The sequence below is a fragment of the Chenopodium quinoa genome, unplaced genomic scaffold (assembly GCF_001683475.1).
Source record: "Chenopodium quinoa cultivar QQ74 unplaced genomic scaffold, ASM168347v1, whole genome shotgun sequence".
In the NCBI taxonomy this organism is placed as follows: Eukaryota; Viridiplantae; Streptophyta; class Magnoliopsida; order Caryophyllales; family Amaranthaceae; genus Chenopodium; species Chenopodium quinoa.
The window spans coordinates 735526-807614 of NW_018744996.1; the positions used below are offsets into that span (position 1 = coordinate 735526).

At 37.8% G+C, this 72089-nt stretch overlaps 5 protein-coding genes across 6 annotated transcripts; all 5 read right to left on the reverse strand.

Moving 5' to 3' along the window:
• Window positions 1–17254: 17254 nt before the first annotated feature.
• Window positions 17255–17863, reverse strand: LOC110707225. The gene has a single exon (XM_021885238.1). It carries the CDS (start codon window positions 17793–17795, stop codon window positions 17457–17459), a length of 339 nt encoding a protein of 112 aa, XP_021740930.1. The 5' UTR covers window positions 17796–17863; the 3' UTR covers window positions 17255–17456.
• Window positions 17864–29919: 12056 nt separating this feature from the next.
• LOC110707227 (putative pentatricopeptide repeat-containing protein At3g13770, mitochondrial) lies at window positions 29920–32975 on the reverse strand. The gene is made up of 2 exons (XM_021885239.1): window positions 32433–32975; window positions 29920–31794 (listed from the first exon to the last, which is right to left on the reverse strand). The coding sequence occupies exons 1-2, from the start codon at window positions 32911–32913 to the stop codon at window positions 30350–30352; spliced, it is 1926 nt and encodes a 641-aa protein (XP_021740931.1). The 5' UTR covers window positions 32914–32975; the 3' UTR covers window positions 29920–30349.
• A 976-nt stretch (window positions 32976–33951) lies between these two features.
• On the reverse strand, window positions 33952–36734 carry LOC110707228 (endo-polygalacturonase-like). Its single transcript, XM_021885240.1, has 3 exons — window positions 35982–36734; window positions 34767–35098; window positions 33952–34638 (listed from the first exon to the last, which is right to left on the reverse strand). Exons 1-3 carry the CDS (start codon window positions 36572–36574, stop codon window positions 34133–34135), a joined length of 1431 nt encoding a protein of 476 aa, XP_021740932.1. The 5' UTR covers window positions 36575–36734; the 3' UTR covers window positions 33952–34132.
• Window positions 36735–38257: 1523 nt separating this feature from the next.
• LOC110707113 (purple acid phosphatase 5-like) lies at window positions 38258–40690 on the reverse strand. The gene is made up of 7 exons (XM_021885129.1): window positions 40257–40690; window positions 40029–40140; window positions 39688–39914; window positions 39343–39481; window positions 39013–39233; window positions 38765–38886; window positions 38258–38629 (listed from the first exon to the last, which is right to left on the reverse strand). Exons 1-7 carry the CDS (start codon window positions 40620–40622, stop codon window positions 38443–38445), a joined length of 1374 nt encoding a protein of 457 aa, XP_021740821.1. The 5' UTR covers window positions 40623–40690; the 3' UTR covers window positions 38258–38442.
• An 863-nt stretch (window positions 40691–41553) lies between these two features.
• Window positions 41554–47096, reverse strand: LOC110707229 (transcription factor bHLH48-like). 2 transcript variants are annotated; one of them, XM_021885241.1, is made up of 7 exons: window positions 46328–47090; window positions 46126–46242; window positions 45945–46010; window positions 44071–44139; window positions 43598–43666; window positions 42631–42841; window positions 41554–42106 (listed from the first exon to the last, which is right to left on the reverse strand). In XM_021885241.1, exons 1-7 carry the CDS (start codon window positions 47051–47053, stop codon window positions 42069–42071), a joined length of 1296 nt encoding a protein of 431 aa, XP_021740933.1. In that variant the 5' UTR covers window positions 47054–47090; the 3' UTR covers window positions 41554–42068. The 2 variants fall into 2 exon arrangements, with proteins under 2 accessions (XP_021740933.1, XP_021740934.1); XM_021885242.1 differs by lacking the exon at window positions 41554–42106 and having other exon boundaries at window positions 42812–42941; window positions 46328–47096.
• Between the last annotated feature and the right edge of the window lie 24993 nt (window positions 47097–72089).

The window sequence follows — 72089 nt, forward strand, 5'->3', positions numbered from 1 at the left end:
TTCAGGAGTTACCTGGTTAGTGTTTTGATGTGTGTGAACTTATTGCACGGGCCAAAAAAAGCGCTATTACATTTTTCTATTTAACTTCTTTTGTTAATTTAAGTACTCTATCCGTTCGATTCAAAAAATAAAAATAAAAAAAACCCATAAAAAAGTACTCTATCCGTTCTTGAAAGTTCGACTCACTTTGCAGTTGTGCGGTTTTCAATGAACATATATGACCATGAATATCTTCGGTTAAAAGTTGATATTTGAAAAATTTATAATAAGAGGATCGGAATTTAGTAAGATCCCTCAAGTATTTCTATTGTGAGGGCTCGCCATTTATGATGAAAGAGTATTGAACAGTCATTACAAATATCATGATCGTAATCAACCCAAGCTCCGGCAAAACCCAACTTAGTCAGTAATCTCCGGAGAAATTCCCATTCCACCCTATCGTAAGCTTTGCTCATATCTAATTTCATCGCAATGGAGCCACAACGACTTGTAGATCTTCTTTTCATAGTATGAAAAACCTCAAGAGCAATTAGAGCATTATCTGTGATTAATCTCTTCGGAACGAAGGCACTCTGATTTTCTGTGACAATCCCTTGAGAAAGAGGTTTAAGGTGATTTGCTACAGATTTTGAGGCTAGCTATATAACACATTACAGAGAGCAATAGGTCTTAATTGGGAAATGCAAGTAGGGTTCTTCACTTTCGGAATAAGAGCCACATTGGTCTTGTTAACATGATCGGAAGAGATTCTACTAGAAATAACATTGTTCACAAAATTTGTCACATCATCACCAACAATATGCCAATATTTCTGATAAAAAATAGCATGTAAACCATTCGGCCCCGAGGCTTTACAAGGATTCATTTGAGATAAAGCTGCGAAAATTTCATCTTTTGAATAAGAACGACAAAGAGAAATATTCATACCTTCCGAGACTAAACTCGGCACACTTGATAGAACCTCATCCACCAACTACTCATTGGATTCTCCTGCCGCAAATAAGGAGCCATAATAACTCAGAATAATTTTTTCAACTGGATTTGTCTCTTCCCTCCTACACCCTCAGACTCGGTAAGGCCCTTGATGTAGTTTCTTTTCTTCCGATGAGAGGATTTGTGGTGAAAATACTTCGTATTTCGATCCCCATCTTTAATCTCCGACACTCTTGAGCGAAGGTACCAATATGCTTCATTTTTTTTGTGAAGGTCATCCAAAATACCCTCAAGCCGCTTACATTCAGAAAAATTCGGACTAGCCCCCTTATCATTTTGAGCAATTTTGAGAGCCCATTCTACATTAGCTATTTGTTTTCCCAAGTTCTCAAAGGCATCCCTTACTCCACAAAGTGAGTTTAGTAGCTACTGTATCAAGCTTTTGGGGCATAATCAAGTGTCTAGAGCTGGCCCACGCATCTTTGATAACATCTTCAATTCCTTCTTTGAGCATCCAACAGGTCTCAAAATAAAACCTGCGCTTACGATTTGACTTTTTTGCTTTTGCCCGAGCCTCAGTATGCAATAAAATAGCCACATGGTCTGACATGTACTTGGTCAAATGTTAAACATGCGTCTCTTTGAACCAAGAAACCCAACTGTCACAAGCAACGAAACGGTCTAACCTCTCACGCACCAGAGATTCCGGAGTAGTGCCTTTCTCCCAAGTCATCCAAGACCCATCGTGACCCAAGTCTTTGAGACTACATGCATCAAGAACCCTTCGAAAAGCATCCATGGCTCTTTGCTCTCGAATTACACCTCCTGACTTCTCATTCCCACTAACAATCTCGTTAAAGTCACCACAAAAAACAATAGGATATGAAGAATCCACAAATAACTCACGAATAAGCTTTCAAGTATTCTCTTTGAGTGCTTTATCAGCCCACCTGTAAATACCCACGAACCTCTACTTCCTACCTCCAACTTCAGTCACATCACCACAAATGTGATGATCCGAAAAGGATACCATAGAAAAATCAACACCCTCCCTTCAATAAACACATAATCCACCAGATTTTTCCCTATTGTCTACTCCATTTGCCATAGCAAAACCAAATCTTTATTTTAATTTCTCCGATCTTCTACTATCATTCATCGTTTCAGAAAGAAAAACGACATCGGGGCTCAAAGTGCGACTCCAGTAACGAAGTGCACGCACTTTCCGGGGGTTGCCGGCTCTCCGGCAGTTCCAGCACTAGAGTTTCATTTCTGTTTGAGGGGTTGGTATTTTCCAACACCCTCTACTCGATTTACCCCATCTCCGGCACTTGTGTCACGATCAAATTTTTGTTTTTTTTTGCTGTAACTCCTCAAACACCCCATCTTCTCTAGCTAAAGAATCAAAAGACCTTTTCTGAGCAGTCCCAATAGGTGAATAAACCTCATTAGAGCTGTTTAACTGTCCACCCAATTAGCAAGTACTCCTCCCCCTTCCTCCTTACTCTTTTCTTACCCTTCACAATTACATTCGTTTTTAGCACAAGATCATGTTCCATCTCAGCCACCTCGCTATCAGGATTGAGCTGCTCTTTACTCGCCTTATGTAATAGTTCCACACCCGTAGGCTGAGAAGTATCACTCCATGCTACCCTCTTAAGACGAAGCACTTCTCTGGAATTTGCTTCATCTATGACCCTCATTAGAGCAGCCTCCGTAGCTTGAGGTGTTTTAGCCAGAGCTTTAGGTGATGGAGAAGAGAAGGACAACTTGCGAGCTTCTTCAGGTGGCCCCAACTTGATGGAGCTTGAGTCATAATACCTTGGCATTCTAGTTCTTCGGGAAGAGAGCAGACCTTCCTTCACCTTCTTCTCCTTCTCAATTTCTGCCATAGACTGACGAGAGACTTTCCTACTGAACTAATTATCGATAGGTACATTACCGACTAACCGCCTAATGGTTTCAAAGTTGGCATATATATAAGCCATGATACATTTTCATGTATTGTTGCCAGTTTGCATTGCCGCCATGCAAACTCATATCAGTCATATGATTACATAATAAGATTCTATTAGTGCATCATTGAGTGAAATTATATAATATATAATCTTCTAATCGCTAACTTTTTAGTAGATTAATTATATATAATGGGGAATTACCTGTCTTTAATTGTGAGAAATAGGTTTTGTTCCTCATAGGGTATGTGTCAAGATATGATGGTTCCACTCATTACACATAGGCGGTCTCCACAAGTGAAAAACATCACATTATTTTCCAAAATGCCATTATGAGGAACAAAAGTGTTCCTCATACTGAGGAAGTGGGGCTCCCTCATATATAATACCTAATGATCGAAATACCTAGAACAAACTAGTGCGTCAAATAAAATAAATAAAGATTAAATTTAAGTTAATAAAACTTATATTGTTGTTAATGTGTTGGGCACATCAAACAAGAGAGTTAAATTAAATATTCATATATGTCGTGTACATCAAATTAATTTAAATCCAATCAATCATGTTGCGAAATATTTTCTATGTTGTTTGCCACCTTGCTACTACACATATATCATACTGACGTTTTTGTAAATCCTCTTTGGTTGTGGCACAAGGGTACCCAACTACTAATGATTAGATGTAATCTTTGGTCTGTTTTTTTCATCCAAGTTGGAAGAGGGGTGTGTAGACAACAAACCCAGCTTGGATGACGGAAGATGATGTTGATCTTCACCAAGGGGTTTGGTCATAATGTCAGCCAATTGAAGAGCTGACCTAACATCCAAAAGATTTAAAAAACCAGCAAGATATTAATCTCTCACATAATGACAGTCAACATCTAAATATTTAGTCCTTTCATGAAAAATAGGATTCTCAGCTATATGTTGAGCAGTTGTATTATCGCAGAACAAATCAATTATCTTAGGAATAGAAACATGCAAGTCATGCAGAAGAGCATGAATCTAGACCATTTCACTTGCAGTGTAGCTCATGCTCCTGTATTCTGCCTGAGTAAAACTTTTAGAGACAGTCTTCTGTTTCTTAGTCTTCCAAGAATCAAAGAAGAACCAAGAAACACACAAAAGCCAGTTAAAGACTTAGTAGAGAAGGCGCAAGTGCCCCCTTCAGCATCAGAAAAAGCAGTCAACTTCAAAGGTATATCAGCAGCATAGAATAAACCATAGTTCAGAGTACCTTTAAGATATCTAAGAACATGCATTGCAGCATTAAGATGTGGTATCCTTGGATCAGAAAGAAATTAACTCAACTGCCTTTCTTAAAATTCTTCTTTACAGGAGAAATTGATTGATTGCCTTTGTTAGCAAAAGACCTGTTGCTCATTAGAGCACTAACTTCAGGTATAAGTGAAACAATATTCAAAGAAGTCTGACTCTCAACCTGCTGCAGAATATGATAGGCCTTGAGAACAGTAGGCAGAGGATCCATACTAGTATATTCACAGTAACCTGATCATATTTACGATGTAATCCAGAAAGAAACTGAATCAATTTCCAGAGTTGTTGATACTTAAACATTTTCTTAAGAATGTTGCAAGCACAAGATTTCATGACACCACAATTACATTGAGGAATTTCCTCGAGCACTTGGAGTTGATCCCAAACCTTCTTCAACTTATTATAATATTCGGCAACACAACTATCACCTTGTTGCACAAAAATCAATTGCTTAAGAAGATCAAATAAACGAGGTGCATTAGACTTGCCATGCCTGTGCTTGATCTCATCCCAAAGCTCAGCAGTTGATGTAGTAAACATGAAACCTTCAGCAAGTGAGGGTTCAATAGACCTCAAAATCCAGCAATAGATCAAGTAATCATTTCTGATCCATTTATTGTAATCAGGTGAAGAAGAATTAGGCTGAGAGATACTTTCCTCAAGGAAACCAAACTTATTCTTGGATCCTAAAGCCATTGTTACAGCACGACTCCAATTAACATAGTTAGAACCATTGAAAAGTTGCACAACAAGATTTTGTGTGCTAGAATCAGAATTAGAGATGAAATAAGGATCATCATAGTTGACAGCATTGTTAGAAGCAAGAACAGAAGATTGTTGCTCTGAAGCTTGAGGTCGGTGATTCAAACATAATGAAGATGATGAAAAAGAGAAGAATAACAAAGGAAAGAAGAAGAAATCAAGAGAAAACAGACGCAATATACCTGGTTTAGCTCTGATACCATGTACAAACTGTGATAATAGTTTGATTAAGTTGCAGAAGTAAACAACAAGAAGAAGAATGCAGTATGTAATGGAGAGAAAGAAGAGAGAAAGTAGATTAAGGTATTGTATTATTGAGAGAATGAAAATCATCATTTAATATTACAGGAGCAAGCTATATATATACATTATGTACATTTAGCTACATTACATAATTATGACCTCATAAATAAGGCTTATTACATCAGCATTGTAACAAACTGATGCGGTGTGTAACAAACTACTTCTAGAAGAAACTAGAAGAATCAGGAAGGTGGATGTGGTTCCTTTTGATCAGCATTTCAATTTCCTTTTAAGCTGGATCCCTGGAACAGAAACAACCATTGACTGAGGTCACCAATTTTGCTCAACTTAACAGCCCTAAGTAAAAAATTAACCATACACTCAAAGGAAAAGAGAACTCATCCAAGCAATATGAAGCCATCTTCAACCTGCCCTACCAAGCTCATTGCTCAAGCCACCTATTCCCAGCCATCTCAACAAGGCCACGATTTTACACAGCCACCACACCAAGCCACCATTATTCCTCATTCACTAAACCTTGCCATAAACAAGCTAAACACTTTTGACCCTCAACTTGAACATTCCCATGTCTCTGAGTCCATGGAATGTGACCCCCCTCCACATTCCACCAGAGAAAACCCTTTGTTTGGGGAGGCCCATGAACCACCTATACCATTGCATTCTTCACCCCCTATTTCACATAATGGAGGTGAAGTTTCAGACGTGGTTCGAACCCATGCCAGAGCCATCAGAATTGGTGACAACAGTACAAGTTCCAATTGAACTTATGCGAGTCAATCGCTTAGTTGTTGATTCATACATATCATATCCCTTCTTCCCTGTTATCCATGGTTTCTCAAAATCCAAATATCATCAATAATGCCGAGGCTTTATCCAATATGATTTGGAATGTGCAAGGAGCTGGAAGTCGTGAATTTCTTCGAGTCTTGAAAGAACTAATGCAAATCCATAGGCCTAAAATTTTAACCCTGGTTAAAACTCATATGGGGGGTGATTGTGCTGTAAGAATCGCCTCTGCTCTTGGTTTTAATGGTCACACTCATGTTGATGCGCAAGGTTTCATTGGTGGGATTTGGGTCTACTGGCACCCTGACCAAGTTTCGATCAATCCAATAATTTATGGGAACCAATATATTACATTGGAAATCTATCGTGTTGGTGAAATCCCATGGATTTTTACTACTGTGTATTCAAGTCCAGGCCCCTTTAAACGTCAAACTTTATGGGAGGAATTGAAAGAATATGCTTCAAAGCATAATAAACCCTGGCTCATTGCTGGGGACTTCAATGAGACAAGATATGGGTGAGAAAGAAGAAGATATTGAAATGATACTTGGAGAAGGGCGGCTCGTTTTAACGAATGGATTGATGATATGAACTTGATTGAAATAGAATTTTCTGGAGTAGCTCATACATGGGCATGAGGCAACTCTGTTAATACAAGGAGAAGTGCGAGACTTAATCGTGCCCTTTGTAATACGGATTGGAGTCTTCGCTTTGAAAATGCCCAAATGAAGCATCTACCTATTGTCCAAAGTGACCACTGTCTCGATTTCAAGCGGCGTGGCTTTCTCATGAAAATTTCAAGAGGTTTGTTGACTCCAATTGGGACATATCTTCCAATCTGATTCAAGCACTTGGGAAAATGAAGCAGCTCATGGCCAGAGGATCTTCAAATATGGAACCGTGATTTATTCATAACATTTCGTAAAAAGAAGCAGCTCATGGCCAGAATTGCAGGCATCCAACGTGCTTTATCCACTAGCTCTAATAGGAGCTTGATTAAGCTTGAATCTAAATTGAGGCATGAGCTTGATGAGGTCTTAGACCAATAACAAACTTTATGGTACCAAAAAGCAAGAGTTGATTGGATTAATGATGGAGATAGGAACACAAGTTACTTTCATTTGAGCACTATCATGCGCAGATGAGAAATAGAATTGCAGCTATGAAGGACAAAGATGGTGTTTGGTAGCATGAAAAAGAAAGGGTGAAGAATATTTTTGTGCAGATCTTTTCACTGAAGATGGGGAAGCTGTTATGGATTGTGTTCTTAGTGACATCTTTCCGGAGCTGTCTCCTCAATTGTGGTCAGATATCACTAGACCATGGACTCAAGCTGATATTGATGTTGCAATTAATGGGATTGGTGCGTTAAAGGCTCCAGGGCCGGATGGATTTCAAGCCATTTTCTACCATAAAAATTGGGAATTTTTTAATAAAGATCAAGTCTATCAAATGGTTATGAATGTTCTTGAAGGTAGAGGAATGCCTCAACATCTGACCACCCAGATTAACCCTCACAATTCAAACCAATTGGTCTTTGTAACGTGGCCTATAAAATCATTTCCAAAGCTATTGTTAATCGAATAAAACCCATTCTGCCTACACTTGTCTCAAACACTCAAGCAAGTTTTGTACCTGGACGTCAAATCACCGATAATCTCTATTATATAAGGGAAGGGGGGAGGTGGTGGTGGTGTCCACTTGAATTTACCACCCGACCCTTTCCCTTCACTAAACAAATCTTTTCCAAAATAAAAAAAATCAATCAACACAAATAAGTCAATTAAAATTGAATCAGAACAATAATATTTGCCAAAAAAAAAAAAATTCAATGAACACAAATAAGTCAACTAAAATTGAATTAAAACAGTAATCACGGATAGAAATATTTACAACCTAAAATACTAATCAACCCAATTTTACAATTGCATAATTCTTACAAACAATTGAAAAATTTTAAATTTACAATTGCACAATTCTTTCAAACAATTGAAAAATTTTAAATTTACAATTGAATAATTCTTTCAAACAAGTGAAAAATTTCAAATGTACAGTTGCACAAATAAACCTTCACACCATAACGACTTCAACGTCAATTCAATGGCGAATTTGTTAGCAACTTGGTAATTAAAAAATAAATTGATAATTTATGATTGAAAGTCAATTGATGATTTGATATAACTAAAACAATTACAAAACCAAAAATTTAAAGAGTTTCATATTCAGATTAGGAGTAATAATTTTTTCGCAATTTTTAAGCACGCATAGCGTGCAAAAAAAAAGCTAGGATAGTCATAGTTCAGGAAGTTATTCATGCTATGAAAAATAAGCAAGGAGGAAGAGGATTCATGGCCTTGAAGATAGACTTTGAAAAGGCCTATGATAGGCTAAAATGGGATTTTATTCGTGATACTTTGGTGCAAATGAACCTTCCAATCCACCTAATCCATGCTATTATGGAATGTGTTACCACGCCTTCCATGAGGGTGCTATGGAACGGTGAGCCTACATAGGAATTTTTTCCCACGAGAGGAATACGACAAGGTGACCCGCTTTCTCCATACCTATTTGTAATGTGCATGGAAAGATTTTATCAAGTGATTGAAGAAGAAATCATCAATGGAAACTAGAAGCCAATCCGAGCAAATAGAAATGGGCCCATACTCTCTAATTTATTTTTTGTCGGTGACATTGTCCTATTTGGAGAAGCATCGGTTGAACAAGCCCTTGTGATAAATGACTTTGCAAGGTTCTTCAGGGCCTCTGGACAAAAAGTAAGTCTCCCTAAATCAAGGGTTTACTTCTCAACAGATGTTTCTTCCAATGATCAAGCTAGAATATGTGAGGTACTTAGAATTAAAGCCACAACTGATTTTGGAGTCTATTTAGGGATGCCTACGCTAATAGTAGGGTCACTAAAGAGACCTTTTCTTACCTTTGTGAGAAAATAGATAGGAGGCTCGTTGGTTGGAAATCAAAATATTTCTCATTAGTAGGGAGAATCACCCTAGCAAAATCAACAATTTCTACTACGGCTTTGTACGCAATGCAATCGGCAAAATCCGACTCGACAACCTTCGGTTCTAGCCCAGCTACGAATGATTCACAACACTTTGTTTTTCTTTGTATTTTATTGCTTTAGATTCATCAACGAATGGTTCCAGTTTTATATGAGAAGTTTTCTAATTTTAATTTTTTAGATTTTAATTTTCTTTTATTTTTTTTAGTGAATTTCATTTGTGTTTTGATATATCTGTAAATACATAATTTCATATTGTATATGTATAAGTGTAGCAGGTAATTCATCAATTTCACATTTATTTTATATAATTTTAGATTTAAATTCATATTATGTAGCAATAACATTTAAATAAAAGAAGCAACAAATCAGGTCCATCAGGTCCGAAACCAGACCGGACCGGGTGATTCAGGTCCGGTCTCTGGTCTTCAAAAACAAGTGATTTCGGTTTCGGTCCTATCAGGTCCCGGTCCGGTTTTAGACCGGTGTACAACCCTATTTTTCACTACCTAAATTCCTAATGTAATGTGTATTTGCATATTATTAAATTTCATGTTAGATATTTGTTAAATACTTCGTAGATTACTGTTAAGAGATAAATTGTTACAAGTATTTTTAAACTAATGTATTGAATTCTAGTGTAGCAACACATTTATTATACAAATGAATGTACCTGAATATATATTCCATACTTAGATGTCTAGGTACAATCAAAATGACATTAGAATTGAGAGTGAGGAATAACTCAGTTGGTAAGAGCTTTCCTCCCGGTTCCAGGTGATCCTGGGATCGATTCTCATACCCGCCCTAGTGGCTCATATGAACCAAAAAAAAAATGACATTAGAATTGACATTAGAATTGATTCAGATTCGATTGTTGTCCTATGATTGTTGATGTAGTTTCGATGTGAGATGCATCAAAAGTCGAAACCAAGGTTGTATTTTGTATGGAGTATATACAATTAAGACCTGAAGACACTAGTTTTCTATCTTTCCAGAAAAGCATCAATTTGACACATTGCCTTTTTTTTTTTTTTTTTTCTTCAATTTTATTACTGTTAAATAATCATTGTTTATTTGAATGGCATAGGTCTCCTTGTATATGGCACGTTCACAACTTCATGTAGCATAACCATTGAATTTGCCTTAAAATTTAGATATTTACTATACAAATAGAGAATTGTTCTGGGCAACACTATCATAGGCTTACAGGCCATCTACATATGTTTTAATGATCAAGAATTCATGATGATTGTACAGGTTGTCAATATCCAACTTCTTTAAGCTAGTGATTATCAACTCCACTTTAATCAAGTTGTTCCAGCTAGCTACCACAAAACTTCGACTTGATGATACAACACACTCACCTTTGTTTCTCTTCAGTTGGGTTGATTATGGGACGCTACACGCTAGGGTGGTTTGGCATAAGGTTAGTAAAATAAACTCCTTTCGCCACTCTTAAGACAACATCGATTTCTTTCTAACTTGTTACATCGCTTGTGCCTTGATATATTGGGCATCATGGAAAGTTTTCCATACCACTCATAAGGGACCACAATTTTACTCTCACATACACTATTTTAAGTCTCATCAATCCCTCTATCATCAACTCCATCCAACCAAAACTTTAAAAAGTAATCATATTTCACTAGTGCAATTTTAGAGAGACGGAAAGAGCAATAATACTTGTAGTACATTGAAAGTTTGTTGGTGCCTTTATCCTCTAACAAAGTATATTGTCAAATAGGTTTTGATCATATTAAGACTATTCCCCTCTCTAACAAACATATCATAACTTCTCTTGGATGGACTTTTTCCATACTATAATCTCCCTCCATTTCTACTTAATTCCCAACTGCCCGATTGCCAATAGTGTAACCACCACCAAAACATACAGCATTGGCCGCATCCATCCTCAAAAGGCTGCTTAGAGCAGCGGCGTCGGGAATTTGAAAGAAAGCTTACCTGCTAAGAGATGGAGGTAAGCTCTCTATGTGAGAAACAAAGTGCTGCTACAGCATCTATGTGCAACCCTCCCTGTGGCCAGATCCAGCCATGGAAAAGGTAGTTAGCCTGATAATTTCGCGAATGCTAAAGATGGAGAGAAAGAGAAAAGTAACCCTGCGAAATTTCACTACAATGCTCCACTATTTGCTATTATTCCATGATTTCCCCCAAAATTTAAGAATCAAAGTATAGTTTGGTTCTTTAAACTACAAGTCTACAACATGGCATACTGATTCAAAGAGTAAGAGTACCCCCAAAGCATAAATAACGTAATACAAAATATCAGGCAAAGGCAGCACTTAGAATTCTGCTGATTAGCTAACCAAACACAAGTCCCAGCCAAGGACATTAGGATACAAACAGCTGATTGAAAGCAGGCCAAGCTAAGAAACACTATATAAAGGACAGAACACCTTTGATTTTTTTTTTTTTTTTTTTTTTTTTTTTTTTTTTGAGTATGGATTGAATGTAGCTCCTAATACCACGATAACGTAATCTTAAAATATTACGCTCCTTAAAAAAACTCAGTTAAGGGTTGTGCAAAAGATTCCAAAAATAACAAGGGAAAATAGGGTTGGACAAGAATACAAACCTAGCAGAATTCTGTTTTGCAATTGCAAGTAATAAAACTGACAATTGTTTAAGTACTCCCATAAACTTGGCTTCTAAAATTGATAATCCTATAGTATTTCAGCATAAGGATATTTTTTTTTTTTTTTTATTTATTTTTTTTTTTTTTTATATATTGGTCCAAAAAAGAGACTAGCTCCTAACTGACTCAATACAATAACGAGAAAGTTTAAACCTCTTTACCAAACTAATACAATCACTAAAAAGGGTATTGAGGTTACAAACGCTAGGACTGCTTGACAATACAAATAAGGGGGTTGAGGATATCCATTGCCAGAACTAGCCCTAAGTTGCTCCAAACTCGTTCCCTTGCGTTTCTTAATCCTGCAAAACCAAGTAAAATATCTTTTACCTTTCTTGTTCTTCACCCTTGACCTGATTGGCCTTCCATTTTTTCTTGACGTGGCGGAGAACATGAAGCTAGTGAGTGGTGGAGATGACTGCACATGATCGGATTCAATAGTCATGGGGTCTTCTTCGTTAGAACCTACGGATTCCACTTCGTCGAATACAATGGTAGTTAAATTTCTCCCAGGTAACTTGTTCCCCTCCTCGATATTCGAACCCTCATTGTTGTTAGAAGTTAGGCTAGTGGGTAAATGATCATCTAACTTCTCCACGGCAGCGCTTTTGGGCTTGGGAAGTCCAACAACGTGGCTGACCACGGTTGCCACTCCTTAGCAATTTAGCATTAATTCTCGATTAGCAATTTAACATTTGCTGATTAGCAATTTAGCATCATGAATTCTCGATTCTACTTGTATATATCTCTCTCACCCCAATGTACGTAGGGAAAAGAGTAATTACAAGTGGTCGCCACTCCTTAGCAACACCCAAAGTCAAAGAAATTGAGAGGAAAACAAAATTCATGAACATTTTACAAAATAAAACTGCCCTACATTCAAGGACAACTTCCAAAATATAGTCTCACTTTCCTCACCAGGACAAAACCTTAGTACTTGATTAAAATACTACATTTAAGCACTAAGGCTCTGTTTGGCACAGCATTTCAAACTGCCTATTTGTTCTTGTTTCTTTACTAGCAACTGTATAAAGCAGCTAGGAAGTCCTGAAGACTACATTATACGCTGCTGCTTGCATACCCTTCCAAAAGGTAAAAAATGGGCTAAAAGCATAAGCTTAAAAGCTCAAGTTATTGATCACAACAGAGAATGAAAGTATCAACTAAAGTTAGAATGAAAGTACCAATCAAACTTATCACACCTTTATGCATGATTCATGGAGAAAATTAATAAGAAACCTCTTGAAACTATTCCAATAGAAAACCATACCTCTCCTTTGAACATAATGATGAAAGGACACACTAGACATAGGGCTGCATACATAGCAACAACCGCAAATTGAAAATAGATCAACAAAGTGCAGGATAAAAACTCCATGAACATACTTGTCTACAACAAATCCTGACAGTGAAAAAGAGATAACAAAATCAGAAGGCAGGAGTTGCCTATCTTCACATCATAGTCAATATATGAATGTAAGGTCAGTCTTTGCATTATAAGGAGGCTGAAACCAGGTAATTTGTTAGACCTGAGCACCTGACCTCAAGAATCAAGACTTAAAAAGTCAATTCTATCTTAAAACACACAACTCCCACAAAATATTATCATAGTGAGCCTCATCCTAGAAAAATATACGAAAACGGTCCCCTTATCTGAGCTGAACCCTTGTATTACAATGCCACTTGACCAGCTACCTGTCCTCTACAAGTCTATAAAGATAATATCCCTTAAATCCTCCAATCATCTAAAGTGCTCAACAAATCCAGAGAACTCTTCTGTTTTTCCTGTAAATCTTCCATAATGATATAACCATCCACTTCAACTATAATCAAGTAATCCCAAAGTAGGCATATTGGCAACCCACTTCATGCTTGACCCCCTCATCTTTATCCCATAGTAAGTTAATACAAGCTTTAAACAGATCCAGCTAAAATTTAGTAATCATCCCTAAATAAATTAGCAAACCCATAGTACATCGTTCTACCACATCTGCCAGATTGTAAGTCAACATATTATTACTGCTAATCAATTAGCCTTCAAAAATCATACCGATATTAAACAAAAATTAGAACCGGGCGGTGCTTCTGAAAACAAATATTTAGCAGGGTACTTTGAACCAAATGCACTAGATGAAAAAGTTAGAAACAACATTAAAAAATACAAGAGAAAAAAATTGTGAGGAAATTTGAAAATGCCATAGCATCAAAATCCTCCGATACGTCCTACACACTTGAGACGTATCTTGAAAGAACGCAGTAGCAGAAACTAGATGAAACCCGTGCGATGCACAGTTTATTTGTGTTTTTTAAAACAAATATTTTTGTATTTATATAATAAAATTTGTTATTTTATTCGTTGTACGTAGTATATCATTTAATATTTTTATTTTAAAATAAATTGTGAATTTCCTCTCATTTGTTATATATTTAGATAAAATTCCTAATTTCAAAAGATAATATATTATATTTAAATTAATTTTAACTTTAAAATCTCATTCGCCAATTTTGCTTATGTGGCATTTGAATTATTTAATTCTAGAAGAAATTACAAATCTCTTATTTGATTGGCTATAACTCAAATTTATAATCCTACATGGCGTGTTAAGAAAATTTTATCTTACGTGGTTTTTGAAAAACTCGGGAAAAAACTCCCCTTTATATATATACTAGTTTTCTGCGCGGGCGATGCCCAGTTGGTTGATAAAAGTTTAGTATATTTTTTAGGATTGAATGTTATATACAGTCGTATATTCCATTTTGATAATGCAAGATATGACATACCGAATTGAAATTATATTTTATTAAACTGAAATTATTTTTATTAAACTAAAATTATTTTAAATAACTATTTAAAACAAATTTTATAATGGAAATAGAATCGAGTTATAAACAAATTCTATTATTTATTAAATAAATTAAATATGTTATAAATAGATCTTATTTTAAATAACTATTTAAAACAATTTTATGATGGAAATAAAATCGAGTTATAGAATATGTATTAATAATTTTTATTAATATTGATTATATAAAATATAAGAAGTATATCCATAATAAAACTCTATACAACATATTTATTTTAAAAAATCTATCTAAAATTGACTTACTTACCGTCATATGTGTCACAATAATATCTATTTATCGCTTACGTGACAAAACTGGAATGCCAAGTGTCGTTATATTGTGGCCTGGCTGCGAGACCGACTTTATTTATTAGTAATATGATATGATATATTAGATTAGCAAAGCACCACTTCAGAAAGTTCAAAAGCACACGGCCTAACCTAAACTATTTGACACTAGTACAAGATGATTAATATAATGATCAAAATCTAGACTACACACTAGATTAAAGAAGGCAATTCTATGCCAAGCTGAGTTGAAAGGTCTAAAGCAAACAAAAGGATACTTCAAATTGACTGCACATTAACATCAATGACAACTCCAAGATAATTTTGTAGCAGTTCACCAGCAACAGCATACATCATCCATAAACACTAGATTCCTTCATCTTTACCCAGTTATCAGTTACTAGTTACTACAACCCTTAAACAGATTCAACAAAATAGTAACCATCTCAGAACAAATTGGCAAACCCTGCACTTCCTCATCTACCCAAATGTAAGTCAACGGAAACACTTAATCTACACAGCCTTCTAAAATCATCCCAATAGTATGTAGACACTAAATATGGGCAGATCTTCCAAAAACCATTTATTAGCAGGGTACTTTGAAGTTTGAACCGAAAAGCCTACAAGTACAGTAGTACAAGATAATAACTACATAACATTGACAAGAAAAAAAATGCCTGACAAAAAAAAAAAAAACAATATATATATATATATATATGACAAGGATTTCAAAGTACATCACAAAATGCTTAATCCTCCTATGAGCCAAACACATTTCAGAAGTGTCTGGAAAGACAACAATATCAGGCATTAGCAAAGAACCGCTTAAGAAGGTCCAGAAAAACACAGCCTAACCTTAAATATTTGATATTAGTACAAAATGACGAGCACAATTGTTCAAAATAAGACAACACCCTTAACTAAACTACTAAAGCAAGCCATCCTATGCAATGCTGAGTTGAAATACCCACAACCAAAAGGATGGAGAAATTCACAAATACAACTACAAATAGTGGACTCCACATTAGCATCGATGATAGTTCTAGTTCATCAGCAACGCATACATCTTGCATAAACAAGAAGTCCGCCCTGGGTAATTTGATAGACCTGACCTCAAGAACCAAGAGGTCCAAGACTTAAAAAGTCAAGTTCTATCTTAAAACACAACTCCCATAAAATTATTACGAAGTATTAAAGTAACTAAACCATAGTGAGCCTCATCCATAGAAAAGTACATCCCTTTACCTAAACTGAGCTCTAGAAACACAAAGCCACTTGACCAGCTACCTCTCCTCTACAAGCCTATAATGATTTGAAACAGAAAAATAATATTCCTCAAATCCTCCAATAATCTAAAGTGCTCAATGATTTCCTTGACCTTTTTGTCTTTTCCTGTAAATTTTCCACAATGATTTAACCATCCACTTCATCTATATTCAAGTAATCCCAACATAAATATATCGCAACCAAATTCATGCTAGAATTCCTCAACTTTACCCTATAATTAATTGATACAACTTTAAAACAGATTCAGCTAAAATCTAGAAACCATCCCTGAAAAAATTAGTAAACCCATCCTAAACTATACTCCCTTATCTACCCGGCTGTGTTTCAATGAAATTTTTTAATCTATTTAGCCTTCCAAAATCATCCTAACAGTAAGCAGACATTGAAGATGGGCAGTGCTTTCATGCAAGGTACTTGAACCAAACACCTGCTAGATGAAAAAGTTTGAAGCAACATAAAAATTAAAAAAAAAAAAAAAACAAAACAAAAACCAGACAAAACAATTGCATGGAATTTTCGGAGTATCACATCATCTTTACCCTCCTAAAGCAATACATATTTGAGAAGTGTCTGGAAAGACCACAATAGCATGAATAAGAAAACAACCGCTTATAAAGGTCCATAAGCACACAACCTAACCTTAATTGATCAATATTCAATATAATTGATCAATATTCAATATAATTGATCAATATTCTAAGAATACACTCCTGATTAAAGCAGGCTAAGCAGGCAATTTTATACCAAGCTGAGCTGAAAGACCTAAAGTAAGCAAAAGGATAGGAGAATTAACATAATAAACTACTTCTATAACCCAAATAATAGTGTATTACATTAGCATGGATGACAAATCCTAGAAAGGTTTCGTCCTAGTTCACCAGCAAAGGCATACATCTTCCATAAACACAGACCCACATGATCTAAACAAGCCGGTATCATCTTGTGAACCCATGAACAAATATCGAACACTACTTCATTGATTCACATTCTTATTCTTAAATTCACTAATAATAGAGAATGATCAACTGGCAAGATAACAATTCACAACATTCGGACCTGATTAGCCCTAGCAAGAATCTAACATTTTGCACAATTACAACATACCCACCCTAGCTCAGCAACAATCAATCAAAAAACAAGCATTTCAAACACACATCCACCAAATTAAACAAAACAAAATATAGAAGAAAGAAAATCATATAACCAAATATACTTTGGATAAAACTCCAAAATTATAAAAGGGCCAATTGTTCAAAAACCCTTATTTTTCTTCATCAACTACAACCCCATTATATATCAACAACAACAAAATTCAAACCAAAAAAAAGAAACCCTAAACATTATCCAACAATCAAACGAAATTGATAATAAAAGGGGCGTAAATTACTCAGAAGATTCAGAAACTTGCTGGGCCTGAAGACGTTCAAGGGCTTTCTGATGGGCCCAAGTCTCAAGAGTAAGATCGGGCTTAGCACTGAGCCCAACGCCAAGGATGACGATGGTGAGGAAGCTGGTGACGTAACAGGGCAATTCCCAATCTTCCCATTTGCGAGATTGACCGGGTGGTGGAGGAGGGCGGTTGAAGAGGTAGCCATTGGGTCGGTCTTGGTGACCTGGGCTGGTCCATCGGTCGAGTCCTCCGCCGCCTCGGGTTCGGAGGGTTTGGGTTAGTCTGGATCGGAGGGTCCCGGCGGCTGTGGCTAGGTATTTGGTGGCCACCATGGTTGTGTTGAGGAGAGAGAAAGAGAAGGATGAGTGTTGAGTGAGATCGATCTATATTCTTATTTTAGCGAGGCGTTGGTTTATTGAAATTTCTATACGACGTCGTTTGTTCTAAATAAAGGAATTTTTATTTTTATTTTTTCTTTTGACAATGGTAAAAAAAAAAAAAAAAACATTAGGAAACCCTCTTCACATGGAGAATTCCTAATGCGTGAGTGTTGAGTGAGATCGATCTATATTCTTATTTTAGTGAGGCGTTGGTTTGTTGAAATTTCTATACGACGTCGTTTGTTCTAAATAAAGGAATTTTTATTTTTATTTTTTCTTTTGACAATGGTAAAAAAAAAAAAAAAAAAAAAAAAAAACATTAGAAAACCCTCTTCTCATGGAAAATTCCTAATGCCTAACTAAATAAAGGAAATTAGTAGAGTTAAAAATTTATAAGATCTAGAAGAAAACGCAATTACCTCAATTTGAGAAACATTGTACTCCGTACATTTTTTAAATGGGTATTTTTATCATTTTGGTCAAATAAATAGAGTTATTTGTGTATTTTAGGACACGAAAGATTGACAATGTTAATCCATTGTTCGCTCTCCTCAACAATGGAGTTTGAGAATTTGCAATAACGAAGGTTGAGGAAATCAATAGAGAAGGGAAAACCCACAAACAAGGACAAACACCTATCATTTGGGGGGTCAAACATGCCCCTAACTAGAATACTTAGTAAACCATTTGTTTGGGTCCAATTTAGTCAAAATTGGGCCGGAGCACTAAATGATCCAATTAAAAGCCCAAGGTCAAGGTTCAACTCTCCAATTGCTCAAAAGTCAAAAGTCAGCCCACAAAGTAAGCCAATTGGGCTAAAGCCCAACCTCTCCAAGCATGATGAGGTATAAAAGCCCTCATATTGACACATTCAACATCATATACACTATCAGACACAACAACACATGCATCATCACATACATTATCTCATACACGGATTATTCCAACTCATATGCTCATTCTTGCATTGAGAAATACTCCACAAAAGCCTCAAGCTACAAACTCTCTTGCATAGTGTCTTCCTTTTTACACATTGTACTGACTTTAGCATCGGAGGGGCCTTCCTCGGAAACACCCCCGAGGCTAGTTTACGTGTGTTCACTGTGCAGGAAACCTTCGGCCCAACACAGCTTGGATCGAATCCAGTCTTCTCCATTTCAGTGGACCTTCGGCAAGGTCCCATTGTTTTCAACCGAAACAATTTGGCGCCGTCTGTGGGGAAGACTTTCAAAAATCTTTAAGCCAAATTCCTAACCAAGATCATCTTGCAATTATCTTAGCAGCCATGGCTAAGAACCGCAAGAGCAAAAGCCTCCGTCAAGGAGCGGGCGAAAAGCCTAAAACCCCTACACCATCGCCCTCGCCGGACCGGAACTCTCCCAAGGGTGCCGGCTCGGGGGGAGGATCACACAAGGAGGATTCCCTATCTCCTATAATGCATGACTCTCAATATAGGCCGGACCACTCTCGGTCTAGCAGGGGTCAGTCTGATCATAGGACATATTCAGTGTCCCAAAGCCAACCATCGGCTGCACGGCCTCATTACCACACTCGGCCGGGGACCCCTTTGACGGGGCCCAGTTCGGAAGAGGTGGCAAGAGCGCTGGCGGTACTCATGGAGGCAATGAGGGCACAGAATATGCCACCGCCTCGTGATCGAACTCCTCCGCATACCCGGCATCAGCGGAGGAAGTTAGACCATGACGGTGGGAAGCTTCCTTCCTTCCGGGAACTGGAAGAGTGGGAGGAGGATTCTTGGAAAAATGAAAAACAGAGGAAGAAGAACTCTCAATTATTTAAAGGATCCTCATCCTCAAGACCAGCAGCGCATAAGAGCAGCAGCTCAGCTTCTCGGCCAGAATCTGCTCGCCGGGAACCTGAGACTGCTCGCAGAAGCGTCCTTGACCGACTCGGCGGCCAGGAACCGAGCGTGCGTAGTCGCCTCACGTTCCCTGCAGCCGAGGCCCAGACTTCCCAGCCAGGGACGAAAACCACTCCTACCTCTCTGAGAGGGCGGAGCGCGGTCCCTTCGGCCAGGAACAAGGGCAAGGCCATTATGCTTCCCGCTAGTTCACCATTCGAGCAATGGATACTAGAAGAGCGCGTACCCACGGTTAAAATACCGTCGCATATCACATATGACGGGACCACGGATCCGAAGGACCACGTGGCCTCGTATGAGACTCATATGCATCTTTGCCCCAGATCCGAGGCGACTTGGTGCAAATATTTTCCAACCACTCTCAAGGGGGTCGCGCAAGCGTGGATCTCCAAGGGAGTAAGGCAAGGCTCCATAACAGGTTGGGATGATCTGTCCTCCAAGTTCAGAAGCAAGTTTTCCACGGCAAACCGCCGAGAGAAGACTACCGCAGAGCTCATGGGTCTGCAACAGGGGGAAACTGAAAGCCTCCGAGACTACCTGACCCGTTTCAGTAACGAGTCATCAAGCGTCTCTCAGCTGGACCAGGGGCTAGCTGTTTTTGCAATGCAGAATGGCCTTCAGCCAGGAAAATTCCTAGACTTCATGGTCATGCATACCCCGCAGACCTTGGAGGAAGCTCTTAGTGCTTCGGATAAGTTCATCCGAGCCGAAGAATGGAATAAAGCAAAAACCCAACCTCAATCCGGGGGAGGGAAACAGAGGCAAATACCCTTGTCCGAAGGCCAAGGCCATAAGGCAAAGGGAAAATCAAAGGCCTCGGAGCCATCTTCGGCCAGCGACCTAAAGAAGGACAGGTTTGCCTCATACACAGGCAGATACGAGTCCTACACTCCGCTCTCTCTTCCACGCGCCAAAATTTACAGTGTGACGAAGGAGGAGCAGAGTTACCGAAAGCCGAGACCACTCCCAGAGTGGTATCAGCGAAAAAATAAAAATCAGTGGTGTGAGTTCCACGAGTCTTCGGGCCACAACACTGAAGAGTGTATCCAGCTGAAGGACCAGATAGAAGACATGGTCCGGAAGGGATACTTGAAAAAATACATCGCGGATCACCGCGAGAAAAAAGAATCCGAAAGGTTAGCAAAGGACCCTCGGCAGGACCTTGATTTCCCTCGGAAAAACAGTAAAAAACCGGAGGGGAAATTCCCTCCGATCAATGTTATCTCGGGAGGAATATACTCTCGGAGGGAGCACAAGCGTCACCTTAGAGCTTTGACTCACCAGGTGAACAACGCGGACATTCAATCTCCCCAGTCGCCGGTGCCGAACATGACGTTCACAGCCGCCGACTGCCGGGGGATTACGTTCCCTCACGAGGATCCGTTGGTGATCATCGCCACGGTGGCCAACCACGACGTCAGTAAGGTCCTTGTTGACGGTGGCAGCGGAGCAAACATTCTGTTCCGAAAGGCCTACAACCAAATTAAGCTGAAGCCCAAGCACCTTACGCCGGTACCTTATCCGGTATCCGGGTTCAATGGGGCTTCAACTTATCCAGATGGGAAGGTGACACTTCCTGTCACCATCGGTTGCGATGAGGCAGCCCGGAACGTCATGATTGAGTTTTTGGTCATCGACGCTCCTTCAGTGTACAACGTGATTTTGGGGAGACCCATAATTCACGAGATCCAAGGGGTCGTCTCAACTTATCATCAGCTGATGATTTACGTCTCAGACGCCGGCTTCCCCGAAAGGATACAGGGCAACCAGAAGGACGCCCGAAGGTGCAACTACCTCAAGCCATCCAGTAGTCGCCCAGATAACGACAAGGATGAGGAGGAGAAAGAAAAAGAAAGAGAGCCAAGCACAAAAAAGCCGAAAGGCCTAAGTGCTTCGGCCCAAGGATCAGTGCCCAGAGAAAAAGGTCCCGAAAGGGAAAAGGTTGACTCTTCATCTGAGTACCGAATTCAGCATCAGCTACCGTCCGAGGGCTGCCATCAAGGCTCAAGCCCTGGCGGATTTCTTGGCCGAATGCTCATACCAAGAAGTGCTGGACAGTGACAAGAAAGTCTGGACCGTGTTTACGGATGGGTCTTCCACCGAAAACGGTTCGGGGGCAGGAGTAGTGATAACTTCTCCCGAAGGCAAATCCTTTGAGTATGCACTAAAATTTTCTTTTAAGGCCTCGAACAATGAAGCCGAATATGAGGCAGCAATCGCCGGCCTACAATTGTGCATCTCCTTGGAAGCCGATCATGTCTGCTTAAAAACAGACTCTCAGCTAGTTGCATATCAGATCAGTGGCAGCTATGAGGCCAAAGAGCCCTCCATGATAGCTTATCTTGCCAAGATCAAATCAGTCATTGCAGAGCTGAAAACTTTTGAGGTTCAGCTGATCCCAAGGGGTCAGAATACTCAGGCCGATGCACTCTCCAAACTTGCTAGTTCATCTTTTACCGAGCTGAACAGGTCTGTATATGTAGAAGTGCGTCGAGTAAGAAGTGTCGACGAAGCACCTGAAGTGTGCTGCGCGCCGACCCAGAGCCTAGTTGGATGGAACCCATTTTAGCTTTTAAGCTTCGGGGAGAAACTCCTGAGGACAAAGCTTTGGCCTCCAAAATGAAGAGAACCAGCTCTAGGTTCATTGTCTTCAAGGGGGAACTTCTGAAAAAGTCCTTCTCAGCCCCATTGCTGAAATGCGTGGGACCAACAGATGCAGATTATATCCTGCGGGAGATTCACCTCGGCATCTGTGGGAACCACATTGGGGGAAGAACCTTAGCCCACAAGGCATTGAGGGCCGGATATTACTGGCCCACCATGATCGCAGATGCTAAGGAGCTGGTTCGGAAATGCGAAAAATGTCAAAAATATGCTCCAGTTATCCATCAGCCAGCAAGGGATCTTCAGCCGATCCTTAATCCACTCCCGTTTGCCCAATGGGGACTGGATATACTGGGACCATTTCCAGAGGCTGTGTACCAGAAAAAATGGCTGATAGTTGGTGTCGACTACTTCAGTAAATGGATCGAGGCCGAAGCAGCCTCGAACATTACAGAGCAAACTGTCAGAAAATTTATCTGGCAGAATATCATCACTCGCTTTGGCATCCCGAGAGTATTTGTTTTCGATCATGGGAGGCAATTTGACAACTTACCACTGAAGCGATATACAGATCAGTTCGGCATAAAACTGGCATTTTCAGCGGTATGCCACCCGCAGAGTAACGGACAAGCCGAAGCAGCAAATAAACAGATCTTAAGTGCCCTCAAGAAGAGGGTGGAAAGATCAAAAGTCCAAATGGCTAGAGGAGCTCCCTGGAACCCTTTGGTCCCTTCGGACAACTGAAAAAGAGGCAACGGGCCACTCACCTTTTGAACTGGTGTATGGTGCCGAAGCCGTCCTTTCCAGTGGAAATTGGCTCTGAGAGCCTTCGAGTGCACCATTTCTCGGCTGAGAATGAGCGACTGATGAGGGAATCTCTCGACTTCCTCGACGAAGTAAGAGACTCAGCTCGGAGATAAAATGGCGGCCTATAAGCAGAGAGTCAGCAAATTTTATAACCGAAGGTCCATGCAAGGCCTCTCAAAATTGGGGATCTTGTCCTTCGGAATGCTGCTGCAGTTCAGAAAGGCCGAATCCATGGGAAGCTCTCAGCTACATGGAGGGACCTTATGAAAATTATGATGAGCTTCAGCCAGGGACATACCGACTTCGGCAGTTGGATGGAACTGAGTTGAAGAATCACTGGAATGCTGATGTACTGAAAAAATACCATGTGTAAACCCTTCGGGCAGAACAATCTTTGTAAGTACATTTTGAACTAATGACAGGCCTTGGAGCCGCCATTTATATAAAAATTTACAACTGTTTATCCTTTCAAAATTTTCTTTGTTCTATCTACTCTTTGAGGGTTTTTTATTCAGCCTCGTCTGAAGCCTTCGCCTTCGGGTAACTGGGTTTCAGATTGCTGACAAAACCTGTCTTTTTAAAGAACACCGGTCTTTCAGCTGAAGTCAAACTTCAGTAAGACTTGTTCTCCAAAGACATGAGTCCATGGACAATTCTGGGATATTGCCTTAACTGAGCCTTGTATCCCAGAGAGCCATTATCCGAAACATTGCCTTAAGTTGGCCCTGTGTTTCGGGTATCCATTTTTCAAAGATAGCCAGAAAATCAAGGATAACAGCAACAGTTGAAAAATTTTTAAATCAGCCTCGTCTGAGACCTTCGCCTTCGGGTAACTGGGTTTCAGATGGCTTACAAAACTCAGTCTTTTTAAAGAACACTGGTCTTTCAGCTGAAGTCAAACTTCAGTAAGACTTGTTCTCCAAAGACATGAGTCCATGGACAATTCTGGGATATTGCCTTAACTGAGCCTTGTATCCCAGAGAGCCATTATCCGAAACATTGCCTTAAGTTGGCCCTGTGTTTCGGGTATCCATTTTTCAAAGATAGACAGAAAATCAAGGATAACAGCCTTTTTAAATCAGCCTCGTCTGAAACCTTCGCCTTCGGGTAACTGGGTTTCAGATGGCTTACAAAACTCAGTCTTTTTAAAGAACACTGGTCTTTCAGCTGAAATCAAACATCAGTAAGACCTGTTCTCCAAAGACATGAGTCCATGGACAGTTCTGGGATATTGCCTTAACTGAGCCTTGTATCCCAGAGAGCCATTATCCGAAACATTGCCTTAAGTTGGCCCTGTGTTTCGGATATGCGTCTTCTTTAAGAACGCTGGTCTTTCAGCTGAAGTCAAATTTCAGTAAGACTTGTTCTAAAGAGGTTAGTCCCAGAAAGCTAATATCCCAAGCATTGCCTTCAGTTGGCCCTGTGTTTCGGATATCCAACTTTCAGACAGTCAATCTTCAGTAAGACTTGTATCCCAGAAGCATTGCCTTAAGTTGGCCCTGTGTTTCGGATATCTATTTTGAAGAAGTTCAGAAATTGCTTATTCAACTAAAGTCATACTTCAATTTCTGTGGGGGCAAGAAGCACGCAGTGCAGCTATGTTCGGCAGAGTTGAAGAAAAGAAACAGTAAAGCATTCAAAAATAAAGCAACTAAAAAAAAAAAAAAAAAAATTTTGAGCTACAAGTTCAATAATTCAGTATCGGCAGCCGCCCACAAGCGGAAAATAACAGCTGCCGAAATACGTACATAAGCAAAAAAATAAAACTGCTGTACGACAAGGCAAGCTGAAGCAAAAAACAAGGCAAAAAACTCAGAAAGCGGCAAGTCTAAAGTTAAGCACATGATGAACCGCAAGATTCTGAAGACGACTGCCCGAGTTCCTATGCTTCAGCCGGGGGATCAGACTGATCAGCGTTGAGTCCCATGGTGGCCTCAGCCCCAGCAGCCGAAGAGGCGGGCTTTGCACTTTGCCGAGCCTCCCTTTCCCTCTGCTCAGCTTCCAACTCCAGTCTTTCAGCTTCCTCTTCGGCTTCCTCAGCCTTAAGAATTTCAGCTTCAGCTGGAGTTGCATACTTCATGTGAGGGTCTTCGGGATTCTGGACCCACTCAGCACATTTAGACCAGTCCAGCTTCGGCTCAGCATGAAGGCAGACTCTTCGGCATACTCGGAATCCGTTTCTGAAACCCATCTCATATTCCTCTTGGGTGTAAACACGGACTTTGAGTAAAGCCTCAGCATCAGCCAGCTTCTTCTGGGTCTCCTCCAAGTCTTCCTTGGATTTCTTCAGCTCATCAGCGACTTTGGAGGAGGAACCCTTCAGCTCATTCAGCTCTTGCTGAATTTGGAAAGCCTTTGTCTGAGCTTGGGCCACTTCAACTTTCTGGATCAGCAGTTGATCCTCAGCCTCTTGGAATTTAGCTCTTTGAGCTTCAGCAGCAGCAGCAGCCTCTGAGAGTTGGACGTCTTTGGCCAAGAGCAACTCTTCAGCAGCCATTCGGCTGGCTTCAAGAGCCTCTAGACGCTGCTGCACTTCAGCTTGTGCAGCAGTTCCTTCTTGAATTCGGCTTTCAATAGCAGCCTTGAATTTGGAGACGTCCACTCCCATATGCTCCTGGAGGAATTTTTCCCCTTCCATCAGTGGGGGAAAAACCTCCATCTCCATAGCATCGCAGAAGGTTTTCAGAGCTTCGGCAGCTTTTTTACCGTACTCCTCAACCTCCTGCTGCTTCTCTTCAGCTGCTGCTTGCTTCAGCTTAGCAAGCTTAACTTCCTCTTCAGCCACCTTCCTTTCGTGCACAGCAGCGTCTACCCTATCTTGTAGGGTATCAATCAGCTCTACAGTGAGAGTCTGATTGTGCACGAACTGAAAACAGGAAGACAAAAAAAAAAAGAATAAATAAGTAATAAGAAAAAAAATATAGAGCTGAATTTCGGAGGAAATGAAGGAAAATTACCTGCATCATCAGCAGTTGGTTAGACCTGGCTGGGTCAGGAACTGATCTACTGGATTCGCCCATCCCAGCAGTGGCCTTCAGCGACCAGATCCTTGCCCTGTCAACTTCGGACATGCCAGCAAAATTGCCGAAGTAGGCTGCAGCTCCTTCTCGGTTTTGACCCCATATGAGGTCCCAGATGTGATCTGGGATTGGAATTCGGGGGGCCGAGAAACCCATTTCTCCAGAATGCAGAGTCTGGAAAGAAGGGAAGGACGACGATGGAGCTTGATTAGCTTTGGTTGTCTCAGCATCATCCTTCTCAGAGGAGTCAAGTACTATGACCTCCTCTTCTTCAGGGGTGAGGACGAAAGCCTCAACCTCTCTGGCGATATCTGCCGTGAAGCCTTCAGCACTTGACATCACGGCATCTTTATTTTCGTGCTCAGCAGCACTCTCCTTGGTTTCTTCTTGGACCCCTCCCTTAGGTTCGGGAGTTCTCTGATCCACCTCCATCTCAGGAGGTGGCGGAGGGGTCTTTTGAGGAGATTGGGGTGTTGGCTGGGGAACCCTCGGCGATCCATTGCCTTCCTCAGGTTCCCTTATTGCGACGCCGATGGTCATCGGCCTCTGCTGAAAATCATGAGGGCCGATGATGGCCATCCTTCGGCGCCTTTTCAGAAGGGGCTGCTCGTCCATATCTGAGTCTGAAGACTCTTGTATTTGATCTTCGGGACGAACAGGAGCTTTGCCTTCTCTGTGTCTGTTACTCTCTTCAGACTGTAACAGACAGGGGGGAAGAAGAGTGTGAGTAAAAAAAAAAAAAAAAAAAAAAAAAAGAAAAGAAAAAAGTTGTCTGAAAGCTCACCGAGGTTTTCAGCAAAGCCTCGTCTTCTTCAGCTGCTCTAGCTGCAGCTTCGGCTTCAGCAGCTCTGGAGGACCCTTCTCCTCCTTCACAAGCCTCAAGTACCCGTGCAACCTCTTCGGCTGTGCGGGCAGCTTCAGCTTCCTCGTTCAGCAGCTGAAACCAAGGGTCTCTCTTCTTCCACCAAGGCTTCTGCCTCTGATACAGAGCAACAGCCTCAATTTGGAAGTGGGAAGAGTCCAGATGAACTTCCCTATGCCTCGGCTCAGTGATAGACGGGGCCCGTTCAGTTACAACTCGCTCTCGGTTAACACCAAGACGAGCGTAGTTAATACCAACGTTGGTCTCGTCCCGCTCTGAAAAAAGGAAAGGGAAAAAGTTTAGCTCAGATATGTTGGCACAGCATAAAAAAGCAAAGCGAGAGAAGAAAAAGAGGTAGTTAAAAGCCTCGGCCCCAGCCGAAGAAGCTTACCATCCTTAAACTTTCGGCTGAGGCCAACAGCTGCTAGCATATTCTCTTGGAAAACGTAATGCGTATCGGGGAGCCAAGTCTCCGGGATATGCTGCATTCGACCACTCCCCCCGGGTTCGGCAGCTTGCCGAAGATATGTTGCTGATCCAGGTTCGGATCCGCCCCGTTATCTGCGGGGGGACCTAAACTTCCCATTTCGGGATCAGGCTCAGCTAAGTACCGGGGAGCGCTGAAGACGCAAGGGTGGCCCGGATCTATGGGTGCCCTAACCCAAATCCATTGACCTCTCCAGTCCTTGTCTGAAGAGTCATTTGGCCACATGGTCAAGTATTGGGGCCGGGACTCAATCCGATACCACCCAGAACCATGGCTTCCGTGCCCACTCTGAATATTTGGCACTAGCCGATGGAGCTTTCTGAAGCAGTGCAGGTTCGGCACGTATCTGAAGAACTTGCAGACCCATAAGTATGTCATCACCCTTCGGATGCTGGTGGGGGTTAGCTGACATAGGGAAATGTTGTAATGGATCAGCAAGTCTCGGACGAAAACGTCCAAAGGGAACCTCAGCCCATACTGAAGCTGTCTCGTGTACACCCCCACATACCCCGGGGGTGGACGATGGATTCTAGCGGATGCTGAGGGCATTCGGCACCAATATCCATCAGCTTCAAAAATGCCGTAGTGCAACTCAATTTGCTCAGCAAATCGATATTGATCGGCGTTCTCTACCCACCATGAGTAGGGGCGGTTCTTTATCATGGCCGAAGCGACTTCGGCATTCTCCCACTCTGAAAACCCAGGGAGGATATCCCAAAGGACAGCGGGAATTTCATCGTCCCGTCCAGAAGCACTCGGCTCATCCGTTCTTTGAGGAGGAGCCGAGGAAAGGGGAGTCGCCCTAATCCCTTCAGCAGGGACAGACTCCGGCCTTTGACCATTCCAGGTCCCAATCCTATTCCTAGGATCGGGAATCGGCCTTGCTCTTCTTGGAGCACGGGCTCTACCTCTAACTCCTCTTGCCATGGATTATTTCGAAGTGAAAAGTCGAAAGAAAGGGGGAAGGAGTTCGAATTCGAAGAAAAATAAACTGAAATCAAAGGAATTTACCTTAATCTGAAGCGAAAGTTGCCGATTTACGAGTTCGTAGTGGCAAGTCTCAGTTTCTAAGCTCAATGCTCGGGGGAATTTGCGAAGTTTTGATGCGGGTTCTTGGTTTCTCTCTCGAAGAATTCTGGGTTTGTGTTGGTGAATAAGTGAGGAGAATGACGCGCCTCTGTTTATATCTCCAGGTACGGGATACGAAGAGTCTGTGCTTTAATTTCTCTTAAGTACCCACTAAGTAACCATTAAACACATGTCTTGTGATTAAACTGCCCATTATCCGTCCAACTTCCGCAAATCATTAACCGTTGTTATCTCATTAATTACGGTTTAAATTCAAATTTTTGGATCAATTAAATCATTTACTTCCCTCCTTTTCTGAGTTAAATCAAACCCGACCCGTCATTCTTCCAAATCGGGTCTGGGGGGCAAGTTGTTTGGGTCCAATTTAGTCAAAATTGGGCCGGAGCACTAAATGATCCAATTAAAAGCCCAAGGTCAAGGTTCAACTCTCCAATTGCTCAAAAGTCAAAAGTCAGCCCACAAAGTAAGCCAATTGGGCTAAAGCCCAACCTCTCCAAGCATGATGAGGTATAAAAGCCCTCATATTGACACATTCAACATCATATACACTATCAGACACAACAACACATGCATCATCACATACATTATCTCATACACGGATTATTCCAACTCATATGCTCATTCTTGCATTGAGAAATACTCCACAAAAGCCTCAAGCTACAAACTCTCTTGCATAGTGTCTTCCTTTTTACACATTGTACTGACTTTAGCATCGGAGGGGCCTTCCTCGGAAACACCCCCGAGGCTAGTTTACGTGTGTTCACTGTGCAGGAAACCTTCGGCCCAACACAGCTTGGATCGAATCCAGTCTTCTCCATTTCAGTGGACCTTCGGCAAGGTCCCATTGTTTTCAACCGAAACACCATTAAATTCATCAAGCCGCCGAAGAAGGTGGTGTTGGGCATGGTGCTTGTTGTAGTGTTAGAATTCATCCACCATTGATAATGAGAAAGGAAAAAGGAAGAAGGCAGGTTGAAGAAGACGGGAGAAAGAAGGTGAGTCAGCATGTAAAAAGAGTAAAATATTCCGCAAGTTGCTCATAAGTTCCAAAATGTCATTTGAGACGCGAACGATTTGAGTAACTATGGCTCGCCCATAGATCAAAAGATTAAATATTGATGTTAGAGTTAAGATGATTATTAGAAGGTTTTGAAGTTCTAATTTTTACCTGGAAAGATCTCTAGGGGGGGGGTAAAGTTGTCCATAATTTATAGGCAATATGCTCAATGAGTTGATTTGTTGTGTATGGTAAAGGAAAGCGAGAGAGAGAAATGGCGGAGACCATCATAGTGTACAAGTCTAAATACAACAATTGTCACGTCGTTATAGGCTAAAAATTGCAGCTTGCAACTGGGAACAAGCAAATTCAATCAAGTGTAAAATACATAGTACATTAGTACATGGCTTAATGCTAAACTCATCATCATTTATACAAGTATCTTGTATGCTACAAAAAGATTGAGCTAAGTTGCCTAAAATTTGATTGAAAAAGGTTGCCAAAAACCCCTAAGCATTTTTACACTTCCTACATACTCGAGTGATGATCTTAACTCTACCGAAGAAATCACCTGTATTTTTCCTCTAGTTAATCTAATTGTTTCCAGTAAATTTTTTCTGATAAAAATTGTTCTGGTTCCCATGTCACTGTCAAGAATTGTGTCAATCTATGAAATATTGAAGCTCAGCACAATGTTGCCCTTCAACGACATCAAGCAGGGAGATAAACTGAGATCTACCAAGAGCGCTTTCAGGACATCACCAATAATCTCCACAAGAACAGACGCCACCTTTAATATGATGGAAGCGATTTTTATCCCGTAAAGAGACTGTTCTTCCATAAAGCTTTGAGATGATTTTGGCAAAATTGTGGCAATCAACACAGATTCTGAGGTTCTTTATAACTCTGAGTGGGGTTCCGTCAGAAGTACTTAAAAGCCCAAAGGCTAAAGCCAGCTTTTCACTATGTCCCAGAAGTATCTTCTCCTTTTGCTCATCTTCAACATCATGTAAGACACAGCTAAGATCAGGTTCATAACCAGCTTCCTTTAATCGAACTGCCAATTCCTTTACTTTCGTGTGAACCTCATCTTTCCTAGGATGGGACCGATCACTAGCATGGAAAGTGTGAAGAGTTTGATCAAGCTCAATCCAGCTCCTTCCTGGCTCCTTACTCACAGCCTTTTCTTTCATTAATTCCCTCAGATTTCTTACCTCTTCCCATCTGCCTGCAGAGGCATATAAATTAGATAAAATGACATAATTTCCAGCATTTTCAGGCTCTATTTCTAGAAGTTGACGACCCACATATTCTCCAACATCTAAATTCGAGTGAACCTTGCATGCACCTAATAGAGATCCCCAAATGGCAGCCGTTGGTTTAAAAGGCATCTCGTCAATAAACTTCAAAGCCTGTTCTAATCGCCCAGAACGACCAAGTAAATCAACAACACAGCCATAATGTTCTATATTCGGCTCAAGCGCATCTTTCTGTGCTACCATCTCATCAAAAATTTCTAGTCCAGTGTCTTCCATTCCACCATGGCTGCAACCAGATAAAACGGCCAAGAAAGTCACTCTGTCAGGTCTGACTTTGCCTTCTGCTCTCATCATTTTGAAAAGTTCAATCACCTTTGACCCCATCCCATGTTTACAATACCCCACAAGCATTGCATTCCATGAGATGACAGTTCTTTCAGGCATGCTATCAAAAACTCTTCTTGCATAAACAAGGTTCCCACATTTGGCATACATATCAATAATTGAATTCAGCAGACCCACATAAGATGGAAGCTGATGTCGCAAAATATGATTATGGACTTGCTTTCCTTGATCAAGAGCAGCAAGTCCAGATAATGCAGTCAGGAGACTAGCATAAGTTACATAATTTGAACACATCCCTTCCTTCAGTAGCTTGCGAAACAATTCAACCGCCTCTTCATCAAAACCTAATTGGGCATACCCTGCAATCATCGCAGTACAGGAGACAACATCCCTCTGAATTAAACTATCAAATACTGTTCGAGCCTCATGGATTCTTCTGGCCTTGGCATACATATCAAGAAGCGAGCTCCCAACAAATATGTGAGAATCATAATTATACCTTACTATAAGAGAGTGGATCTGTCTTCCATAATCCAACCCATAATCACCTGTACAAGAAGGGAGAACAGTGGCGAAAGTAAACTCATTGGGTTCTGTGCCTGCAAAAAGCTTCCAATCTTATCAGCTCTCAGAAAAGCAAATAAAATTAATAAAAACGCCAATCCAATAATTAGAAAGCCGCCGCATTGCAAATTTTCATATAGCTTTCATGATTGATGACAAATTTCATATTCAAGTTTTTTTACCAAGATGCAAAAATAAAACAAAAGGCAGGAACAGATTATCAAAGATCAAACTTGTCATGGCTTCAAAAAATATCCATTCAGGATAAAAGGAATTCTATGAATACATCTATTTGACAGTCGTTACTCAAAAGCTTCTTTGAGCATCAGTAAAGTACAAAGTATTAACATTAACCAAACAATGAGGTCTTAAACTGTATCTTAAAGTTAAAGCGATATTGAACCAAAAACTTCAGTTCAGATCATTTCGGATCAGTTAGGTCAGGTCAATTCAGTTCAGTTCAAAAGAAGTTGTCTTTAGTGATGCAACTACATTGTTATTCGGGAGGAAGACAGCCGGTGTCTTGCTCCCACTCATTAACTTCCAATTCAAACTCCCTAAAATAGGTAATGTAACATTCAAATATGTATAAAAGCACAATTTTAGATTATTTATATTTGTTGCCTTACTGAACAATCAACATGTAATGCAAACTTCAAAACAAAAAGAGTACCTGATCTTAACATCTGTACAAAGAGATTCAAAGCCTCCGAAGAAAACCCCTTTTGTGAATACCCTGAAATCATAGCAGTCCAAGAAACCACATTTCGTTCAGGCATTTCATCGAACACATAGCGTGCATCAACCAAACAATCACATTTACAATACAAGATAACAAGCCTAGTTCTGAGGTACAATGGTGGAAGATACTGAGTTTTGATCATGTGGGTATGTACTCTTTGACCTTCTCTAAGAGATTTCCTGTTGACACACTCATTTAAGATGGTATCATACCCTTCAAACTTCATTTCTAGACCTTGAACCGCCATTTCTAGCAGAGCTTCCTGCAGTTGACCGTTGGAGCATAGGGCTCTTAGTTTTGATTGGACTGGCGGGAATGTTGTGTGATATAATTGGCGGGTGAATGGGTTTTTGGAGGAGAGAGAAAGTATGTGTTCAGCAACAATGGCTGTTTGCCTCAATTTTATTAGCATTTGAGATTCTCAAAAGAGTCAGAACATCAGTAAGCCTGTTTTGTTGGAATCCTTGATTGGAATTACATGTGATATGTGTATGCAATGTATCACCCCGAGTACCATGTTCACTTCACTTTTAAAAATTAATATTATGTAAAAATAATTCAGTTCAACAAATATAAGATCAATTTAGTAAAAATAAATTCAGTTCAGTAATAATCAGGAACTTTAAATAAGAAATATAACAAAAAGTCAGTAAAAATAATTTCACTTCATCAAAAATAATTTCAGTTGAGTAAAAATAATTTCAGTTCAGCAAAAATAAGGTAAAGTGAACGGGGTCTAAAACCCGTTCTCTTATTGGGAAAGGTGTCCTCAAAACGTCCTCAACGGCCTCTATTTAGTAGGCAGTTATAAATGAAGTAATGAGAAGATGTTGTGGCCTTGTGGGTGAATAGGTTAGAAAAATCATACTATGTGGTATATCAAAGTTCATGGTATTCTTCATTTACATAAAATACGTCATTTTTGAATTTATTACCATCCATTACTAGTTTAGCACTTGAAATAGAATATTAGGGGTAAATAGAAATTTGGGGATGAGATGAAATTACCATGGACATTATGACGTATTTTCTTTGCCTAGTAACACTCAAATTCATTTAATTATCTTCATTTATCACCAGCTATAAAACCGACCGTTAAAACTTTCATGAATTCTATAGAATTCCTAAATTGTACGAAGCGGTCAATTTCAAAGCAAATTACATACAAAGTATATCTTCATGTACTCAATTCTTGGCAATTTACTTTAGAGATTGGCATTATATTCATCTCATCTAAAGGTGTTCATGATAGACAACACAACAATTATGCTTTGTAGATAAAACAAAAATTCAATAATAGAGATTTTGGCGGTCAATCGGGTTGACAAAAATAAATAATGATAATGAGCTCGCGTGTAAAGTTTCCAAAGAAAAATCTCATTCTTATGTTCATGGTGATGGAAGTCTACCGGGAATGCTTAAAAAACATTGATGCTAATAAGATACGGACTATATTACAAGATATGCATTATGATGGGCTCACACAATCATGATAAACCTCCTTATCTGTAATCATTAGTATACAGGATTTGTGCTTTGTACAAACCTATTTGTAAAAATTAAATAGAAGCATAAGCAACATTATTAACTTTATACAAATTTTCTGCACTTTTCTCCTCAACTTTCAGAATTTAAATATCTTGTAATGAATTCTTTTTATAGAGACTAGACTGAAAGTTGACAAAGGAGATGTTATTGACAGTGGATGGTCTGAAATCCAAGGGATTATCCCATCCCACTGATTTCTCTTCTGACCATCTCATGTTCATATTTCTCACTTCGAAACCATCTATATATTCCATGATGATTCCTGCCATATTATGCTTAACAAGCCCTGAACATCCAGGCCTGTAATCTACCAACCCACCATCATAACTCGTCCATCTTTTGTAAGTGAGATCGACATTGCTGAACTTCAAGTCCCTTATTATCCCACCTTTAGAACCTGATAAAAATACTCCATTTTCAGAAACTGATGTGATGTTGATGAACTGAATGTCAGAGATTGACCCTTCTTTCGTATTTGAGTTTCGTGGACATGTTGTTATGTAAATTGGCTCTGCTCTTCCCCACCATGATGGATCGTAGTACCTCGTGCTGATGTTTATGTTGGAGAAGGTAATGTCTTTGACATTCCCTACAAAAATGCACACTCCTATCAGTGTCATGACCAATTAACACACTCAAAACTTTCTAATTTAAACATATGAATTGCTGAATGTAAAAATTTTAACAGTTAGCAAGGGCCAGAGTTTCATAAAATACCTCCATCACGAATTTGAAGTCCAAGTCCTCTATGAGACTCAAAGATGGTTATGTTATCAAACAATAAATGCACAAAATCGAATGAACTAGCACTACCGAGCTTGATGGCTGAGGATTTCGTTCTGATCCAAGAATCAGTAGCAGTTAAGTTATAAAGAGGTTTATTGTACGTCTTTGGGCATATAGCATCGTCGCCTGTGTCTATGTTGCATCTGGTGATGAATGTGTTATTAGAATCTTGTATGTCAATCCCATCATTGTTTGGCGAGTTGAAGTTCCCATAGATGGACATGTCATGAATGGAAGTGTTATCACAATCTACTATGTGCAAGCTGCAATTCACAATTCTCATTACATTTGAATGATTGGTGTAATGAAACTATTAAGCATGCAAAAGTATCTTGTCTCACCACACTGTCCCAATAAATATATTACGCCTGATGTAATTCAAACTACTCCGTAGTAATTTATAGTAACAGCCAAATTTGGACAGGATAGTATTTTTTTGTTTTTTTTTTTAAAAAAAAAAAAGTCGAAATCAACTGTAATCAAACAACAAACAAAGAATGTCGACAAACTATTAGTCTAGTACAATGTAAGGAATACCTTCACAAAAGGAAGATTTCCTAAGCCTAAGCATTCTTCAAACACTCTCATTTGTACGAATACCAATTGAAATCTTTCCTTCCTCACTATAATTGCAACAGGACATCTCTGTACTCTAGAAACAATGTTCTTAGAGCATATCCAACGGCAAAGAGTACAAATTTTCAATTGTACACTATGATTCTCATATTGTCACCTTTTCCTTTGCAAATACTACGTATGAATTTTTGTTTTTCTCATTATTTAATAAGTTGTAGTGATGTAGGCATGTTTTCATAAAATCATGTTACTCTCTTAATTGTGAAAATTTCACTTGATATATACTCATTCGACCCTATCTCAGCTTATCGTAGTTGTAATCATTGATTGAGCTCGAATGCTCGATATCTAATATATGAACTCATCAGCTGGAACTACTAAGAACCAAACTTTTCTTAAAGGTAAAATTGTAAAAATGTCTAGGCTATAAAGCCCTAATATGTTCGGATAAAATGAATTAGAATATACATTTAGAAACAATCATAAAATAAGATTGACAAAATAAGTTGAATAGAAACAGACAATAGTTAGAACTTAGCACGAGCAAGGAGAGAGAAAATAAAAACGTACCACCAATAGGCAGGCTCGTTGAGCTTAACATTAGAGACAGTAACATTTGTACACCCAATAAACCCAACTAACCTCGGTCTACACTCATCCCCTAAACACGCACCCGTGTGATTCCAACTGACCATGACATTCTTCCTCTCATCAAATCTCTTGACAAACTCCAATCCTTGACCGTTGATTTCCCCACCTCCTCTAATCCCCACATTAACCACCTGTTCCGCCAACACAACATACCATCTCTCAAACTCCTTTGGATAATCTTCCAACTTCGTTCCCCCTAAAATTACCGCACCTTTTTCAACGATCAAAACGACGCCGGATCGGAGGTGGATCGTTTTTGTTAGGTAGGTCCCAGGTGATGGGAATACCACGTGGCAGGGTCTTGGTGATGGACACGCGTTGATTGCTGATTGGATTGGGGTTGTGTCGTATTGATGGCTGTTTCCGACGGCGCCGAAGTCTGTGACGGAGATGGTTGGTGGGTTGGAGGGGAGTTGGATGGATGATGACGTGGTGGGGTGTGATTGGGTGGGAGAGATGATGTGTAGGAGAGAGAAAAGGAGAAGGATTAAGGTGGAAATGGAGGAGAGCATCTTGGATTTAGGATAAGTTGATTGATACTACCTCCAATGAGTTTGAAACCTGAAACCTGAAACCTGTTCGATCTTTTGGGAGGGACATATAATTAGTTAGTTCTCGTTTAGCAAAAATCTGTATTTTCGTAATATCAAATTGACTTTACTAATCAAAACACATATAATAATAAGTAGGGTAATGATATATGTAACCCTTAGGTTATATATAAGCAATAAATATACTTTTTAAAATGGAATTAAGTTGGGAATTCATAACAAAATCACGCACAAATCGGTATAATTGATGTTAATCTATCATAATATTTCTTTCTTTAGTTTCTTATACATAACCCTAACGACTAAGTTTATCATTTTCCTAATAAGTAACCCAAAATTTGTTGAAAGCTAATGTATGGTGTTGTACAAATAACTTATTACCAATTACGGTGTGTTATCAACATTAAATCCCAATGTTTGTCTTTAAACTTGTTGGTACACCTAGATGCACATTGCTCATGATACCCTAATCAAATACTTCCTCCTTTCTATTTTACTTGACTTGTTTCTTTTGTCACGCTTGTCAATGTAAAACTTTAATGATCAATAATTTCAATTCTCCATAAGTAAAATTATAAAAGTTATATATTGTGATAGTACTTATTGAAACAAATTTAAAAAGATCTCACGTGAATATATTTTTCCTTACATATTATTCACAAAAGAAGGTCAAAGGAGAAGTGGTGAATAATGTAAAAGTCAAAGCGGGTCAAGTAAAAAAGAACGGAGAAAGTAAATTTGAAGTGATTTAAGCTTCTTTTTCTCTTTTATGTTGGTTAGTGTGAGTGTGTAGTTCAATTAAACTTATTATGTCTTTCATAGCTTAATGTCGTGTAAGGTTATTTAGTGTCTGTAAGTCTTGTTAATATCCATAATATGACTCAATCGGACAAATTAGAGAAGGATCTTGAGTTTTGCTCAATCTATCAATGCGGATTAAATTTATAGAGATTCAAGAGTTGTACGAGAACTTTGATAGACTTAGACTAGTTAAAGTCATTTTTTAATCTACTAAAGGAATTATTCACATTACAATGACAACGTTTATGCCAAATACAAATAGAGCAACGAACTGTAAAAATCTTACTTTTGAGGCCGAATTGATGAAAGATGCGTGAAGGATCATTATAGGAGAAGGATAGCTACAATTAAATTGGGGAATTTTACAAAGGCTTATGGGAATTTCATGAAAGTATCGGAGCTAGAACCTAATAACAAAGAGAGGGTTTGGGAACTACTCCTTATCAAATTTGGAGATAGCCTAAGTGCTGCGATCATAGTCTTTAAGAGAATCAACAAAGCTCGGACATTCAATTAGGATGAGCTAAAATTTGATCCTTTAGCAACATAGAACATTTTTTGGATGTGAGTAACGTCAAGGGTTTTTTTTTTAGATTTTCATGCCTGGGAGCATCCAAGCCAGCGCCCCCTCAAGGTAGTTCATCCCCAACAAGAAAAGCAACCTTTGTGCGCAAAACAAATATGTAGTTCATACATGCGCATGAATATATCTAAAACGGGATATTAACAATTCTCACACACAAAAAATGAGTTACATATATTTTTAAACTAATAAGTTTTTTTAAGTATAAAGTGTTAAAAAAACAAAAAGGTAATATTATAAATTTTAAAGACAGAGGGAGTATCATACGAAGTATAAGGTTGTCAATGATGTCAAACTGCATATTTGCACCAAAATGTATATTACATCATCAACCTAACATGCTACTATAAGAAAAGAATCAAGTTCAAACAACCAAAACCTAACCAATATTGCTAATATAAGGGTTGTCTAAATATCACCAAAACCAGCAAATCAAAGATTGAACTCAGTTACTTTCATCCTTTGGGTACCAAAATCTGTTGAAGAACCATGTAGAATCAGAAGCCACCGCTTCATCATCTTGGTTACGGTGCCAAGTATAATAAGCATGAGTTCGGTTTTTAATCTCCAAAATTGCATGCCCAAAACTTGCCTCTCGATAAGCAGAGTAGAAAGGTTGTGGATTAGTGAAACTGTATCAAAGAACAAAATGGAAACAGTGTCAGATTGTTATAATATAGTCCCATCATTCGGAATGAATTGCCACATAATCAACGTGATTATTAAGTCTGGATAGGAGGAGTAATTGAAAACAATGGAAATCTTACTTGTTAGCAAGTCCTTCTATGTTTCCACCATCACCGATTGTCAAGTAAACAGGTGCTGATTTATCTTTGATGGGAGTACTTAGTCCATTTGTAATGTTGTAGCGTATATTTGATATTCGCTCCTAATAACAACATTTAGAGCATATACACAAGATTAATGATATTAGCGATCAAAAGTATATTGACAAACATGCACAAACAAAATGGAACGACTTTGAAACAAAGTAAGTAATAATAATAGTACTAACCGAGCGCTCATATGCATGAACATGACCAGCTAAAACAAGGTCAACTTTATATTGAACAATCCAAGGTTCGAATATGACTCTCATACTTTCTCCTTCCATGTAATGGTAATTATTTGAATTGTACAATGGAGCATGCATCATAAGAATTAGCCAAGGAGTCTCATGCCTATCCACTTTCTTAAGCTCTGCTTCAAACCATTGGTATTGCGGCGAATACTTGGCTGCATTAAACATAGAAATTCAATCAATTAGAATTGAAAGTGATGAAAATTAATCGCGACAATTTGTGCATAATAGTGGTTGAATTAAGTATGGTTTATGTTTACTTACTAAAAGCGGAGTAAGAAGAAAGGACAATGATATAAGCTGGTCCTCTCTTGATAGAGTACCAAAGAGGAGATGTGCTTCCACTTTGTTTGTAAGGGACATGATAACGATGCAAAAATGGCTTAAACGGCAGATATTCACCCTGAAAAACAATTATTTGATATTAATTTACACATATTCAAATATTTCTTCGGTTTTCTTTTTAGTTGACAAGTTTCTTTAATCTTTTAAGAATAACCATAAAGGATAGTCAAAATAGTATATGTGAAAGTCAAAACGTGTCAACCAAAAACAACTGAAAAAGTATAATAGAAGTTTGAATAAAATCCAATAAAATATGTGACTTACAATTTCAGGAGCAAAATCAAGTTCATGATTTCCAGCAGTCCAAATCCAAGGTTGGTAAGCTGTACTTTTCTCCACAAAACGACCCCAAATATCCCATTTGCTTTGGTCATGAAGAGGATAATTATCAGCATAGGATAGATCCCCCACAAATAACACTGCTTCACCTTTAGGATTTGCCATGTAATGTCCTAGGGTTGAATTTGATGCATATGTTTGTCCCAAGTCACCTATACATTCAACAAACAAACTTATTGAACACCAATTGCTCGAAATTCAACAAATAAACTAAGTTAGTTGACATTCACGTTGTAATGTCATAATCAGAACAAATTGATACTAACCTATGATACCAAATGTGTAAGGGACATCAGGTCCAGGTCTTGGAGGAGTAGTAAATGAAAATTGACGAATTGCGTCACCTCTCCCAAGTTCATAGAAATACTTGGTATTGTACTGCAAAAGAACCACCAAAAATGAAGTTTATGCTCTCACTCACATGTACAAAACAAATAATACAGAGTATTACTATTCAAAGTAGTTTTAACAATAAAATTAAATAGTATATGAACCTCTAATTTCTTGATGGTAGCATGATGAATGTAACCAGAACTATAGTTGTAGTAACGATAGGTGAAGATTTGAGAATGTGCTGTGTAAACATCACTAGGATCATAAGCTTTCCAGTACCTAACTACATTAGGATGGCGTTCGTTAGGCGTCATCCACGAGATGATCACACCTCGGCCTCCTCGGTCCCCCTGCGTGATATGAACTTGCTCCGGGGCATTGGAGCCTTTCGGCGAAGGGAAAGCCGTGGCAGGCATGTCGACCGAGGCATCCGTTGAGCGCGTATAAGAGCTAGTTTTTCCGGCATGACAAAAACTGGTGGTAATACAAAGAATTACGAGGATGAAGAGAGGTACTTTGAATGCCATGTGTGGTAAATTTATATTGTTACCTCAACGAAGGATGAATTATAGCTAGGAACTTTTTTTTAATCACTTTTACAGTTTTATTCATCAAGAATTTTGCTTTGATTAGGGTTAATGTTAGTATATATGATAAGATTAAAAATTTAAAATAAAACTAAGTTTATCTAAATATGTTATCCTAAAACAAGATTTAATCTAATCATATATCTAATACAAAGTACTTATCTTAAAATAGACAGACGTACACATTACGAATTCTTCAGATGATCCCACAACTCACCAAATGCAAGACATACATGCTTGCTTCCTCTAATGCAGCACACAAATCTTAGAATACTGCAACGGTGTTATTTAAGATGATCAAATAAGTCAAGACAAACAACTCAAGCTGGAGCATGGCTGAGATAGCTCGTTCATGTTAGCTCATGAACAACTCGTTTATTTGTTTATTTATATGTACTAGCTTGATTATAAATGAAGTTCTAAGGTCATATACAGAGTAATAAACATTACTTGACTTATCTTATTTAAAACTTTTTAATATAGATTAGTTGAGTTATTGAATAAAATGCTAGACTTGATTATTAAATTTTGATTGTTATGCCTTCATTAAGAGACTTTTGAAGGTCAAAAGCGCAAAGCTCGATCATAAGAAAAGTTTGTAGATATAAGTATCTCGTTTATGAAGTCAGCTTGATTAATACAGTACTTCGTAAATGATTTCAGATTTGCCTAAGATGACGGACAAAATAGCTTTCGGCTCAGGTCATGCTTACACCTGGCCATGAGAAAGATTATCAGCTGAAATCTCCTTATAAAATTATGCTAAGTTAGTGATCACAGTCGGACAATGTGAGCAATAGCACAGGGCACTGATTCCAGACAGAGTTAGTACGAAGTAAAATAACAATCAGATATAGGATACATCAGAGGATAATGAACTAAACACAATAAATTGATACTCTGTATCTTCACCTTGTTTTTCATTCCTGTTCACGATTACACAAATTTTGCAAAAAAGGTTGATGCATTACAACTGACTTTATTCACAAGATGCATTCATCTGAACCAACCCAGTTTAGATTCAGATGATCAACTCCATTTATCTGAAGCAAACCAGGTTCATCTTTCAGACAACTGAATGCATTTAGATGCCCCTTTGACAGCAGAATCAATCAGCCATCTCGCATGAGACTTAGGACTGAATCGTTCATCATGTTGTATATAAATATATGTAGACTATGGTGAAATCGGTAGAAAAACTGGTGAAATAGATCTACTCCAAGGGTTTCCAGTCCATTCTTGAATAACGATGAAGACATGGAAACCCCAACCTGAATTTTTGATGCCTAAACTCTCTTCTACTTCCCAGCTAAACTTCTAATATATAATCATATTTTCTGCTATATATACACAGATTGGCTACAAACACATGCTTTGTTATTGCCTTCACATTTCCATTTTCAGCTGGCTTGAGTGCAAAGATGCTGCATCAGACAAAGAATGACGAGTCAGGTGGAACCTTTTTGTATCCAGACTATAAAATGTATCACACCCTTCTGTATTGCTAAACCTAGCTGAGTTTTCCGTCCAGCGGGTCAATGGATTCATAGAAAAATGATATGGGTCTAAGACAAAGATCACTTGCAGAAAAAACCATTAAAAGAGCATAGCAAAATTTTAAATTTCTAATGTTCAACAAGAAATATAGGTAAATCTTCAGAAAGATCCTACCTATTACATACATTTATTTGACTTTTATTTTCAGCAGTAAAGAGTGTCCTTCAAAGATTTTTTATGACAAAGTGAGTCTCTAACAGGATATTAAAAGTACATGTACTTGACACAAAACTAAGTAGACCTCAGAATTATACAGGAGATAGGTTATCATAGGCACAGCATAACTGGAGTGTGTGACATTATTTTTGTGTTACTATTGTCCAGAAGCTAAAATCATATGTGAATCAACACAGCAACTGCAAATGATCTTAACGATTCTGAAGCACTTTACCTGAATTTGCAGTTGAGTCATAGGTCATGAGTGAGTTCTCAGATGCAACTAAATTAGGGTGATTTTCTTCCTTGACCCAAACTGGCTGACTTAGAGCCTCAAGGTGGTGCCATTGCTGTTGAAATTGTTGTCTGTCTCCATTGACATGAATTTCTGGCCACATTAGTGGCATGGTCATGTTCGGTAAATTGCAGTCCATCACAGATTCAGTCTGCAGATATTTAAGGGCACATGAGAAATCATGGCACAATAGAATCAGGCCAAATGCTGTACGCCTGCACCCATTGGAACCAATATCCAAAAGCCGCATACTACAATGTAAAAACCAGAAAACAGAATCCTTCAAGGTCATTCTTGTTGATTCTTTCATAGTTCAGCATACAATTAATACATTGTCTGAGTTTTGAATATTAATTGAGCTGTTAAAAAGATTAACAAAATAAAGAAAAGAGTCCAACTGTCGATGACCTTTTAGGGCCTGTTCGACTGTTAAACGGATATTTCAATCAATTTTTGAATGTCCATAATGCTTAACCAAGGTTAATGTTATATTTCCAGTTGGAAGACACAAAGCATAAGTGGGCTTGAATATAAAGACAATAGGTACTGAAAAATTGTCCTCTCATCTAAAATAAAATCCCAGAGGGAAGTATTTCAAGTATTCTATAAATGATTTCAAGTATTCTATGGATGGCAGGGATTTGGACACAGGGTCGAGCAATCGAATTTGATTCGTTGCTTTGGGGCAATGGTCAAATCTCTCTCCAAAACCATTTTCTATAAACTTCAAAAGTAATTTGTATTCTGACACACTGCAAACTTAACACACACAGAAAAACAATTCATAGACAATTACTATTTACTTCATAGAAAAATTATCGTATTTCTCCTACCAAAATACCATACAAAAGACATCAGCCGAAAACTTAATCGGAAGATAAGAACTTCAAACATGAGAGTCACTCACTCCTGAAATTAGGCTGTCAAGATTGAAATCTATTCTTGGATTAACTGCTGCAAGCCTCATTGACAGATACTGCAACAACACAGTAAATATTAGATGTTTTTATGTTAGGTCAAACAAAACAAAGCAATAAAGTAATTCGTTGTGGCTATTGATGATTCCTAGAATTAATTAGGGTTGCTCTTCACATATTCCTGGTTCGCATCGATGGTTCAAGGTCCAAATTTAGGTGGCATATGGTTGGTTGATTTAGATTGGACGATGCTAATCCAAGTCCTTGATCAACTTTAATTGTTTCAATTCAGCACATTTAAGATTTCCAGAAGGAAAATAAAACAGGAGGAGGGGATCTTAATAACCCTTTGTGGCAGATTAGAGGACCAATCTTGCAAGATCTTCCTTTGTTCTAGTACATATTTGTTTTGGTAGTCCCTCATAGAGTAAGAAGATGAAATGTTACAGTCAAAGATAAGTACCTCTACTTGGCGTTGCAAGTACTGCACATGATTGATTATCTCATCCAACACCAATGCAGTACCCGAAATCTGCATAGCATTCAAATGACTAAAAACTTATAAACTGAAAATAATAAGCCACCTCACTTCCACCACAGTGATTCAGTTCTTGGTATAAAAGCAACAACATATGTGGTACACAGACAAGCACATTGACAATCAATCCAATGACCCTTATTATGCCTAGATCATATCATCAGAGAAAATTCAGCGTCACCCCTATCCAAAGATTTTTCACTGTTGTTACTTGTTTGAACCTTAATATACAAATTATTAAATTTATTTCTATAAATAATGGAAGTCTGTAAATAATCAGCACTAATGGTCCCAGAAAACAGAAGAGCTCTATTGTCCATTTCTGCGAGACTGGGTGTAGACAAAATTAATTTGAACCCACTGATCTTCTTCAATTTAATATAGCACCAGGACAACCCTACCATCATAGATGTGTTCTATTCAACTTGGGCATTCAGCAGAGAATTATAGACAGAGCTGTCCTCTAAATAGTCCTCTTAACTTCAGGAGCACCTAACATGTTAACACAAAAAATTCAGAAAGCCCTCAACAGCCCACCCCCCCCCCCTCCCCTCCTCTCTTCCTCTTTCTTTTTTTCCCTCTCTCCTTGACAAAGACATATAACCATCACAAAAACATATGGAGTAATTATTAAGCAGTGCATAAATTCTTAAAGAGGCACAATCTGTCCACTCAAATGAATGAAAGGGTACCTCCAACTTTGAGATCATATTCTGATCAGCCCATGGTGGTCAGGAGTGAAAAAGCCAATCATTTTTCAGGAAATTAATACTCATTTGATATTTTGATCCAAATCAAGTACGCCGTGTCATATTTTCATTCTCTCTAAAAATATATGTTAATGAAAATTGGAAGAATGATAAGTGTTTTTATAGTACTTCATTCTTTTAAAATCGCAACATTTTGAATTGTACGATATTCACACACACCTTTAATTGTCTTTTGTGATTTGTACTTGGAAAAACAATCATGTAGGATATTGTTAGATTTGTCTCGAAATATACTTTTAAAATTTTTGTAATTTTTACTAAAATATTATTTAAGATATTAATGTTATAAAATGTGCATTGACAAGCGTGAAATCCCCAACGTTTCGATTAAAAAAATCTAAGGAATTATTAATAATTCACAAAAATAAAAACAACTCTTAAAATAGATCAAAGCCTGATCCAATTATAGTTCTCACTTAATTTCTCTTGTTTTTCCCATTGCCTCATATTATTGCCAATTGATATTATACCATAATTAGGTAGTAACCTAACCAGTTGAAACTAGCATTGAGGTTGTTGAAAACTCCACGGCTCTACCAAATTGTTACATATATGATGAAAAAAAAGTTAAAATGGAAAAACATATTCGAGTACTACCAAGAGTGAAAAAGACAATGATATGCTTGTCCTGTAAAGAGACACATAACAAACCTCTGCAAATGGCAAAGTGAAAGTTGAAAGGAAAAGAAAGAAATTCACAACACTACCAAAGAAGACGCTTTCCTTGCCCAAAAAGCAACTCACATCTTTTTTAAAAAGGTGACAATCATCTCAAAAAGCATAACAAAACCTTAAACATATAATTATATATTTAATTTAATTAATGGGCAGGCAATTTAGCGAGTTAGTCCTAATCACAATCATAATCATAATCATTATACCTTAATCAACTTTACAAAATCACCATCAATCGAAGCGTAAACTAATTAATTAAATCGTACAATGATAGATTGACTCGACATATCAAAAAAGAGTATCAATTTAATAAAAAAAACAATGTAATTTTAACAAAAAGTTACAACACCATACCTTGTTGCACCCTGGGACCAATTCCTGCAACAACTTCATCCGAGCATTGATTTTCTCTCTCCTAGCCTGCAAAAAAAATCACAGAAAACAATAATTACGAGATTAACACCTAATCAATAGTTAAACAGCTTAATTAAAATTAAAATGCTTAAGTAATAGAGTTAATTAATTAGTTAATTACTCGTTCAGCTAAACTATGGCTATCAGTAGCTTGACCTCGCCGTGCTCGAACATGAACATACGGAAGCTTCTCATCATCTTCCGACGTCGTTTTGTTCTTCTTACTCGATCCCTTACCCTAAAATACAAAATTCCCAAATCAATTGAACCCAAATTACAACATATTCAATCATCTAAAACCCTAATTTGTAATAAAATCCAACCTTCTTTTCTCTCTCCTTTCGCTTTAATGGCTTCTCCTTGTCACTCTCACTCCCAGCCGTCGGATCAGAACCCGAATTAGGGTTTGACCCAGCATCATCCAACGGCTCAGTTTTCACCTTCAACTCCGGCGAAGAAGAATCCTCATTCGCAAACACAGAATACTTCGCAGCTCGCTCAATGAGAGCTCGATTCGACGGCAAAGCAGGTAAAGAAGAGAGAGAATGACTAAACGCACTAATACGATGTCGTTTCACCACATCCCCTCCAACCCCACCACCACCTCCGCCGCCGGCATCGGCAGAAGAATCGTCGGTGAGAAGCTCCATAGCTTGATTAGGGGGTAACCCAAGAAGGGCAGTAAAGGAATTCCCATTTTCCGGCGCAATAATCAGCTTCTGAAACTCTTCCCCAAATGGGTAACTGGTGTTATTCTCCATTGTTGAATTATAAGGTTTGAAATGCAGGAAAATGTAGCCGTTGAAAAGGGAGTGACATTTATAGTAGGAAAGATGAAATGAAGGTAGTGAAAATGGAGGAATTTGTTGAGGAGAGAGAAAGGGGAAAGAGAGGAAGGAGGAGAGAGAAGGATAAAGGGGTAGTGTGAAAGGAACGTAAAGGATAAAGTGGGGATGAGAAAGAAAAAGGGGGTCGGGTAACGGGTACGGAGCAATCCAGGATATCAGTTTATGATTGAAACTGGACGTGACCCGTCTTTTTCTTTGCATTTATGTGGATGATTTTGATATTTTTATTTTTTTAAAAAAATTGTTTATGCTCTTCCTAATAAAAAAAAATGTTTTTGCTTTTTTTTAAGACAAAATAAACCGTTTACGCTCGTAATCATCAATCGATAACTAACATAATACTAAAACAGACACTCGAAATAACAAGTGTGGTGCTGTTTGTGCCCTCTAATTTTTTTTTTTTTTAAAAAAAAATCTAACTTTTTTATAAAATATCCATTGATTGATTATACTACGTATAAAAGATCGTCCATAAGCTGAACGTCGCCCTCAAATCTCCAACTAATGTCCGCAAAATAACGTAAAATTACATACTTATCCTTATTATAAAAATAATTAATTTTACCTCAACTGAACACTTTACCGTACACAAAAACTTTAACCGTTCTCTCTAGTGGTCACCGGCCACCAACGATCATCGGTCAACCACCAACCACCGTGATTTTCAAAATCAAACAAATTATTTAAATTTTGCACATCAAATTCGTTGGATCTTATAGACGACGACGAAAGACTGGAAACACAACCTATTCTGCTCGCCGAAGGCTCGTCGAACCGTACAGACTCGGTACGTGGTGATAAATTTTTTCTTAAATCGAAACCCAGGCAAACGCCTAGGATTTTCATAAACCCTAGGCTAAAACGCCTAGTTTTTTCAAATTTCGGTCAACCACCAACCACCGTAATTTTCAAAATTAAACAAATTATTTAAATTTTGCAAATCAAATTCGTTGGATCTTATGGACAACGATGAAAGACAGGAAACACAACCTACACTGCTCGCCGGAGGCTCGTCGAACCGTACGCGTGGTGATAATTTAATTTTTTTTTAATCGAAACCCAAGCAAACGCCAAGGATGTTCGAAACCCTAGGCCGCAACGCCTAGTTTTTTCGAAACTTCCTGGCCTGGGGTTTTCGAAAATCCTCAGCGTTTGCCTGGGTTTCGATATTTTTTTTTGTTTTTAATTTTTTATTTTGTTTTGGATTTCACGCATTCCTTATTATTATTGTTATTAGAAATATATTATAATATTCATATTGTTATTAGAATTATTATAGAGTTAAAAAGTTGTGGGTGTTGTTGAAAATAATTAAATTGTTTATAATTAGTTGTGTTGTTAGAATTGTCATTATTAATATTATTAGTTGTTATTATTATTAGTTGTGTGTTGTTGTTGTTGTTGTTGTTGTTGTTGTTGTTGTTGTTGTTGTTGTTGTTGTTGCTGCTGCTGTTATTATTATTATTATTATTATTATTATTGTTATTGTTATTGTTATTGTTATTGTTATTGTTATTGTTATTGTTATTGTTATTGTTATTGTTATTGTTATTGTTATTGTTATTGTTATTGTTATTGTTATTGTTATTGTTATTGTTATTGTTATTGTTATTGTTATTGTTATTATTATTATTATTATTATTATTATTATTATTATTATTATTATTATTAGCTGTGTTTGTTGGTTCTCAACTTTTATTAATATTTAATTTGTTTTTATTGTTATTATTATATAGGACTCTGAGTCCGAGGATGGTGATGGTGTGGACTACAGCGGACATTTTTTGACAGACAGTATGTTTCCGAGTTTTGAGGATGTTGTTCTATGGGCACAAAATGTTCATCGGCCGCTCGGATTTATGTTAGTGAAGTCTTCTTACAAGAAGGATCGGAGTGGTAGGCCGTATCGATATGTGACTTGTGATCGTGGAAAAAAGAGCATGATAAGAGACCTGATGAACGCGGTATGCAAAGACACGAAAATCAAGACAAACAGTTGTCCCTTCAAACCCAAGGTTGAGTATGTCAGAGTAGTAAGTGGTTGGAAGCTCAGTTGCTTGAACGGCATTCGCAACCATCTTTGGTTGTGTATCTCGAGGGACATAGACAACTCAGCGGTCTTAGTCCTGCTGCTAAGCAAGTAGTGCGTGACATGACTCAGGCACAGGTGCCGCCTCGGCATATCATGAGAGCTCTGTAGATAAGTTTCCCGGAGACCATCCAAACATCAGGCATGTCTACAACTGTAGAAGTAACATTAGAATGGAGCGATTCGAGGGAAGAGAGGTAGTTCACCAAGTGCTCCATTTGGCCAGACAGAGCATATACCACACTAGGGTTATGATTGATACCAACAATGTGTTGCAACATGCTTTCATGGCACACTCGATCATGACAAATTTGCTACGCACATATTCGTACGTGATAGGTATGGATTCCACTTATTAGACAAATCGGTACGACATGCCATTCTTTGAGATTGTTGGGGTTACACCGGCTAATCAGAACTTTCTTGTTGCATACGCATTCATGAGGTCAAAGTCCGAAGAAAGTTATCGGTGGGTGCTTCAGTGTTTGAGGTTGTTGATCGGTCATCATAGAGAGTCGCCGGTACTATTGATAGATAGGGATCTTGGCCTTTGTGCAGCGTTGAAGAGCGTGTTTCCAAACACAAGGCACATGTTGTGTGTGTGGCATATTAACAAAGATGTTGAGCGAAGGTTACTTCCATGTTTGACAAAAAGAAGGAGATTGGTGCCAAGTTTAAAAATGGGAGGTAAAGGCATGTGATTGATGCTACGTCTGAGGAGGCGTATAACAAAGCCCTTGTAGAACTATAAACCAAGTGGGGTCGATGGCTGAAAATGATTAACTATGTTGTGGACACTTGGCTCATACACAAGGAGAAGTTTGTGATGTTTTAGACGAACCAAGTACTACACTTCTGCAATGTTAACAACTGCAGGTGTGAGAGCCAGCGTTCGGCATTTCGACAGGTTCTTTAGACACAGTTTGGGCTCAGGTGCACTGCTCGATTGAGAACTAGATCATAGCCATTAGTAATGGTTTGGAGGCATGTGGAACAACTACTGGTCAGAATTACAAGCAGAAGCCTTTGCATCAGCTGAACGGAAAGGTATCCCACTATTGTCTGTCTATTCTTCTCGGTGAGATGAACAGGATGCGAGGGTTGAGTACGAATGTCCATTGACGTTGTGGGTGTGCTCTACGTAATACCCATGGGGTACCTTGTGCGTGCCAAATATATGACTCGATTGCTGCAGGAAAGGGGTGTATACGAAGAACATTCATCCATATTGGAGGACCCTTGTCATTGGAGCGGGTGTCGACATTCCTGATATAGTTGATGAAAATGATGAGGATCAAGCACATTTCCGCACCCTTGTTGATCAGGTTATTGCCAGCGACCCTGTGATGCTTTGGCACGTGTCTCAAGTGATTGAGGGGGAGATGGATCCTAACTACGATGACCTATAGGAGCCTCGAGTCAACCCCTGAGTAAGGGGATGACCTCCCGAGAGCAGGAATAGGCGGGATCCTTCGTTTTTTCAAGCATGTTCAACGTAATGGGCGAGATACTCGATTTATAAGTAGACCACCCCCCATCTGGTACAGGTGATTATCGATTAAAATTATGTTTTTATACATCGTATATTTTAATTTATTTTGTGTAATAACTTAATTAAACATCACATTTTTTTTTCATTTGTAGGTACCGAGTTCGACATGCGACAATGCAGATACGACTACGCGATTCCCAACATCATTTGGCCTTATGTCGTAGGTGTTAAGGATGTAATTGGAGATGGAAACTGCGGATTTCGTTACGTAGCAGACTTATGTTATGGAAATAAGGAGTGGCGATTGGTTCAACATCAAATCGCAAATGAGGTTGGTTCTCAACCTTGGCTCTACAACATGATTTACTACGACATATGGGGTCAGGAGGTTGGTTCAGGCCTGTAAAGGGAAGTAGACTTGATCAAATGGGACGGTGATGCGTGTGGACAGGAGCATTGGATGGTAGCATAGCAGGATTTTTTTGCTATTGCCACAATATGGAATGTGGCGGTGATTTGTTATGGAGTAGGAGATAAATAATCATGCTACTATCCATCTACCCTTGTTTTACCGTTGAATAATCGTGGACGCTTAGACAGGCTTATTGCAGAGTTTGTGATTGGAAATGTCGGTGGATCTCATATCATTCGTTTGCATATGGATCGTGACCACCCACTTCCTCCAATTTCACCATTGTGGTTTAACGCTCGTCAGGCAAGTGTAGTCGGATGGGAGGCAAGGTACGAGAGAAGGCTTCAATTGTGGCAGACATTAGTTAGCTCTTGAGTACCGTTGAGTAGTGTTATGGATTTTTATTAAACTTTATGTAACTTTATTATTAAACATGTTTTTTTTTTTTGAAGCAATTCGTTTTAAAATTTACTAAATAAATACTATGTAATTAGAAAATAAAAAACTAATACATAAATGTCAACTTGATAATTCCCAACAAATGTCTAAACATAAATGTCCATTAACAACATCCAAAACATAGTCTAATAAAAATAACAAAGTCATAGCTAAAATACATATTACAACTAATCTCTGAGTCCATTTATTGCATGCATTGCTGCAACATTGCTTTGGCGTCCCTTGATGGCGCAGGGTACTCACTAAGTGATCGTTGTGCTGTAACCATGGATCGCCCTACACACTGCAGAAACCATTAATATGTTATTAATAGTAGTAATAGGAAAAAAATAATTAACTAAAAATAACTAACAAAACTTACGTAATCAACGTTGGTCCTCTCAGGAAGACCGTTATAATAAACAACAACAACTACAACAACAACAATAAACTCTAAATAATAACTACAAGGATAATAATAACAATAATAATAAACAACAACAACAGTAAAAATCATTTAGAAAAACGAATTTTAAAAAAAAGGGGAACCGCACAGATTTTTCGAACCACCTGAGCTGAAACGCCTAGTTCTTTCGAATCACCATATGGTTGTTCGAAATTTCTAGGCGTTTTATCTCAATCGCCAAGAAATTTCGAACAACCAGACGGTAGTTCGAAATTTTGGGCGGTTCAACCCGATTCTAAAAAAAAAAAAAAACAAACCTTGTCTCTGACGACCGCCTTCCTATTATCCTTCCTCGTTATGTAGATCGAGAAATCGGAGGTAAAAGGAGGTGGTGGTGGGTGGTTAAAAGAGGAGGTGGTGGTGGTGGTGGTGGTTTAGAGAGAGAAATGTTTTTAAGAGGGAGTGGGGATTTTGGGGGGGGGGGTAAATTTTTTTATACATATGAGGGTAAATTTGTAAAATATATTTTATTTTGCGGGCGTTAGTTGGAGATTCGAGGGCGGTATTTAACAACTTTAAAAATAAAATTTTTTACCATATATTTACCAAATCAAAATATTATTGACTACCAAATATTATACAAATATATTTAGGTCACTGGATATTGTAATTTTTTTTTTGTTATAAATGCAACGTCTTCTGTATAATTAAGGAAAATACTTTTAAATTACAATTGATTCACTTATACATACGAAGTATATTACAATAAAACATACAAAAGTGTATCAAATAATAATTTATAACATAACCTATATTATTGTCTTTTCATTTTAGTAATCATATTCAATCTACATACAATTAACTAGAATATTTGTACATGTATGCAATAACTATGTAAATATTTATATATACTATTATATAAGTTAGTTAGAATTTATATTAAGAAAAAGGTAATTAGAATTATATTATTATCAATGATTACAGTAATATTATCATTCTTTTTTTCTCGAACTTTATTTTTTTGTCTATCATTACAAAAATTATTTTGATTGCATATACAAAGTATATAGGAAAAAAAAATTAAGGGTAATAACTTTAATGTATTTAGTATTGGATATAGATTACAGTTAAGTTATTTGGTTAAAAATATTTTTTTTTTCTTATTTTTTATAATACATCATAAAAAATGTAATTCAATATAAAATTTAAGATAACCGTGCATGACACGACACTTTAGCTAGCTATACTTATAATAGCGTGTTTTGTGTGCGATTTTTTCTTATTTAAAATTTAGACCCCCAAAGATTGTAATATTCAGGAATAATAATCAAAAAAGTTGTGTGGTTTAAAAATAACCGCATAAAGGTTGTTTTATTTTTGACGATTTTTTATTATAATTATTACTTCGTACAATTATTATTATTAGAAAAAAATCATTTTAATAATCTCAACTTTGCGCAATTACTTAGCTTTGAATAATCCCTATTTCCGATTATTGTGCAATAATCCCAACTTTCACCTGTGTTTTCTACTTACAATTCCCAACTGATCAACAAAAGTCCATAACCTGTTATACTAGGTTACTTAACACATTTCAACATGTGAGTGGTCCAAATAAAATAAAATAAAAATTAAAAATGAAAAATTATGCCCATCCTACCCAGCCCGCCGGCAACCACCCTCTCCCCATGGGTCAACCCCAACAGCCACCCCTTTCCCCTACCCAGCCCTTACCCAACCACGTAACTGGAAACGACCCCCTTCCCCAGCCCCACGCTTCTCTAAAACCCCAAATTCTTGCCCTGAAACCACTCCCATCCCCACCCCCCAAACCTCCCATAACTCAAATACCCCACCTCGAAACTACTGTAAAACCCCACCCTTGAAACTCAACCCATCCTTTTTCCCCATCCGAAATCCTCCCCCATTAGAAACCCTTCCTACACTCCTTGAAAATCCAACCCTAGCCTACTAAGCTATGCACAGGTGTTTTAGTGGTTGCACTAGATTCGGGGGTGGGGAAGGGAGAGAGAAAAAAAGGGGAGGGGGAGGGTTCCCAAATTTAAGGGTAGGTCGGTTTGGAGGCGGAAAGGGGAGGGGGTGGTATTCGGTGGGGCTTGGGCGGAGGGGAAGGGTTGGGAAGGGGGATGTTTTTCCAGTGGCAGGGGTTGGGTGTCTCCAATTTATTTTTTATTTTTTATTTATTTTTTACATGTCATGGCATTTTTATTTTTATTTTTTTTTTACTTTTTCAGCAGGCTACCAGTTTTCGGGATTGTTAGAAGGAAATTCGGGTAAAAGTAAGGATTATTGCAGAATAGTTGAAAATTAAGATTATGCAAAGTAAATTGAGCAAAGTTGGGATTATTAAAATGAATTTTTCATTATTATTATTTTTTTTTTATTTTTCTTATTATCATATTTACTTTTATTTACAAATTGATTTGAACTATTGGTTAAGGGTTGTTAAATTTTAACCACGATTAACGATAGTCCGTCATCTAAAAGGTGAAATGGCAAGAACTTGTGACCAATGCGATTGATATTTTCCTTCTTAGTCCAAATTAATCCTTTTTTATGCTCCACGAAGAACACAAAGGCTCTTCTTCTTTTTATCTCTGTCTTTAAATATGCATATATATAAGCACTAAATCCGTTTCTCAAATCAGTGCTATTTAATAATGCATGAAAAATAACCCATAAACTGACCTAATAAATGTTTAATAATATCATCATTTTTATCTTGCAAATGGGTGTATTCCTTATACAAGTATAAATCATTTTCTCTAATTAAAAGCATTTTAATACTGAAGGTTAGATTAACACGTTTTTTTTTTTAAATATCACACAATCAAACATATAATTTATATTATATAATAATTAAAACCATGTTTTGATCACGGCGACTTAAAGATAATACTTCGCATAATCATAGTGGGCTTAATATATAAATCATAATTGCAACTTTTTTTTATAGGGTCCATTTCATGACTCATAATTGTGAGTCATGAATATAATTTATTACGACCTTGTTTTAAGACTTCATTTATATGAAACATTAGCTTTTTTTTTACTAATGTTTCTTCATTCTTATCTATCTTCAAAGTTTTGTTTCTATACTAACATTCCTTAACCAATTCTAAACCTAAACCCTCAAATTCATCTAAAAAAACTTTTCAAAGCTATACGTCAACGATCTTCATAAGAATCATATAATTTTGTCCATGCGAAGTATTTCCATCCTTGCAATGGAGTCTTGTGTTCTAGGACTTAATTCAAACTTGAACAAGACCTCAATTGTAAAAAAAAAATCTAAAGTCTAATCTCAAGATATGGTAGGGTCAAAGCCTTAAAAAATCCGCAAATACTGTCCGTCAAAGTTGCTCTTAACATTGTACGTTTGCATTTCGAAATACCTTTCGAGAATTCCCAATGGTTATAACACAAAATGTAATTATGTCTACATTCATGGAAGACCCCAAGCAAGAAAGAACAACCACTAGTACAAATCGGGAATACACACGAAAAAAGAGTCCATTGAATTTGTAATAGGTAGTTCTTGTCCTTGGCAAAATTTAGTAAGAAAAAAAAAAACAGTCCTAAAGCTTGAAGGCAAACAAAGCAATGTTTTCACTTTACCCAAATTGAAGCAAAGGCTATAACTCAAGCTACCAACACTTGACATGTTAGCTAACTCCTTAGAAAATACAAGTAGTACTACTAAACTCCCATCATTATTATTCAAAAAAAAAAAAAAAAACTCCCATCATTAAGTTCTAACAATCACAAAAACAACGATCAGAAATTGTCCTCCCAAAGTGGATTGTGGGCCCAACAAATAGTACAAGATTGGACCCCTTAACCGTTAAGTCCAGCTCATATGTTTTGGGCTCCACATTTGGACATAGGAAACAAAGGAACAGTGACAGTCTATAATGGGCCCGAAAGCGACCCAACATGTTGCTAAATTACCGGGTCAGAATTTTGGATCCACCATCACCTTTTCGAGTGGTAGATATTTAAAAAGATCGAGTCATTTAAAACATGGCCCATTACTGAATGGGTGACCCAGAAAGCAATGTTATAATAAAAAAAAAAAATAATAATAAATTTAAGAAAAACACAAGGAAATTAAACAGGTGATAACTATGGGCCTGGGTCCAGGGCCAAGGGTCATTGTCGGGTGACCCGACAGTAGTGATGGTAAGTGGGTCGATATAAATGTGCTGTTTAAGTGATTATCAACTGTCAAGTATGAGAATGAATAGTCTCAAGGGCCTAAAGTTGACAACACACGCCCGGCTGGTTTATTAATATGAAGATACTAAGGTGATCTCGTTCCTCTAACGCACTTCCCGGTCTAACTCGCAGCTAGCTTTATAGCTTAATGAGTCCAGTGACCGGCCGGAAGTGACTTAATCGTCAAAGTGTGACTAGGCGGAAGTGATAGACCCAACACGGTGCATGGAATAATTTGTGAGGAGATAGATTTTATGTATGCCGCACTTAAGTATTCTGAGTACAATTTGTGTCCGTTACCATGCACGCCTCTAGACCAATACAGATGTTCATTAATCCGATCCCAAATGATAGATTTATTCTTCGTCCCTCAACCCTCTTCCACTAGGTGCTCGTTCGAGCCTTCGAGGTAAATTAGTTGGGGAGAGGAGGGTCGCGTTTAGCAGCCATGCCCAAAAGAATTAGGTCACTATTACTGAAGTTGGCAATAATCTAAGGCAAAGCGACAGTAAGTAAAAGTTGAATAATCTCACTCCCTTGACAGTGATGGTTTAACTAGCAAAACTTTTGTCTCTGCCATTTTAAGCTAAACAGTGAATTTTAGACAGTATAATAATGGCAAGATTTCTCAGAGCAAAAAAAAAAAAAAAAAAAAAAAACACGCCTTGTTACACATCGTAAATGACTTCATCATTGCTGAGCACAGATTTATCAGTATACATTAATTTAATACAAATTTATTTTAGCCCATGCCTTTACAAAAATTATAAAAAAAATATATATATATATATATAATTCTTATACTATAATATTACTGATGAAATCAATTTTTTTTTTCCATTTATTAATTTAATTTGTGGATGGGGAAAGCAGAATCATGATATCAATCATCAAATTATGATAAACTGGATACAGCAGCACATGGGAGTTGCACAAGAATGTCACATCTATTCTTTCCCCCATAGCCTACCTCACTTCTCTTAGAACCTTAGATTCTAATGTCAGCCCCTAAAAAAGGTTTTGGATAACAAAGAAGCATTTTGGTCCACAACCTACATCCTCCATGAAATCTTTCTGCCTTGGAGCCCCAACTTTATGCTCTAGTTCGGTTTCAACATCGTTCATCCTACCTCACAACTAAAGACTATAACTATCAAATCAACAAGGATAAAAACGTGTCGCATTGACAAACACCATTACTGGAACAACCTAATGACAACCTTTCTCGTGCAACCTTTATACCCAAACTAAAAAGGTTACTATTTCATTTATGACTTGGGTTTTGAATACTGATTTGGTTTTAAACAAGGGTCTTTATGATTCCAGTTTGTAAGCTTTGACTTATTGGTTTTCTTTACTATATTATTTCAAAGACTTAAGTTTGGTTTTTCCGCTGCGATATTTTGATAAAGTCTTAACGTTTTAACACGTGACGGTAACATGTCAATGGTTCTCCTCTATTTTATTTAAAGTAAGTGATTTGAAAAAGGGAGAATTATTGGGGTGTTACAGGAAAAAAATACCCCCAAAACTTAAGAATTTCACACTCAAAAATCAAATTGTCAGATTTTACAAACTCCAAAATTTTCCTCCTATTTTTCTCTCTCCTTTTTTTCCTCTCTTTTTCTCCCTCTTTCAAACGCCTCTCTCTCCACTCTTCCTCACGGATGACGACCACCACCGGCCAACAGCCACGCCGGCGACGAGCAGTAGCCACCGGCACCGACGAGCGTCCCTTTTCTCTATCTCTCTCTCCTCCTCCTTGTGGTTTTGGTATTATAGAAAAAAAAACTCTCTTTCTTCTAATTTTATTTCTAAGCTTGTTTTAATTAATTTCAAAGCATGATTTTAATTATATTTTGGTGTTGTTTTTGGATAGTTGATAGGGTTAATTTATTCCTATAATTTTCAGATTTTAATTTGATTAAAAACCCCAATATACAAACCCTAGAATAGGGATGACAATATTAAATAGATATCCGCTAATCCGCTCCACCCGCTTTAAATAAATGGACGAAAACACGAAATAAATGGATGAGAAGCGGGTGACAGATGAAGCGGATAATGGATCGGATAGGATATGGATTACTATTCTTCACTCGCTAACCATCCACCCACCAGTTTAACATATATTAAATTTTTTTTTCTAAAAATTAAAAAAAAATATGAAAATTGTGCATGAAATTTACTTTTTTTTTTTTTGTTGCAAATTAAAATTTTCAAACAATATGTTGTTATTGTTTTCTTTTTTATTAATAAAATAAAAAAATTTGAATAAATAACCGAATATTAGAGTTTATGTGGATTTTTTTTCACTTTAAATGTTCATCATTAGTCATCCGCTCAACCCGTTTCATCCGCGGATAATGGACGGACGAATATGGATGATGGTTGAAGCGGATGACGGATGGATGTGGATGGAACAATTGGAAAAATGGATGGATGTGGGTGAAGCTCCACTCGATCCGAATCCGATCCATTGCCATCCCTACCCTAAAATTTGGGAAATTAATGTTTATGATTAGGGTTTGATTCTAGGTTGTTGTGGGTGTTAAATTAATGGTTTGAACATGTTTTTAATGAGTTTTAAGCCCTCAATTAATGTTGAAATTTAATTATACACACTACTTTTTAATTATTATATTAGAGTTTGATTACCCATAAAAGGAAAAAGGTTCTTGATGATTTAAATATGATTTCCTAGTCTATTAGTGATGTTTTATATTAAATATGTATGCTGAAATTTTATTTAAGTCATGAAAACTAAGTCTTTTTTAGAGGAGTTAAAGTACACACTTAAAGAAATGATTTTAAGGCTTTTAAACCATTAAATTGGGTTAATTAATGAGGTTTAAAGTATGTTACAGTTGCTGTAAATTTGTGAGAATAGTGGATTAATTATGGTTATATATTTTTAATTGTAGGAAGTTTCGAGCTAGGTGATTTCTAGCGAGTGTGGCCGAGTTTAGCCATTATTCAAGGTACTTATGCACATAAAAATATTTGTGTATTCATAGTATCATGCTAGGAATATAAAGTATGTTTCAAGTGATGATTTAATAGCATGTTTATTTGGTTGACAATATGCTTGGATTTGATGTTGGTTGATCATGAATTATTATATAAGCACGTGAACATGTTATTTGAGGCATGATACAAGTTGAATAAGTATGAATCATGGAAGTATGTTTTATTTTCAAGTATCAAGGAAGCATGAATTTAACAAGTCTTGCTTATATTTATTGAAAATAGCTAAAGTAAGAATTATTGAGTATGATTCACGATTTTATTCTCACCCATATATGGTTGGAGTTGAGTCAAGAAGCTAGTTTATATTATTTACTCACTCAAATAAGTTGAGTTTGTGTCAAGGAAGTTTATTAGTGCATCTTATGCACCAAGCTAAGGTAATAATAGTGCAATTTTGTGCACAAAACTAGATAATGAACCTTAATTAAAATTAATTGTATGTGCTCACTAATTAATTCAAGAATGAAGTGGAAGGTTGTGTTGAGTATTGTTATTGATTGATTGGTTGGAGCGAGTCATCACAAGTTAAATTGATAAATCATGTAAAAGTGTAAGAGGATACGCACCAAAACTCTTGGAACGTATACATGTAGAGTATGAACATATAGGGGGAGTTATGGGGTTTTATATTTAACCATAGCTTTTACAGGTGTACAGGACGCTGTATTTTCTTTTATTATTAATACAATAGAATTCTATCACAAGGTGGCATAGTAGGTGCCAATTGGAGTAGCTCCCTAATTGGAAGCTCAATATTTTAATGGGCTATTTTTAAGGAAGGAAATCCGTTCGATGCATAATCCAAAGCTATTTATTAATAATTAATATTGTTAGTCATGAGTCAAAGGTAAGTTGACTTGTGAATTGTATGGCGAGCATATTTTATTTAATATTGCTAGGATATTTATGTTAGTGTGGTGCATATGTACTCAGATTTTGCTGATTCGTACTTTTGTGTTTGTGTTTGGCTTTCCTTTGGATTGACCTTACTATGACCCATTTATATGGTGAGTGGAGGGTTTGAAATAAAGAGAAAGTGTCAGGTACATAAAGCATGCAAAGCATGAAGGGATGAGTGCAGAGAGTTACTTGTTATGCTTTATTAGTTCTATATTTATGATTTGTTGATTTATTATTAATGGACTAACATTGTTATGTTTTATTTTAAGTTGGTTTTTAAAAGGGCCATACTTATATTGGTTTCAAATTGTGTATGATTTATTTTACTTATGTTTTGAGGTTGTGAACTTAAGTTAATTAACTTGAAAAGTTGATTTATAGTCTTAGACTTCCCCTGTGTGACTTTGAAAATATTAGCCGTTATCACGGGGCGATAATATTTTGATTATTTCCTAAAATGAGTTTTATTTAGAGTAAAAAAAGTATTTTAAAAGGAGGAAATTTTCAGGATATTACAGTTGGATTCTAAATGAGCCACGTTAACCCATCTTGGACCTCCTCTTGAACAAAATGGAAAGCTAGAGCCAAATGTTTCATACGCAAATGAAACACTAGGTTGCAGCGTATTGTTTTGCCCTCAAATTGTCACAATATATATATATGCTTGGAACATCTTGAATATGAACAAAATGGAAAGTTTTTCTGTTTCTTAAAGCTCCATAAAATGATAGTAGAAAATGGAACTAGAAGTAGACACATAGGAGTCATGATCTCCAGCCCAATTAGCATCCCAAAACGTATGGAGTTGAAGGGGAGAGTTGCGATGTACAACTAAGCCATGATGAGCAGTACCATTTAGATATTGTAGCATGCTAGCAGCCTCCTCTTTAGTGCAGCAGAGTGAAGATCAGTAGGCTTGTGCGTGTATTGAGAAAGCTTGTTGACTGCAAAGGCAACATATGGTCTCGTCAAGGAGAGATATTGTAGACTGCCGACTAGCGCATGATAATCCATGTGATTAGCTAAAGGCGAGCCATCTGTGAGGTTAAGAGTAGGATAGGTAGCCATAGGTGTAGGCACTGGCTTAGCATCAGACATATTAGCACGGTCTAATAAACCTTGAACATACTTCTTTTAGCTTAAGAACAACCCATGCCATGGGGTTACACCTCAACACCAAGAAAATAAGAAGAGGTAGAAGCGAGACGCTGAGCTAGGATGAACACTTGTAGAGAGGAAGAGGAAGGACCCATGATAATAACGTCGTTAACATATACTAGTAGATAAAAACTGACATAGATGTGGATAAAAAATGAAAATCATCAATGGAATTGCGGAAACCATTAGAGGGAAGACCAGTGCGAAGCTCTTTATACCAAGGTCTTGGAGCTTATTTGAGACTGTAGATAGCCTTCTTAAGTTTGCATACGTGATGTGGTTATCTTTATCCAAGAAATTGGAGGCTATGTGTTAGAATCCAACTCCTTTTCATGTATTAGATTCCATTTAAGTGCTTTCGTAGAGTTTAGGTTATGTTTTCTTAGCTTGAGGTCCCATTATTGTGTTACTGTCAGATCAGTGTTCACTAGGGATTCTCCTTGTATGTCATTTAAAGCTCTTTAGAGGGCGAATGATTAATGAAATCTTAAAGCCTTCTACCAAGTGTTGCCTTGCTTTTATGCTTGTTTGTTGTTAGACCTTTATAGATATTGTGTCTTACTTGCATATTAGCTCCCCTCCAACCCAACTTGATGCGCTAAGGACTCGTGGTTCGGACCCGCTTGTGCCCGCTTTGAAGTATCGGCCGTCACAAGCCCCGACCACCCGCACTCCGTCGCCCAGATAGACGTGAGTGCTCCTGGGATTCTATTGCCCGCTTGTGTTGCTTTGTGCTCACAAGCCCCTCTTCCGCTCAAGGCTAGCGTTCTTGCCGCCAAAAGGCTAGAGCGCGCCGCACGTTTCGAGGTCCAAACTCCCGGACCGTGACAGTTGGTATCAGAGCCGAGGCTCAAACCTCGTCGCAAGCAACCCGTGTAGGCACCAAGGAGGGCTACACGAAGATGGAATTCGTAGAAGAAAGGCTCGCTTGGCTCGAGGAGAAGGCGGACAAATGGGCCGAGCTCTAAGTCATTGTACACGAGCAAGCCGAGCAAATTGTGAAATTGATGGCTGACAGAGATGCCCTCCGCGAACAATTGCAATTTGCTCAAGGAAAAGCCGACGAAGCACTTGAGAAATGTGCTACCTTAACGCGCGCTGTGGGCAGAGACGCACTGGGTGTTGGTGCGGCGAAGATAAAGCCGCCCAAACCTCGCGACTACAGTGGCGCTAGAGATGCGAAAGAAGTTGATAACTTTCTCTTCGACATGGAGCAGTACTTCCGAATATGTCAACTAAGTGACGATCAGAAGGTGGATACTGCCATCATGTACTTGTCCGAAGATGCTAAGCTGTGGTGGCGCACCAAGCACGCAGACATCGAAGCAGGAAGGATCAAGATTGATACATGGGCGGAGTTCAAAGAGGAACTCAAAGAACAATTCTACCCCGTCAACACAGCGTTTGTTGCACGGATGAAGTTGCAAGAGTGCCGCCAGAAGGGTTCTCTTCGCAACTATGTTAAGGAATACTCGGCGATAATGTTGGACATCACAGACATGAATGAGAAAGATCGTGTGTTCAACTTTGTCAACGGGCTAAAGGAATGGGCGCAGCAAGAGATTTTGAGGCAGAATATTGATACCCTCGCTGCTGCTATGTGTGCTGCTGAGAGATTGATGGACTACTCAGTCGAGAAGGCTCGTCAATTCGAGAAGGATTCAAGTGGGACGCCAACACGCTCTAACAGTTCGTCTCCAAGCTCTCCAAAGGGTACAGAGAACGGCTCACGAGTATCGTCCAACACCATTAATACATATCATAGAAGAAGTGGGGAGGTGATGCCCAGAGACAAACATCTACCCCCTCCCACAACTCAGGAAACTCGAGGGCCGGCGCATCCTCGGCAAACACAAGGGCAATAAACTGCATACTTTGTCGAGGTCCACACAAATGGTGGGATTGCGAGCATAAAGAAGAACTTGACAAGATCCAAAAGAGATTGTCATCCATGTCCGTTCAGGAGGCCACAAAAGAGACTAGCAGCGATGAGGAGCCCACATATAGGATGGGTTCCATACGACGCCTGAGTGCTATGAGAATGATAGCACCTCAAGAAGAACCAGAAGTCCGATATCTTTCGGCAATGCGAGTGATGGAGCCTGAGAAGAAGGCAACATCGAAGAAACAAGCTCGCACCAGAAACCCAGAGAAGCGGGAGATGAAACCCATGGAGTTGGCAACATCCCAGATACACACCCGCCAAAACCAGAATCAGTCACAAGGTTCGAAGCAAAGAGCGACGAGCCCAGAGACACCAAAGAGACACCAAAGAAGAACCTCCCAAGAGGGAGGAAAAACAGTGGTTGAGCAAACAACGCAGGGCGCATGCAAGGGATTACAAAGAAAATGGTCACCCAAGAGGCACCAGCCACAACTTGAAGCTCTCCACCACAGTCTCAAGGAAGCAGCTCCCCAACAGATGATGGTGGAAGCAGCTGTCCCCCTTAATTCAACAGATTCCACTCCTAGGAGGAAATTTAGAGATGAAGCTCTCAACAAGATGTTCGAGCCGAGCGACTCCAGAGACAAGCTCCTCGTCAACAAAGAAGATCCAGCTCAAGAGTCAGATAAGATTCCAGAAGATAGCCGCACCAACGGCGCATCCGAAAATTGAGATAGTTTAGGGTTTTCTAATTTTGATTGTAACTTTTGTAAGTCGACGAGGTCGTCGAAAGCTTAAGTGGGGGAGGATGTTAGAATCTAACTCCTTTTGATGTATTAGATTCCATTTAAGTGCTTTCGTAGAGTTTAGGTTATGTTTTCTTAGCTTGAGGTCCCATTATTGTGTTACTCTCAGATCAGTGTTTACTAGGGATTCTCCTTGTATGTCATTTAAAGCTCTTTAGAGGGCGAATGATTAATGAAATCTTAAAGCCTTCTACCAAGTGTTGCCTTGCTTTTATGCTTGTTTGTTGTTAGACCTTTATAGATATTGTGTCTTACTTGCATATTAGCTCCCCTCCAACCCAACTTGATGCGCTAAGGACTCGTGGTTCGGACCCGCTTGTGCCCGCTTTGAAGTATCGGCCGTCACAAGCCCCGACCACCCGCACTCCGTCGCCCAGATAGACGTGAGTGCTCCTGGGATTCTATTGCCCGCTTGTGTTGCTTTGTGCTCACAAGCCCCTCTTCCGCTCAAGGCTAGCGTTCTTGCCGCCAAAAGGCTAGAGCGCGCCGCACGTTTCGGGGTCCAAACTCCCGGACCGTGACACTATGACAACATGCTCATTAGAGAGATGGCCTTGAAGGAAGGGTTTTTTAATGTCAAATTGTTGAGTGGTCCACCTATTTTTGATGACAAGAGAAAGCATGAGTCTGACTGTTGTGAGCTTATAACTGGACATAATGTCTTTGAATAACCTATCTCGGGTAGTTGATTGAAACCTTTGGCAACAAGCCGAGTCTTGTGCTAAATTTCCCCCATAGGTTTGTATTTAACCCTAAACACCATTTGCTGCCAACAACATTTTGTGACAAATGAGAGGGAATAAGCTTCCAAATAGCATACATACCAAATCATCATATATTTTGACGCTTGTAGGCTTGAGTATTGGTATGGGGTTCAAGTGATTGATATGAGCTTGAGTAGTGGTTAAATTGGCAAACTTTGGGTTGGGTTGGTTTAGCAATACTCCCTTCGTCCCATTATTAAGTGTCCGTTTCTCATATTTTATGGGAACTAAGGGTAGTGAAGGGAGCATGTAATATTCTTGAAAGTAGGGTAATTTTATATGGGAAAGGTAAAAAAAATAATAAAAATAATAGGATTTAATTAAGCTTTGGATATTGGGGTATTTATATGGAAAAAGTAAAAATATATTATCTCTGTTTCTTATTATTTGCAACAATTTGACATAAAGTATGAGTAGAAAATGTCTAATTGTTGCAATTAATAAAAAAACGGAGGTAATATTTAATGACACAAAAATTTGGGGAAATGTTGGGGTATTTTGTATGGGAAAGATAAAAAGGTGTATTATGATAAAGTTATGTGATATTTTTCTAAATAAGCACTTAATTTTGGGACACCCGATTAGGAATTGAATACTGACACTTAATAATGGGACGGAGGGAGTATTATTTTGTGGACGAGTAATAATGGTTCAAGTGGGTGGAGGAGGTGGCAGTGGAGGGGGAGGGGTGACACAGGAGTGGTTGATGGAGTTGTTGATGATTGCCGTGGATGCGAGGAGGGAGGTGTTGAGATGGTGACAATAGGTGGTGATTTTGGCTCGATCAACAATAGGCTGCATAATGGGCAGCACATCAATGGGAAGAGCCACTTCTATGAGGGAAAAGGCTTTAGCTTATCAGGCACAAAATTGGGCTTTTATAACTGCTTTCACTCTGGTACTAATTTTCTTCTTTCATTCTGGATCCTTAAAGAAAACAAATGATAAGTCTTCCATTTGAATCTTTGCACTTGGACAAATTTTTAATTTCTGTATTTTCGTTGAACGACTTGAATAATATTGATGTATTCTTTGTTTTTTTATAAGCTAAAGTTGGATTTGCATATTTATTTAGAGGTTAGTAAAAATTATGAAGAAATTAAGTTATAAAAGTAGACATTATGACAAATCCAACAACATATTATATGATCATATTATATAGTATATTGGTAAAAAAAATTAAGTCAATGATGACATATGAGTAGTGGAAAATCCCAACTCTAGCTTATAAAAAAAACACGAAGGGAATACTTAAAATTATAATGACCAAAAATCTCAAGTTTTATAAATGGGTTGGATACAATTATATCACCATCTTGTTTGAGGGAAGGGATTCTAGCCTATGACGCCACAGGGATCTGCATTTCCTCACTAGTGCTATAAAGTCCATCTTATCCTTATGACTGCTTACTTGGAAGCTTCTCGTTCCAGGTGCTATTAAGTGATAGTACTGCCTCGTGGTGGTACAAAGTTTGGGTAGAGTCTAGTGGTTCAAATAAATTGCAAACTGTGGAACTTGAAAAACGAGAAGGTGTAGGTATTTTAAGTGCTTGACATTCTTTATCTTTTGTTATTCGATTTCATCATGTACTTAGATTTGAGCTCATCTGCAGGGGTGATACTAAAGCTAAATCCAAGTTATAAGGTCCCATTTGATTATCAACCTGTATTGTGAACTCTCATTTCTTACTTTTTTTTTTATTTTTTTTTTATTTTTTTATTTTTATTTTTTGTGGTGGTATGTACTATGCAGAACTGCAGAAGTCCCTAATAAATTTTGTATTTATACTGTGGTTGTAGGTATTAGGTAAAAGCGCATCCTGATTACAAATCTCTTGGCTTAGTAAGTTTCCGATTGTAAAACTCTGGAAAGTTTGGAAAAGGTTACCTTTGTGATGTTTCGTCTTCTAACCTTATCTCCTCTCTAGCAAATTTATTTACATATACTCTGCTTTTTTATTATTAATAGTGACTCTAGTAAAATGCTTTTCTCATTTACACTATGTTTGGATAAAAATTATGAAGCGAAAGAAAAGGGAGGGAGGTAAAAGAAGGGGAAGGAAAGGAAAGGAAGGGAGAAATTGAGCTTATATTTTCTCTCCAAATTTTTTCAATATTGGAAGGATTTAGTTAAGGGGAAGGAAAATTGCGGATCCTTCTAATTCCCTCCCCTTCTCTTCCCTCCTTCCATATGCTATCCAAATAAGGTGTTTGGGGGTTTTTTATGTGTCCTATGGGAGAGTTACAATTTCCTAGTATGCTCCTTCCTTCGCGTGTACCTGCACAAATAACGGAGACTCCAGTTGGGGGGTGGGAGTTCCACCTCCGAAGATTAAGTTAGAATCTTTCTTAAAAGAGGTACAAAGAGCAATAAATGCTTCTCGATTGGAGAGCGTTTTGCAATGGGTTTTGTGTTTGGTTGGTTGTTGGAAATGTTGACGATCCCCATAAATGAGGTCTGCTCCTACTATTTATAGTAGGGGAGAGCTGTACCTCAATTAGGGTACAATGACACGTGTCGCAAAGGGATTGAGCCCTTGCTGACCGTTGCAAGCTTGACACGTGGCAAGCCTTTATAGGGCCACGTGTTTAGGGGTATTTTTACCCTAAACATAAGGGATGACGATTCCCTTCCTTTCTCTTCTCTTCCTTTCCTTTCCTTTCATTTCTCCCTATCCAAACATAATGTTGATTTCAAATAAATGTAGGAAACTGGAGCTTAAGTAAATTTTTTTTTCTTGATATGCTTGGATTCTTCACATGAAATTTGTGTTCTATACTGCTATCCTCTTTGTACTTGAAATCTTGAATTGTTAACCCCTTGGTAATTTTCTCCATTTCCCTCTTTCTTGTTATGTACTTGTATTGAGTTTGAAATTACTACATCTGTCGAAATGAATTGATAAACTCTTGTGAGGAGGTAATGTTTGAATATCTTGTGGCATTCATGAGAAAGTTGATGATGCAGCTGCCTTAATAAAATTACTAGCTACTCAGTGTTAGTGAGTTCCTCACCCATGCTTGCTGAGGTTGTTGCACTTACACCACAAGAACAACTATTAGATCCATCTACAAATAGCCCATTAAGGCTGACATGCAATCCTCTCCATCCTCTACAACTCATGCACCAAATTTCATTCTCCTAAAAACATATGGGTCAGATAACCGCCAGGAGCGTTACCATAGTCTCCTCCCAAACTAGATTTGCATTTTGCATCACAAAGGCCTGTACCAATATCGTTGTCTCATGCACTTCAAGGGCCATCATTCCATATAGTGGTGCAAAATTCAATGCCACAGCCTATAAGACAAAACTTTGTGGGCTGGCAGGCCAATTGGCAACCAGATGGGTCCACACCTAGTCTAAGTGGCCAATATGGGCCTCCAAGACAAATCCTCACATGGGTCCTAGACACTTGATTTCAGTTCCTCAAGTTCCAAATGTTGGTGGCCTTTTTCCATTAAGAATAGGACATTTAGTTCAATATCAGGCTTTCAGCAAAGCTATTCTGCACCTTCCTTGAACCAGGCCTGGAGGCAAATTTTGTGCAAATCTGCTTCCTAGCATCTGGTAGACCACAAGTTTTTTATCCTCTTTCTCCTTATTCTATCTCTGTCACTCAGGCTCACGAAAGCAACGATGGGATTGAAAGGAAGCAGGTATCGGATCCTGTATATGAGGATCTAATGGCATCTTCAGGGGTCAAATCACCACTATTGGTCTGATCCTTAGAGTTCATAATTATGTTGCACGCGTAGTTCTAAATTGGAACAAAAAAGATGGCACCTGTAAGATTCCAGATTTGCTTCCTATCTTCTTTTAGGCTCACTTGATCTATGGTTGGAGAATTTGTTTAGGTTCCTTGTTACATTTGCTAATTCTTAAGATTTGAATGGTGGTCAAATATGAGTGATGGTGTACTGTAATACTTAAATTACCTTAGGCATTATGGGAGATTGTGTGATTTTTATTTTTTTATTTTTTTTTATCTAATAACATTTGCACGAGAGCTTAGACGTGATAATATATTTCTCTCATCATGAAACTCGTGATCCATGAATGATAGGCGTGTCGCGTACCTAACAAAAATAACCGAACTAACTCAACTATGTAGTTGAGCAAGTAGGGGTCGAATCCCAAGTGACTAAGGAATAACTAATTAAACTGACTCAAATTAATATTAAGCAAGTAACCAATCAATATCGAGAAATCTATACTAAAACAAATATTAACTATTAAGCAACGGAAATAAAACGGAATTAATCAAGAACTAAAAGACATCTAAGATTAAGTATCCTCACTAATACAAATCAATGCACCAAAACAATCCCTCTTCCCTCAATTAAATCAACCAATATTCCACAGGACAGATGCTCCCTGTAACAATACTAAGAGTTTCTTTCGATCAACTAATAGCTTCCCTAATAAGTATCATACCTATTCTCATGGAATCATACATATTAAAGACATTGAGAATGACATCCTATAAGTCCTAGCAAGAACACTTAGCTATTTTCATGCATAAAGGCTCTTACTTTTAATTAGGGTTCTAAATCAATTAAGAATCAAGTTTCGTTGTAAACCTAATCACTTCAATAATACTATTTCTAGTTGTTTATTGATAATAAAACCAACCATAATAAAGAAGAATTATAAATTAATTAAATTGGGAATTGGGAATCAATTAACACATCAATCCATATTAGGGTTCAACCTCACCCTAGATTATAAAACTACTCAAACATGATAATTAAATAAATAGAATAAACAATAAGAGAAAACATAATAACAATAATAATAAGAGAATAAAGAAGAGAAAATGCTTGAATTGATTTAATGGAAGCTTGAAAGTAAATCTTCAATGAACAAAACTTGGAAGAACTAAAGGGAGAATAAAAAATAACGTAGAATTGAAAATAACGTAATATGAAAAAGCCTCATTTTCTATCTTACCATTAACCTATTTATATCCTCGTACAAAACTAGGAAATTCTATCTTATTAGGACTCTAAACGCAAAGCTAAAAGAACGGCCACAAACGGGTTGTGGCGGGGAATAATTTGCCACATGTAGGTTGTGGAATAGGTTTCCATACCTCCCATTGCACACTAAACTCTTCCTCTAACAAATCAAACCACGATCAAGGCTAACATCTAGCAAACCGAGCCCATTTCCTTCAAAAACAAAACAAAACATACCAAAGAGAGCAGTATCGAAATATAAAGAATAATAGCTCTAAAAGAGTAAGAGAATGGAGAAAAAACAATAAAAGATGATCAAATATAACATATAAATCGTGTATAATATCGTATTATCAATGGACAGTACATAATAGTCATATAAACAATGATGTGTAAAAGTTACATAAGTTGCTAAGGGTAGGCTGCAAAAGTTACATAAGTTGCAGCCAATTGACTAGATTGGTGAAAAAAAAAGACCCTTAGCGACAAATTGGTAAAAAAACCTAACTTCAAGCGACAATTTGGTAAAAAAAATAATCTTAGGCAGCAATTAAGCCTAAAAATACAAAATTTCCTACAAACTACTTATGTGGTTTATATATATATATATATATATATATATATATATATATATATATATATATATATATATATATATATATATATATATATTCACCTCAATTTCCAACCCTTTATAAGGAAATAAAAATTTGCAGAAAAAAAGGTTTAAATACTAATTTTCACTTAATTTAACAACCTATTATTAACAATTTTTTTAAAAAGATGGTTGGAAATAAATTTATGTAATTCAAAATTTAGCAAAATAAAAAGGAGATGACATAATAATTTAAATTTTAAATGAAATTTTTTTTAAAAAAAATACAAAACAATTTAATTAGAACTTTTGAAGAGTTTTCTAGAAAACAACAAATTTTTTGGTCTAAATGTCGCCTGATGTTTTTTTTTTGTTAGATAGATAAACATGAAAACAAAAATCACTCCATCTTCTTTCACTCCATGATTCCATGTATAAGTATGCGTTTGATTTGCATATCTGACAAAAACTTTGTTGAAATTTGAGTCAATACAAACGTCACATGCTTCAAAACCTTGTGTTGCTGGCTTAGTTGTGTAAATATTCCGCATTGAAGGACGATGAGACCTAAGTAGGCTTTGAGGGCATTATCAATGCATATTTAGCATTTTTATAAGTGAGTTCAAATAATATATAAAATTAACATTTCAAATTATTCATTTTTTTTAATGGAATAGGGAGGGGTGATTTCATTAAATAATAATAGCCATTCGACACTTACGATAATCTCTTAAGAGATCTAAATTCTCATTACAAGAATTAAACACCCCTAAACTAATGGCATCGCTTCTGAACTGCTCCTGGATAATTTTAGATGTCTTTGCATCGTTCTTGACGGAGCTCCATTGATGTATAGTTGCAAAAGTGATAAAACTTGATTGGTCATCAGGATCTGCAAATTTACAAGACGAATCTGTTAAATCTGCACCCCTATATCAACAAATCTGCAATTCCACAAATTTGTAAGACGAATCTTCCAAATTTGTATCCTTGCACACACTAAAAACAAACAAACAAACAATACTAAACCCTACATGGAGGGACTGACTAAACCCTACATAGAGGGACTGACTATAATCACCGTACTGTTGGTGACCTTTATTGGCTAAAAACATTACATTATAGAAGAATTTGGGGCTTATCATCGATAAAAATCGATGGCAGCTCCTATGTTTTCCTATGGTAGTAGGTTAGAAGAGAGAGAACAAAGAGAATTTTAGGTTTTTTTTTCTTGACTATAAAGAGAAATCTTGTTAATTAATAATCTAAATTAAAATTATTCATAAATTAACAAGTTACGTAAAACTACACATATTAACAAATTACGTAAAATTACACATATATTAAAAGTATATTACGCTTAATTAATTAAGGATTAATAAATGTAGTTGCTTTAAAAATATATAATCCAAATTGATAAAAAAACTAAACAACAAACTAATAAAGTAATAATCTTACTCACCTAGATCACTTAATGCCTTTTGTAGCGATTCAAGTGGGCTTAACTCTAAAATTTTGGTGAAATAATCTTTAACTGTCGAGGTAATCAGTGTAGTTTGATATTTTTTTTTCTTCCAATTCATACTGTAAGTGTACTACCTATCATATTCGAGTTACTAGTACATATATAAATTTGAAATATAGATTGTGATTGAGGCTTAATTTGTGGATATGGATGATAACTTTATTACTTAGGGTCATTCTAGTTAATTGCCCCTTTGATTTTTATCATGTTCTTAATTAATTGCGTGGGATTGAGTTAATTGAGGGTATAATCTTATCCATGTTTAAGCTAGTTTAATTGCTTGGGAGTGAATTAATTTAGTCGAGTTAATTAGCATGTTTGATTGTGCGGAAGTGAGTTAAATGTGTTAATTTCTCCTAATTAAGCTCTTGATAATGTATGCACATTTGGTTTTTTGAATACACCGATATGTCTTGATTCCCCTATCCCTAGTGTTTTTATCACTTGATTTTATTCGTCTTGTGTTATTTAATCATCTCTCCCAAATTCACATCCGACCTAGTTGTTTAATTAACACAAATTTGTACCCTTAGTCC

What these genes read in the sequence shown, in the direction of transcription:
- LOC110707225 (XM_021885238.1), bottom strand. Translation starts at nt 17,795, where the DNA reads ATGGTGGCCACCAAATACCTAGCCACAGCCGCCGGGACCCTCCGATCC.
- LOC110707227 (XM_021885239.1), bottom strand. Translation starts at nt 32,913, where the DNA reads ATGCTAATAAAATTGAGGCAAACAGCCATTGTTGCTGAACACATACTT. An exon ending in TGTACAGATGTTAAGATCAG is followed by an intron (nt 31,795 to 32,432) that starts GTACTCTTTTTG and finishes AGCTTTTTGCAG; the next exon opens with GCACAGAACCCAATGAGTTT.
- LOC110707228 (XM_021885240.1), bottom strand. Translation starts at nt 36,574, where the DNA reads ATGCTCTCCTCCATTTCCACCTTAATCCTTCTCCTTTTCTCTCTCCTA. An exon ending in AACGAGCCTGCCTATTGGTG is followed by an intron (nt 35,099 to 35,981) that starts GTACGTTTTTAT and finishes TGTGAATTGCAG; the next exon opens with CTTGCACATAGTAGATTGTG. An exon ending in ACTTCAAATTCGTGATGGAG is followed by an intron (nt 34,639 to 34,766) that starts GTATTTTATGAA and finishes GCATTTTTGTAG; the next exon opens with GGAATGTCAAAGACATTACC.
- LOC110707113 (XM_021885129.1), bottom strand. Translation starts at nt 40,622, where the DNA reads ATGGCATTCAAAGTACCTCTCTTCATCCTCGTAATTCTTTGTATTACC. An exon ending in TTACACATTTGGTATCATAG is followed by an intron (nt 39,915 to 40,028) that starts GTTAGTATCAAT and finishes TTGAATGTATAG; the next exon opens with GTGACTTGGGACAAACATAT. An exon ending in TTCTTCTTACTCCGCTTTTA is followed by an intron (nt 39,234 to 39,342) that starts GTAAGTAAACAT and finishes TGTTTAATGCAG; the next exon opens with CCAAGTATTCGCCGCAATAC.
- LOC110707229 (XM_021885241.1), bottom strand. Translation starts at nt 47,053, where the DNA reads ATGCAAAGAAAAAGACGGGTCACGTCCAGTTTCAATCATAAACTGATA. An exon ending in TGGTCCCAGGGTGCAACAAG is followed by an intron (nt 44,140 to 45,944) that starts GTATGGTGTTGT and finishes AATGCTATGCAG; the next exon opens with ATTTCGGGTACTGCATTGGT. An exon ending in TGACTCAACTGCAAATTCAG is followed by an intron (nt 42,107 to 42,630) that starts GTAAAGTGCTTC and finishes TGTCTGATGCAG; the next exon opens with CATCTTTGCACTCAAGCCAG.